The sequence below is a fragment of the Papaver somniferum genome, chromosome 9 (assembly GCF_003573695.1).
Source record: "Papaver somniferum cultivar HN1 chromosome 9, ASM357369v1, whole genome shotgun sequence".
Classification (NCBI taxonomy): domain Eukaryota; kingdom Viridiplantae; phylum Streptophyta; class Magnoliopsida; order Ranunculales; family Papaveraceae; genus Papaver; species Papaver somniferum.
In genome coordinates this window covers 144,818,498-144,890,586 of record NC_039366.1, presented here as the reverse complement: position 1 = coordinate 144,890,586, position 72,089 = coordinate 144,818,498, and the positions used below count along the sequence as shown (strand labels likewise).

At 37.1% G+C, this 72,089-nt stretch overlaps 1 long non-coding RNA gene and 1 pseudogene across 2 annotated transcripts; both read right to left on the bottom strand.

Moving 5' to 3' along the window:
* Positions 1-23,655: 23,655 nt before the first annotated feature.
* On the bottom strand, positions 23,656-26,486 carry LOC113314366. Of its 2 annotated transcripts, XR_003342382.1 has the most exons (6): positions 26,319-26,486; positions 26,017-26,102; positions 24,793-24,866; positions 24,612-24,669; positions 24,296-24,367; positions 23,656-24,195 (listed from the first exon to the last, which is right to left on the bottom strand). It is a non-coding gene; the product is annotated as an uncharacterized LOC113314366 (long non-coding RNA). The 2 variants fall into 2 exon arrangements; XR_003342381.1 differs by having other exon boundaries at positions 24,793-26,102; positions 26,319-26,483.
* Positions 26,487-45,849: 19,363 nt separating this feature from the next.
* LOC113312674 lies at positions 45,850-48,821 on the bottom strand (annotated as a pseudogene).
* Positions 48,822-72,089: the final 23,268 nt, after the last annotated feature.

Here is a 72,089-nt window from a genome sequence, read left to right as displayed (position 1 = left end):
CAAAAGTCTTTTCTTCTTTCTCTCTAACTCTTCATGCCCCCATAAGCATAAGAGGTTCTGCCATGTACTTAACCAATTCTCACACAAACCAGCAACATAATGAACACAAAGATATACTGCAACAAACCCATTTTATTGCACTAAAGGAAGATTACAAAACTCGTCCATCACATGGACCAAAAACAGACCATTCACCCTCTTGGTGAATGCCTAAAACTCTCTCTAACATGAGACTAACTCTGTTATGTAAGCCTACTGATTTTTCCCACTCCTTAGGACTATTTATACAACAAACTAACTATCCAAAACCGTGCACAACACTTGCACACACATGGAACAACCATGTGTCCCATCAGGTAGTTTCCTTAACCGCCAGCTTGCTTTTCTAACTGCCACCTTTTGTGTTGTCAAGCCAACAGATGCCACATCTGTTCTTGGTGGTTATGAACACTCCACATGGTTATAAAACTGACTTTATAACCGTTCTATCTTGTCTCACTTCATTGGCATGCTTGCAAAGCCCGTAACCAACTTGTAACTGTCACTTGAGCCGTATTGCACAACTGTTGTGCTTTACTGAATTCTGCCTCGCTCCAACGCCCAACCATCTTTGCCCTGCATGCTTATCACTCTAAGATAATGCATGTAAAATCCTTATGCTTCAAACATCGAGGCCAAATCGTTAAGCTCACTCTAGTTACTCATGCGTCATATATGCTTCACTTCGCCAATTAGCTTGACAACAGCAATGCAACTCTTGCATTACCAACTTGTTTGCATTGTTCAAGCTTTGGCCAGCCTTGAACTAATGCCATAGACCAAATCTTGATCTATACTTCACTCTTGCATCATTCTTGAGCTTGGGCCAACTCAATTCCATGGATATGCATCGATGCCAACATCGCATGTTGCATCTGTCAACTTTGGCCATGTCTTGCCAATCCTTCAATGAAGCTTCATTGTGTCGGCCAATAAGCTTCATCACTTAGCCAAATGTATTTACAATGTAATGTTGCACTTGCACTACATTGGCCCTGTGGGTGTATACCATTCTCGACACTTGACAGTCTATACAATAATACCGCTATTATGGCTGGCGTTGCGCTATTATAGCTTACGTTGCGCTATTATGGCTTCACATTGCACCATTACAGCGGAGTACTGACTTGGCCTGCAACTCTGCAACGCGTAATCATTGTGCGTCACTTGCAGTACCGTAACAGTAGGCCAAATATATAAATGTTAGTTCATATACCAGGATCTGTTAGTAATGGTGGTCATGTTTCTTTCTTTTTTTTCTTGAAGTATCAATCGACAATTGATGCCCACTCATGCATGACCATGAAAAGGATATCTAGCTTCTGCTCTAGTTTTTCGCCCTTCTTCTTTCTTCTTTCCTTGTTTTTTTTTTCAGGATTACCGGAGTAAGACAAATACAAGTATGGATAAGATCCGACTAAAGCGCAAGAATGATGTTTTTTCTCGGAATTAAATTCCAACCATTTAGTTTGTTTTCCTTCTTTAGAAAGAAATGCTCCCAAAGTAGGAGCGATTTGCTCAAATCTCTTGTAAATAGTGGTGAAGCTTTCGTCGTCAAAAAAACCATCGATGAAGATTTCGTCGCCGGATAAGTTGATGATGAGGAATTCGTCGCCGGAGACAACAAAGATGGAGATTTTGTCGTTGGAGAGAATCAATATTGATCTTAGAACCCAACCCAATAACCCAAAATCGTCATGAGAACGAATATAAACCTCAAAAGAGTAGATAAAACCACCAAAACGGTGTAGATAAGTAGAAAACATAATAAAAACTATACTAATCTACTAACTAACCTAGAAAGTAAGGAATAATGAAAAAATCTGTTCAGATCTTGTCCAAAAATGGACTAAATCTGAGCATAAAAAAGTTACTTTTGATGGTTCTGTTGGAGAAGAAGAAGGAGTGAGAAAGAGAAGAGAGAATGAGTGCAATATTTCTCTCTTCTTTCTGAGCATAAAAGAGTTGTTTTTGATGGTTTTGTTGGATAAGAAGAAGGATTGAGAATGAGAAAGAGAAAAGAGAATGAGTGCAATATTTCTCCCTTCTTTTTTCTTTCTCCTTCTTTTCATTTGTCTCCCTCAGTCGATCTGTATTGCATTGAATTAGTCTCATATTTCCTTTTCATAAAAAGAAGAAAAGGGAATTAGTCCCATGTCAACACTGGCAATTAAACATATCCATCCTTTAATAAATCCGCCCAAAAACTAAATGAAAAGAAAGAAAGAAAGTAAGAAAATGTTTTGGGAAAACTGAAGTATTGGCATATATAGATTTGGTTTTTGCAATATTTTTTCATTACAAATACACTTCATGTTTGAAAATCTTCTCCCTGAAACCTCGTTAGAAACAGCTTTACCTTCAATTTAAGTAGTTAACATACAGTTTTTTAATATTCTTTTACAGAATCTAAATGGTTTTTTCCTTTTCTTTTATCTTAATTGAAATGTTACACTTTTGTGGATTCAAGTTAGCATTTTGTTATATGTACAGTCCATTGGCATAAAGTTCAATTTCGTAAGCTTTGAGGTACTATGAAGGTTAATGTACTAAATCAAACACAAATTTGGTTAAAAAGACCAAAATCAACAATTCCTGGTTGAAATGGACAGTTAGATTTTGATACCGTTTAAATGGACAAAAATGTAAAAATAGGCAGGATGTAACCAGTTTCATCGTGCCCATTTTCAAATATTTTTTCTTATTTTTAATTTACACAGGATGTATCCAGTTTCATCCTTGCTATTTTTTAAATTTAAGTTAGGATAAATCCAGTTTCATCCTTGCTATTTTTCTTTTGGCCATTTCACCCAAATTATTTTTTACTCGTCCATTTGAACCGTGATTTAAAAATATTTGGACAAGTGACCCATTTTCCGTAAATCAAAAACAAGAAACGTAAAATTCAAATTTGTACCAAGGAGCATTTAGAAAGAATTTAACTAGCTTTTTTCTTCTTCTTTTTTTTTTTCTTCTTTTTGGAAACAAATTTAACTAAGGAGCGTTTAGAAAGATTCAGCCTCTATACGTTTCAGCTTTGTTGGCTGGTTCCTCATGAGACTCGCTGGTTGACTAACACGACAACTTGTTCAACTAATGTAATAGTAGTACGATGTTGGGGCTTCGCTTGTTAGACTTCCAACTAGTTTCTTATAATAATACTCTTTATCCAATTCCACATTATTTGGTTGTGTGAGTGAAAAATACAAATGCATCAAATTTAACTAACTTATTATAGAAAAGAAAAGGAGTCCGGCTCTCTGCCTCGCCAACTAGTTTATGTCTGAATGGTGGATATATTTCAGCACTAACATGAAAAATTAAATTATTTATCCTGCCAACCTGCTCAAGGATTGAAAACGATGCAGTCGATGCTAGCCATTCTCGTTTTTTTTTTTTCTTTTTTTTTTTTTGATAAACATGAAACATTTTCATTATTGAAAATCCGAGATTACAATGAGTTTAAGATCGAAAATAAGATACAAAATAACAAGAACATACCATAAAAGTACAATACCGAGAAATCCGAAAAGAGAAAGAGAAGGATTACCGGAGTAAGACAAATACAAGTATGAATAAGATCCGATTAAATCGGAGAAAGAATGGTTTTTCTCGGAAGTAAATCCCAAGCGTTTAGTTTGTTTTTCTTCTTTAGTAAGATATGCTCCCAAAATAGGAGTGATTTGCTCAAATCTTTTGTAACTAGTGATGAAGCTTCCCTCGTCAAACAAATCACTGATGGAGATGAAGATTTCGTCGTTGGAGAGCATCATTGTCGATCTTAGATCCCAACCCAATAACCAAAAACCTCCATTAAAGCGAAGATAAGCTTCAAAAGAGTAGATAAACCACCATAATGGTGTAGATAAGTAGAAAACATAATAAAAATTGAGCTAAAACTACTAATTATCCTAGAAAACAGGAAATAGAAAAGAAATCTGCTCAGGTCTGATCCTAAATGGACCAGATCTGAACAGAGAAGGGTTGTTGCTGATTGTTTTGTTGAAGAAGAAGAAAAAGAAAGAGTGACAGGGAAGAAAGAGGAAAAATATTTCTGCCTTTTAATATTCTCGTGTTGAAGTACTCGGCATCTACTGTGGTACGACATTCATAAGGATCAACTTCTCACTTGAAATTCATTGGCGCCACTGTTTCTGTAAAGCAAAGCCTTTAGGGACTTCGATTAACAATTGACATTGCTCATTTTGGAAAGGGAATCTCAACAAGTTCACCGTTGATCATTAGGTTTAGTTTTCCCCATGAAATTGATTGTCGGGTATTAGATTAGGATTCGGAAAATGGGTCATTTGTCCAAATATTTTTAAAACATGATTCAAATGTACGAGTAAAAAATAGTATGGGTAAAATGGACACTAAAAAAATAGCAAGGTTAAAACTGGATTCATCCTGACTTAAACTTAAAAAATAATAAGGATGAAACTGGATGCATCCTAATGTAAATTAAAAATAAGAAAAAGTATTTGAAAATGGGTAGGATGAAATTGTTTACATCCTGGCTATTTTTACATTTTTGTCTATTTAAACAGTATCAAAATCTAAATGTCATTTTCACTCAGAAATTGTTAATTTTGGTCTTTTTAACCAATTTTGTGATTAGGATTGGGATTCGAATAGGACGGTAAACTTTAGTTTTTTTTAACAAATTATATTCCTTTATGATTGAAACAAATCACAAGAAGAATAGTAGTATAAACTTAGAATCCTATTACCCGGGTTGCACACAGGTTGGTTTTTGGGGACTTCACTGGGTCATGAAACAGTGAATACAATAACCCCTTATCCTATTATTTTCTTTAACGCCTAATACAGCCTGAATTGAATTAGTGATAATTATTATATTTAACTAACCTAATTATAATTAGTGAAAGGATTAGGATTTAATCATATGATTAATCTTTGGAAAATCAAAACTTTGTTTTCCATTTTTTCTTGATTTAGAAAAGGAAAATGATGATTTTTTATTAACTTTTTTGAAAACATTCAAGGAAATGATGAAATCTATCTTTGAAAATAATCAGGAAATCAATTCCCATTAGCAATTTCAATTGATTCAAATCCGTTAGAAACAAGGGAAAATCTGGATTTTTTTTACCAGTTACGGCTGGGATAGTTTGTCGTCCCAGCCGTAGTACATACAAACGGTGGGGAAAAAGCTCGCTTCCAAGCCGTTATTCCAAGTTACAGTCAGAAATGTAGGAACTCATGGCCGTAAGTTTAGTCTATGGCTAGTTGATGATGAACTCATGGCCGAATCCACATCAAGGGTCACCTGTGTCTATATCACGGTGTTGATGGGAAAAAACGATTTGCTGGTTTTTTAGGAAGTGGAGAGACGATCGTGCCGACGGAGACTCCTCAACCGAGCAAACTGCCTAACCTCAAACAGATGCACTGCACGAGAGTGCTTTGAGTTCGAGAGATCAATCTGTAGGACTCCGGACTAAACCAAGACAATGGTCGTTCCAGAGTCAATTCGGTCACAAAGAGGTAAGAGAGTCGCTTTGTAGGAGGGAGGCTGAGAAATGTATGAGATCAATGGTGATCAAAGATTGTGAATGTGTTGTAGGTTTCTGCAAATGAACTGCTGGGTTCGAATAAGTTTGAATTCTGCTCAATTGAGAGAGACTGTTGCACATACGATGATTCTTGATTAGACGATGGATGTTGTCTGTCCAACCAATCTTGTTCTCAAATGTGGATTCAGAAACTTATTTATATTGCTAGAATATAAACACATTGATCTCCAGTAAGTGTGACAGTTGCTCGAGTGAAAGAGTGGGAAAGTGGGAAATCATGGTTTAACCAGTTCCAGGTCGTGCAGAGACTTGGTTGATTGTTCACCCACTACTTTTTTAACTCCCTCAACTGCTTGCACGACTTACTCACATTTCTCATCGTGGATGAACACACATGTCGTAGGCCGCCAGACCAAAACCCTAATTAATATCCCCCATGTGACGTGATTGATGTCTTACGAATGTGAAGTCTGCATGCAGACGTGTATTTGATTAGTCAGTCGTTGACTTGATTAGACGGTGGATCTAATTATTGTTCAGTCGAGCATGATTTTCGAGTGCTCTAGGATTCATGGATTCAACATGTCTGCTGGGACGTATAGTTCTCGAATGAATGTTGTTGATAATTGAATCAACATAATGAATATTGATATTCTGAGCAAATATTGCTCGTATGATGAATCGTTGGATATTGATAGTTGAATCAATATTAATACTCTGAGCAAATATTGCTCGTCTGAGTAAAATTACTGAATATTGATAGTTAAATCAATATTCCTCGTTTGAGCAAATATTGCTCGTCTGAGCAAATATTACTCATTTGATAAATTACTGAATATTGATGGTTGAATCAAATATTGCTCGTTTGATGAATTATTGAATATTGATAGTTGAATCAATATTCCTCGTCTGAGCAAATATTGCTTGTCTGAGGAAATATTTCTCATTTGATGAATTACCGAATATTGATAGTTGAATCAATATTCCTCGTCTGAGCAAAACATTGCTCATTTGATGAATTATTGGTAGCATGACCAAATAAAATATTAATTAAAATATTGGTAGCTGGACCGAATATTATATAATTAATCAAGATGTTGATTACTGGATCAACATAAAATTATTAGTATTTGAATTTTCTCGGAATTATGATTTGCAGATCATTCAGTTCGAAACCCTAATTTTGATCGATTGCTGATCAGTTGATGATTTACTGAAAATAAGTCACTGAGTGAAGGAGGGACCGGATACATGGGATGATGTCCGACAATGTAGCGCCCAGGTGATCGAGTGAGCATGCACCAAAGTCCTTTGTTGACCAGCTGGGGAAAGGATGATCAAATGCTGGTTTAATCATTTATTAAAATAATACTCGCCTGAGCGTTAGGTAATAAAACCTAATTATGGCGAGATGAGGACCGTCAAAGGGGTCATGGAACCGGCCCTTGGTGGTCGTGGGACCGGCTGGTGGTCGATTGAGAAAATTCCAAGTTAGTTGGAGAGAGTTTGGACCCAATATGAACTGTTGAGAGCTAATTAGGTCAAAATTATGAAAGAGTGTGAGACCGGCTCCTTGCAAGCCTAAGGGCCGACCTTGGTCGGTCAAGGTGGCATGCATGTGTGGATGTGTCACCATACTTCCCATGTCTCAGTCCTGAGAGTTTTGGTATTTTCTGGTGCGCGTTTGAGCAATGTTTTGGATTTTCAGAAGAGTTTGATGTTGACTGAAACTCTCAATTTTTCTCGAATGAGCAAGTAGAAATTTGCTCGTGCGACCAATATTTTGAGAATATTAAAATAATAATATTTTAATTTTTGACGTGAGAATCCTAGTCAGTCATATGACCATTTGGTTTTTTGACTTTTTCATGGTTTGGGCAATATTTGAGAAAATATTGAAAAACTAGGGTTTTTGCTCAAACGAAGGAATTTCATGAGATGAAGGAAATAATAATATGAGAAGATAAGAAATTGTAAGGTGTGGGACCGGTCAGTGCTAGGGCATGGCCGGCCGTCTAGGTGGCCAGGTCCCATGACACCTTTCCCTATTTTTTACTATTTTTTCATCGTTTGAAGGAAAATATGGAGAAATTAAAAGTTTTGCTCAAACGAGGGAGTTTGCTCAAATGAAGGAGTCCTCATGAGACGAGGAAAAGTAACAAAATAATATATATAATAATGGAAAGAGGTGCAGGACCGGCCGGTCGGTGGGCCCGGTCCCCTTAGGCGCCTCTTTATTGTTTTATTGATATTATTTTTCCTCCCTATTTTCCACAATTTTCCTCACTTGTCCATATTTTTGAATACTCGTTCGTGTATTCGGGTGCTCGTTTGTGCATTATTGCTAAATACGCTCGCACCTTTTTCTCAGGGCTTACTCGGTGGTGGCTCAGATACCCGATCAGTGAATATTTATTATTAATTCATGAAATTCAGCTGAGAATAATTCATGAAACAGAGTAATAAATAAGTTGAGTATCTATTACTAATCCATGGAATCCAGCTGAGGATCAACCATGAAACAGAGTAATGAGATATAATATATTATTTTCTAGGAATTCAGTTGATGAATGACACGCTAGAATTAACCTATTTGCAGAATTGAGATATGAGATAATTGAATCATCATACTCATTCCGAGAGGTGCATAGTCAGGGAACAACGAATAGCGTGAGTCTTGAAGGCGTTAGGTTCTATACTAGCATACAATAGGTCTAGGAGCCGTCCAATCATCAAGATATTATATACACGGTCTCTCTACGTAGTCAGGAAACGACGAGCAACGTGACGTCCTGAAGGAGTTAGGCTTTATACTAGCATGCAATATGTCTAGGAGCCGCCCAATCATTTTGATTCTCTGTAGAGGTGGTGATGAAATGTGTGAAGCATCAAAAGCTCAGCTGAGAGGCTTTTCGAGAAACATATTCATCATAGCTCTGAGAGGAAGTTCGCTCAGTCAGAGATCGTGAAATGGTTCACGGATCATAAAATATGAATTGTCACATACATTCCAGAAGCCGGGCCAGAAACATGCAGTATCATGATTTTATGATTTTAGCCTTTGTCAAAAATTCACCATAAACACACGGTTGTAAACCCAACCGTGAAGGTCATTAATGGCTGGAATACACATCCGTTTTTGGTGTCGAAACTCTCAACTAATTTATTTATTGTTTTTTTTACTTGGACCAATATTGTTGATGACCCAAACGGCTAGTTTTCAAAAAAAACTATCCGTTGGATCATTAAACTCTATAAAAGGAGATCATTCTATCACCTCTTACTCACCCAAATTCTAGTTATAAGATTTCATATTCATTCTCATCTATTTCCCATCCAAAAAAAGAAGAAAAAACACTATGGTGACTCTACCCTTATTACGAAGATTCTGCTGTTATGAGTGCATGGGTAATGGTCAGAAAACATGATGAAGATCTAGACATGGACATAAATGAAATATCCCTATCTTTTTGGAATCGTATTTTCATAGTTTTTGTGGCAATAAACTGAAATCGTAATGGAAGAACTTTGACAATCATTAAGGAAAGATTCGAGAAAGCCTTTGAAGAATGCCAAGCTTTCAAAAGGAAATAAAAGCCATGAAGGAATCCAATCCCACTATGATGGGTGCTATAAGAGTAAGCTTTTTAATAAGTTGTTTCATTATAAATATTTTTGAAAAACACTATCTAACATAACAGATTTGTTTCTTCAGTAGTCACGGGCCCAACGCCAATATGAGGCAGTTCATAGGAAAGAGTTTGAGCAAGATGATTTCTATCGGATCTTGGAAGACACTACCTATGATTTTAACCTATACGAATAAGTGTATATTTCAAATGTTATGATCTATCCTATTAATATTAGGAAAGATGTATGATTTTCCGATTCAATGAATAAAAAACCATTTTGGTCTATTGAGTTTTGTGTTTGTTCAATTTTTTTAAAGAAAAAACGAAGAGTTTGAAAATTTTTAAGTACTTCGGCTAGGTTTTATGCACAAACAACCTAGATGTTTTTCCAGAAAACTGAAAGTTTTAGATTTATGGTTTGGATAACGGACCTTGACTAAACCGTAACCTATATATCGGTTGGGTCCTTAAAGTTTCCGAGTCGTAATGTCTTCCAGAAGCATATATGGTTTGGGAAAAAAATTGCGGTTGGGATTTAACTTACGACAGGATATTTTGGCCGTTAGGTAAGATTCCCACGATAACAGCTGGTTTACCTAGCCGTAAATCTGGTTGGTTTTGTAAATTTTGTTGCATTAATTCATCAATTTTTTCACTTTCATTCATCAATTTATTGATAATGTAACCATTACATATGTAGGCCGTATTACATATACCAAAATGGAAAAAAAGAAAACTTAGACTAATACACTTAAATAATAAAGCTTTGTTGAAATTCTCAATAAACTCTTTCGTGATCCAATAGCATTGCTCATGCTCAAATTCTTTGCCATGAATAGCTTAGCATCGGGAAAGAGCCCAGGCTTCCTAAAATAACAAATCAAGGTTAAGTTAGTATTTTATTAAAAACTTACTTAACCAACAACTTTTGCACATACTCACTCCTTTGGAAAAGGACATTTCGGGACTCATCGCCTTCATCCGTTCCAATTTCCCCCTTAAAACTTGCATTTCTAGGTAGATCTCCTTAAACCTTTCCTTTATTTGGTTCATTGAACTTCCATTTTGATTACCATCTATGGCAACAAAGACCATAAATACATGGTTCCATTGAGAATCGTCACCTTCACCCACGTTAATTCCTTGATCTTCGTCATTCTTTCTCACCATGAGCAACGCTCTTAGGATTGCAATATCTTCTTTGGTAATGTATCGAGTAGCCATTTTTCTTCTTTTTTGTTGCAACGATTTGAGAGTTTGAGAGTCTATGCATAAATTCTTTATTTGGGAAGGGTCTTTTTCTAGCAAATAATTGCCCAACGACTAGTTTTTTCAGTCGTTCCTCAAAAACTCAATCCAGTTGAACATTTACATCCTGGAAACATGGAAAGGCCCAGCCTTAAATTTGAACTTTTGTTGATGGTGGATTTTCAATAAAGGTCAAAATCGTAAAATCATGATACTGCATGTTTCTAACCCGGCTTCAGGAACGCATGTGACGATTCATATTTTACGATCCGTGAATCGTTCACGATCTCTGGTCGAGTTCCTCTCAGAGCCATGATGAATATGATTCTCGAAAGGCCTCCCACTAGCTGAGCGTTCGATACTGCGCATTTCATCATGACGTCTATGTAGAATAACATGATTGGGCAATCCTACTAAATAATTTTTTGTTGAGAGGGCTTAACGCCTTCAGGACGTCGGCGATACTCGTTGTTCCCTGACTACATAGAGAGACCCACCTCTACATAGAAGAACGATTGGGCAGTCCTCCTACATAATTGTTTGTTGAGAGGGCTTAAAGCCTTCAGGACGTTGGAAACACTCGTTGTTCCCTGAATATGTAGAGAGACTGTGTATAGATTCAGGCGGATCTCCTACATAATTTTTTGTTGAGGGGGCTAAACGCCTTCAGGACGTTAACAACGCTGCACATTGTTCCCTGACTATGCACCTTTCAGAACGAGTATGATGCTTCAACCATCTCATATCTCGATTCTACAATAGATTAATTCTACCGTGATATTCGCCACTGAATTCCTAGAAAATAATATATTATATCTCATTACACCATTCCATGAATCCCCGGCTGACTCCATGGATTAGTAATAGATAACCAATTCATCTCATTACCCCGTTTCCTGAATTCCCCGGTTGAATTCATGAATTAGTAATAGATGCACAATTCATAATTATTGTTCCATTTCATGAATCATTCTCCGTTGAATTTCATGAATTAGTAATAATTACTCAACAATCGGGCATCTGGACTATCACCGAGTAAGCCCCAATAAAATGGTGCAAGTCTACTCAACAATGATGCACGAACGAGCACCCAAATGCACAAACGAGCATTCGAAAATATGGACAAATGAGGAATCCTACACAAAACAGGAGAGAGAAAATAATAATAAAAAAATAGAAAAGAGGCGCATAGGGACCGGGCCTACCTGCCGGCCGGCCATGCCGCCGTGGCTGGTCCCCTACGCCTCTTCCCTTATTTTTATTATTTTATTTATTTTCATGAACTCATGAAAACTCCTTCATCCAAGCAACTTTCCTTGTTTGAGCAAAAATCACGGTTTCTCCATATTTTCACGGTTTCATGAAAAATAATAAAATATGGAAAGGTGTTGCAGGATCGGGCTACCTAGCCGGCCGGTTGTGCCCTAGCCGTGGCCGGTCCCATACCTTGCAATCCCTTGTTTTCATAATTATTATTTCCCTAATTTTATGAAACTCCTCGGTTTGAACAAAAAATCATGGTTTCTTCATATTTTCTCAAATATTGCTCAAACCATGAAAAAGCCAAAAAGTCAAATGGTCACATGACGGACTAGGCTAATCACGAAAAATATTAAAATATTCTTATTATTTTAATATTCTCAAAATATTGATCGAACGAGCAAAGTTCTACTTGCTCATTCGAGTAAAATCAAGAATTTCAGTTAAATATCAAACTCTTCTGAAAATCCAAGATATTGCTCGAACGCACATCAGAAAATACCGAAACTCTTATGATTGACACACGGACATAATGGTGACACAGGCATGCTTCCTTGACCGACCAAGGCCGTCCCTAAGGCTTGCAAGGAGCCGGTCCCACACATTCTTATAATTTTGACATAATTTGTTCAATTGCTCATATTAGGTCCAAACTCTTTCCAACCAACTTGGAATTTGCTCAATCGACCATCAGCTGGTCTCACACCATCAAGGGTCGTTTCTATATGCCCCCTTGGTCGGTCCCTCACTTCTCCATAATTAGGTTTCATCACTTAATGCTCAAACGAGCACTATTCTAATAAATGGTCAACACCAGCATTTGATCATTCTTTCACCAATCGGTCAACTGAGGACCCTGGTGTATGCTCACTAGAGCACTTGGGAACCACATGGACGTCCATCATCCCATGTGGTCGGTCCCTCTCTCACTCGTGACCTATTTTCAGCAATTCATAAATTGACGAACAATTGATCAAAAATTTAGGGTTTCGAACAAACGCTCCACAAATCATCATTCTGAGCAAGTTCAAACACTAATAAATTTATGCTGATCCAACATCTGGATTAATCATACAATATTTGATAGTTTACCAATATTTTAATTAATATTTTATTGGGTCACGTTACCAATAACTAATTCGACGAATTGAGCAATACTTGCTCAGTTGCTCGAATATTGATCCAATTATCAATATCAGTAATTTATCGATATTCAGTAATTCGCCGAATTGAGCAATACTTGCTCAGTTGCTCGAATATTGATCCAACTATCAATATTCAGTAACGTCGAATCGAGCAATACTTGCTCAGTTACTCGAATTTATAATATTTGCTCAGACAAGCAATATCAACATAAGAACTATACGTGTGTTCAATTCATGAATCACTAAGCATTCGTCACTCATGGTCAATTCAATAAAACTTAGACTCATTGTCTAAAAGTCAACAACTGACCTAATACGCGTCTGCCTTGCAGACTCCACGTTCGTGAGACATCAATCACGTCACATGGGGGGATATCAATTAGGGTTTTGGTCTGGCGGCCTACGACACGTGTGTTCATCCACGACAAGAAATGTGAGTAAGTCGTGCAAACGGTTGAAGGAGTTAGCAAAGTAGTGGGTGTACGATCAGTCAAGTCTCCACACGACATGAAACTGACTTTACCACGATCTCCCACTTTCCCACTCTTTCATTCCAGAAACCGTCACACTTACTGGGATCAATGTGTTCACCATTCTGAAAATATAAATAAGTCTATGAATCCATGATTGAATAAGACACAGAAAATCCACGAGATATTGAACAGATAATCCATCGTCTAACCAAGAATCATCGTGTGAGAAACACTCTCTCAATCAGTCGAACTTATTAATCATTTGCAGAAACCCACAACACATCCACAATCCTTTGATCATCATTGATCCCACACAATTCTCATCTTCCCTCCTACAGATCAACCCATCTCCCTCTTTGTGACCTAATTGACTCTAGAATGGCCATTGACTTGGTTTAGGCCGGAGTCCTACAGATTTATCTCTCGAACTCAAAGAACTCTCGTGCAGTGCATCTGTTTGAGGTTAAGCAGTTTGCTCGGTTGAGGAGTCTCGTCCGCACGGTCGTCTCTTCACTTCCCTAAAACCGGTAAATCATTTTTTCCCCATCTACAGATTGGCGACCACAGTGGGAGATTAATCTCTCGGTTGCAATTTCACATTTTCACAAAATGGCTGGTCTTAGGTCTTGGTTAGTTATAAATGCAAACAACGCTAGCACTAGCAACACTGGTGGTACTCCAGAAACTGTTCCTACTCTCAACAACGGCACTGGTGATACCACTCCTCCTCCTCAAACCAATATTGGAGACAATCCTCTCTTCGGCCGACATCCCGAAAAACTCAGAGAAAATTCGCCCACCATAGCTAATCTCATGAAGATCCAGGAAGTTATCTCCCAAAATCAAACTGATATGGCCACTACTCAGAAGGAACTATGCAATTATCTTAAAACTCTCACCGACAAGATCTCAGAGAAAACTAAGGAAGGGTCGGAGAGAGAAAAAGCCAAAGAAACAAACCCTGAAATTTCACCAATCCATGTGGTGGATGATGATGAAGCCTGCAAAGCTGCAGAAAATCAACCTGAGAAGGAGTCTGCAGGTTTCATCACTCGTGAAGATCTGGAACACTTAATGGAGGCTCGAGGAAAAGACAAGACACCATCCATCCATCGTCATCAACCTCCATATCCTTCATACTTCTCCAACGTTCATACTGTACAACGGAACAAGAAATGCTCGAGAACACATTTCTCTATTCCTGGAGGCACTAGGAGAGCACAAACACAACCATGTCGTCCGTCTGAAGGAGTTCTCTAAATATTTGACCGACCGAGCATACACCTGGTACAACAACATTTCACTTGGGAGCATCGCTAGTTGGGGAGAAATGGTTAATGCCTTCTACAGGAAATATTTCTTTGTCTCTGAGCAGGTTACTCTCTCTGACTTAGGAAAAATGGCTCAGAAGAATGCTAAACATCCGAATGAATATGTGAAAAGGTTCAGAATCAAAGATTTGGATTGCCATGACCCTAATGTTACTGAATAACAATTGGTGGACTTATGCATCAACGGGATGATCCCAGTTTACAGAGCCTTGCTGGAAAATCTCCGGTTCCAGACTTTTCATAGCTCCATGAAGCAGCCAAGCGATCAGCAACTATTGCTCCATCCTTGCCGGAAAGAACAAAAACCGTCAAAGTCGAGGAGTCGCAAGACACTCGAAGCAGCACCAGGCGCCTGGTCAACAAACAGTACAATGTTCAACCTTCCATGAATGTTGCTGAAAGGAGCAAAAGGAAAGTTGATGCGCAATAACATAAGAATGCTCCTACAACGTCTACAAAGGTACCAAGGAAGGACAACCAAACTCGAAATGCACAAGCGCCGGCTCAACGTCAGCAAAATGATCAGGAAGTGCCAGACTTTCCTTTACTTATTGAAGAGGTGATCGATTTATTGGAAGTCTGGATCCAAGATGGTGCGATCAACTTACCTCCCATCAGGAGAGAGCCGACAGACGAGGAAGTGGAGAATCCGCTTTACTGTCGCTTTCATAGGTGTGTCATTCATCCGACCAGTGATTCCAGAACTATGTAATGCATATTCAAGGAAAAAGCCGATTCAGGAGAACTGGGGAATGAAGGAGTACATAAGAATCCTCTCCCAATCCAAACCTTTACGTTCTCTGAACCACCAGTCAAAGAAGCAGTTCAATCATTGATCGAGCATGCTTGCGAATTGCTTTATCTGTTAAAGGCTCAAAGGATGGACATGTTTTCGGCTCTGAACCATATAGTGTCCGGGAAACGACTGTCAATTCCATAAATGCACCCTGAGCCTCCAGTCACTAACAAAGAGATGTATGACTTGAGACTTCTCACCACAGTGCACCTGAAAGGAAATGAATTCAAGCGAGCATTGGTCGATGTTGGTACTGTTGTCAATATCATCCCTTTGAAAACTATCAGAGATGCAGGCATCACTCGACAAGAATCCACTCATGCCCCTGTCTCAGTCAGAGACCATGAAGGAGTCTCCAGAGATGCTTATGGTTACATCATTCTCAAGATGAAAACTGGCTCAACCTTGGCAGAAACCAAATTTCACATAATTAGGGAGGACCCAGGATATGATATGATCCTTGGACGAACATGGATGCATGTTGAAAAGTTAACTCCAACACCTTCAATTGCACATTTCTCTGTTGAAGAAAGCTCCGACTCATAAGAAATAGAGGATACTCCATCATTCGAGCATCTAGAGAAAGTCAAGCCTTGATAGGACTTACACAAAAGCCTGAAGAGAGCGCACATGAATTCTTCAAAATATTTCGTACTCAGGCAAGTCTTATTCCTCCTCTTACGTCCATATTATGAACTTTCAAACATGTTACCCTGATCCGGGGACTCAATCTTGCTAATAACCTAGCACTCACCAAATGCTACGAATGGTTAGTCTCGCCTCAACAATATTACACCAAATGGCTAGAAGCATAGCCTCTCTGAATTCAGCGTCTCACTGATATGTTCATTGTTGTAATAATGTCCGAACACGATAATCAATATCCTAGGTACTCTCCCTTGCGTGAGTGTCCACATGTGCCGCAGGATTGGAAAGCTCCACCAACATGGAATCCCACTATACGAGGAATTCTGAACCAGCAGAAGATATTCAGGGCACGAGCAACCAAGCCTAACAAATTTCATGAAGGGGATTTAGTTCTCAAGGCAACTAAGCGTAATCTCCATTCCACAAGGAGCTCTATCTGGGAAGGTCCTTTTATGATTGCTAAGTCAGTAGTTGGAGGATATTGCGAATTGGCTGATATGAAAGGAAAGACAAGTGTGCCAGTGATTCACGGGAATTGGCTAAAGGCTTTGGACGCATGAAACATCCAGCGTTCCAAGGTGTTTTATGTTCAAGGCATGAACTCTCGAGACACCTGACGTTTTCACTTTAGGATTTTCTTTCACATGTATTTTCAATTCCTCCAAGACTTTGCAATTCTTGCATTCATATTTGAATTCAACAATTTATCAAAGTTCTTTTATTTTAAGAAAATCTCTATCAATTCCAAAAAAAGAAAATCCTCAATCACTCACTTATTCAAAACCAATCAAAAAGTCAAAACCAAAATAAAACCTCACATCTCTCAGAAGTCCAAGGTTCAAGAGATTATGGAAAGGAAAACTAAAGGAAGCCGGCAAAGTAAGATTTTTGTTTCTCTGCATTTTCCAAGACTTGCAAAGCCGCTGTCTCCAACTCAATCTTTTCAGTCAATTCAACAATCTTAGCCATTTTCTCCACCACAACATCGCTGGTGAAGGGTATAGTATTGTCTACTGCGTCCTTGATGGTGTTAATCCTTTGACGAAGCCACTTCAAGTTGAAACCAAGTTCTTCAGATTTCTTCAAATTGTACTCCCAATCAAAGAGTACATCTTGAGTAACGGTACTTATTTCCCTGGTCCGTATATCATCTATGACACGTAAGATAGCTCCTACTTGCATTGTCAAGAAGTAGCTGCGTTTTGGATCCTTGGTGACAACAATATGGCCATACATTTTCCACAATTTCTCATACATATCAACATACCCTATAGGAATGCTAAATCCATCAACTGATGTGTGATATGGGAGTGACTCTCCGAATGGAGGATCAAAAATAATCCATGCATTAGGGTATTCATGCACTATTATGCGGTTCTCAATTATTGGAGCAGTTTCTCCCATTCTGGGACCGGTTGCTTTTATCTCTAAAGTAACGATGATTTGAGCTTCATTATCCTCGAAAAATTCAGTATCAATATCCTCATGGCATTGAGGTTCAGAGATGGTAACATCATCAACTTGATTCACCATATGGTTTGAATCATCATTCGCTCCATTATTCTCAACTTCGGCATTTGGTACCTAATACGAAGATTACATGAGATTAGAGCTATTCAAGCATGGAAACCAAAAGTCAATCATAAAATCCAGCATGTAAGTGAACTAACATTATCTAAGTTCTTTACTATACATCCAAGACATGGGAAAATAGTATGAAAGTCATAAAACACGTTTTTCGACAAGCTCGTCTGAAGAGATTTTATACTGCCCTGTATAAAACGACAAACTGGGAGCAATTGGTAAGGAATCTAAGGTTGAGTCATATACCATTCTCTTAGTATGGATGTTTTCTACAACATACCAAGATTTCATAGCAATTGGATAAACGAGTAAAGAGTTGTGGCCAAAACATTGGACTACATGCCAGCTGGAAAATTTCTGAAAGTCTCCTAGAGTTTACCGTTTCACTGATTTCGACCCATAAACCTGCTCAAAACTTAAAAATCTTCTTTGATAAAGCTTGGAAATATCCTGGGCATAAGGATACATGGGTATATCGCGGAAATCTGACATCTGATGATGATTTTATGGCGTTTTTGCTAAAAGGCTGAGTTCTTAATTTTCTGGTGACGTATGTCGGTAAAACTTTTCACCTATTCATGAGGATTCTCATATATTCATCAAAAAATCAGCAATATTATACTTCTATGAAGAGAATATACAATGGATACTTACTTGAGGAGTCTCCAAGTCGTTCAAAAGATTAACATAGACGGCATTAGCATTGGGAGCACCATTATCTCCACTCGGTCCCAATTCTTGAGGATTCTCTTTCTCACCATCATTCGAAGACGAATGAAAAAAATGGCCGTGTAAGTTTTCCATGACAATCTCCTCCTGGATATATCAGCAACAATCATTATTATTTTGTTTCAATAAGTATCATGATTAATCATGCAAAGGAATACTTACATCGACTTCATCTTCACCGCTGGACTCATGAGTTGTTGGCTGAAAAATACATATACCGTCAATGCTTGATGGAGCAAAATTCTGGAACAACAACAAACATTGGTTTCATGATCCTAATTATACGAGTAAAGAAAAAGTCACGGAAAAGGAATATTCACAACTCACCAGAGAAGCGACTGGGGATTGCACATTATTCGGTATCATCCTATAATTCCTCCTACTTCTGCCTTCTCCATCCTGGGGACTTTCTTGCACTTCTGAGAAATCTTCCTGAATTCGAGACCTTACAATATGGTTTCCCTACAAGTTAGTGGAATAGTGAAGATACTATTATCATGTATTTGCTAAAATCATAAGGAGAATATGTACCTGTGAGCATTCTGGAGGTGTCTTTCTTTTATCACCACTATAAAGATGCTTCAATCTTGGTCGATCAGGAATCATGCCAGCAGAAGGAAATTCTCGTACCAGAGGCTTAACATCCATCGCAAACTTATGTAAGCGCTCAAGTTGTTGGCGCCAGAAGTCTACATAACCTGGAGTTACATAGGTAGCTCGGTTGGAACAAGGAAACAAGTAATCATTTCCTTCCACATGTGTGCAATCTAAATGAACCTTCAGATGCTCAATTGATGGCTTATTCATTCGATGACCTGGAGAACACTGATCGTGACCCATTTGCCGAGATGCTCTGTCGATGTTGTATTCTTCCACCTGGAACTCTCCGTGCATTATTAACACTAAATAACCAGGGGTGCAACTCAGTATGAAAGATTTCTCTCCATCACTCAGACCGATGCCAGATTTCAATGTGACGTTTTCTTCAGCAGCATTGAAAGTGATTAATTGTGAGAAGAGAGAAGGAACTGATACCCAAGGGAGGAAGTTAAACTCAAACTCGATGTCCAAAACGCTGGTGAGACGTGCCTTGTGTCTTGGTTGCTTTGTGGACCAATGCATAATCCTGGCATTACCTTCTTCAAGGAAAGCATGACGAGTGTCAACAGTTGGTCCCTGCAAGATGCTACGAGGAATCAGATCATAATTCTCAAAGTGCTCCCACACAAAGCTTGGAGAAACATTGTATTAGCATATGTTTCAACTTTCATGAATCCACTAGAAACACTAGAGTCTATGACTAAGGAATCTAAATTGGTGAACAACGAATCCAAGAACAGACCACCAATAGGAAGTTTCTCACCTTTAGCCATTCTAATAGCAAAAGGAATCACAAATGGCTTCAACAAATGTCCACTATCCTCAAGAACGTCTCTGGAGAGCCACAAGCATAAGAAAGCAACAATGGTTAATGTACCATCAACAGGTTCTTTAGAAATTCTATCTCTCGGCCACCAGTGCTTCAACCATCGAGCATAGCAAAGCTTGGGCGACTTGTTAAAATCATGCATCTTAGATTTTAAAATGTTAGACATTGCAGTTTCCTCGACTGAGATCTCTCCAGGGAAATTACCAGTAATCGGGAGATGCAATAGAGCGACTACATCTTCTAAGGTGATAGCGAATTCTCCCCATATGCATATGAAAGTATAAGTAGAATGCACCAACGAGCAAGCAAATCCACCATACCTCGTATATCATGATGGATGAATAATTCTCCAGCTGCTTGAATGGCTCGTGTCACATGTGCACGATCCAGCATATTTCTTACACGGTCGTAACCCAACATATGTCTTGCCCATCTAGAAAAATCCGTCAAAGGTTTTCGGGAAAGCTTGAATTCCACATGAGAAGACAAATAGTGTTTCCCTTGCAAACAGAACCGAATTATCACCTGAGGAGATACCAATTTGTTCTGAGTAGTACTCCTGGGATTTATGAGGAGCCGAAACGAGTAACCTGAGGGATGTACTTCGGGTCTATACATAAACACGAAAAACTCATCTTCAGCGTTTGGAATGTTCTTAGTTTTAGGAGCATCCTCTTTTTAACTGGAAGTCCCAGAGTCATCATTTCTAGAAGATACATCTGTAGAAGCATCCTCCCCAGAAGACTCCTCTCTGGAAACATCATCTTCATCGGAAGTGCTACTATGAGAATCAGTCATCCTTGGAAAGTTTTTGTGACATCCATACAACAAATTTCATCAGCATAATGGAATTAAAGCACAACAGAACAATTAGAATGCTCATATCAATGTATACAAAATGGTAATCCTCAACTCTTACCTATTTACGGTTTCACAAACCTAGTGATAATAACGTAAAACTTCAAAAATCTTGCTCGCTCCTTCAAATCTGCAAAGATGAGCAACATCCATTATTTAGAGTCAACACTTGACTTTTCACGAAATTATGAATAATTCACATAACCCTTCATGTGAACATTCACTGATTTTCTACCGAGTGTACATACACTATAAAATTACGGATTCATGGAAATATTTTTTTCTTTCAACAATTACTCAAATATCAAAATTTAATTTTCAACAAATTTTTTTAACTCACATACAAAAAAAAATAAAAAATGATTTTATGTGAGTTATTATTTTTTAAAAAAAAAATCTTTGTTTTACTCAAGCGAGCATTCGTCTACCAGACGAGTGTCTTTTCTACTTGTGTGAAAATCTTTGTATTCAAAATAAAAATTTTGTTTTCATGAAACCTCATAAAAAAAATTCTCTATTGTAACTAAATCATGTCTATTCAAGAATTCATGTATCTCTTTCATATTAGGGATTTATTGCTCGTTTCTTAAACTAACGAACGAACAGGCATATGTTTTCTAAAACAAATTTTCATAAAACCTATGCATACATATACACACATGGAATTTTATTTTGAACAAATCATGAACAACTTAACTTCAAAAAAAAAAAAAAAAAAAATCACGTACCTGGTCGGTGGCACTGGCGACTGGTATTCCGGCGTGAAAATTCTTTTCTCCTCCTACTGCTTGTGTGAAAGTGCTGAAGAGGGAGGGTGGTCGGTCAATCAAAAATTAAAAAAAAAATTTAGGGCTTCTTCCCCTTTATATCAATTTATTTCCAAAACCTAATAAAATATGGATTTTCTTTTTTGGGCTCGGGCCCGTAAACACTAAACTGACCAAAATTGGACTTTTGACTTACCAAACCAGCAACGCCTCATCTCTCTGCGCCCAAGGGATGACGCTCTACCATACTATAAGGGTCCTTACTTGAACATTTGCTCGTACATGACACCATTGGAGAAAATCGAGGATTCTGAAAATACTTTTGTACGACCGAGTTCAACTGCTTATCTCGTCGACTGGAAAATTACCATCTAATGCTTACTGCGGAACATGATTGTCCCTCACTAAGCAGGGGACTTAATGTTGATGGTGGATTTTCAACAAAGGTCAAAATCGTAAAATCATGATACAACATGTTTCTGACCCGGCTTTAGGAACGCATATGACGATTCATGTTTTACGATCCGTGAACCATTTCACGATCTCTGATCGAGTTCCTCTCATATCCATGATGAATATGATTCTCGAAAGGCCTCACACTAGCTGAGCGTTCGATGTTACGCATTTCATCATGACCTCTATGTAGAATAACATGATTGGGTTGTCCTCCTACATAATTGTTTGTTGAGAGGGCTTAACGCCTTCAGGACGTCGGAGATACTCGATGTTCCCTAACTACATAGAGAGACCCACCTCTACATAAAAGAACGATTGGGCGGTCCTCCTACATAATTTTTTGTTGAGAGGGATTAACGCCTTCAGGACGTTGGCGACACTCGTTGTTCCCTGACTATGTAGAGAGACTGTGTATAGATTCAGGCGGCTCTCCTGCATAATTGTTTGTTGAGGGGGCTAAACGCCTTCAGGACATTAAAAACGTTGCACGTTGTTCCCTGACTATGCACCTTTCAGAACGAGTATGATGCTCCAACTATCTCATATCTCGATTCTATAATAGATTAATTCTACCGTGACATTCGCCACTGAATTCCTAGAAAATAATTTATTATATCTCATTACTCCGTTCCATGAATCCCCAGCTGACTCCATGGATTAGTAATAGATAACCAATTCATCTCATTACCTCGTTCCCTGAATTCCCCGGCCGAATTCATGAATTAGTAATAGATGCACAATTCATAATTATTGCTCTGTTTCATGAATCATTCTCCGCTGAATTTCATGAATTAGTAATAATTACTCAACAATCGGGCATCTGGACTATCACCGAGTGAGCCCCAATAAAATGGTGCAGGTCTACTCAACAATGATGCACGAACGAGCACTCAAATGCACGAACGAGCATTCGAAAATATGGACAAATGAGGAATCCTACAGAAAACATGAGAGAGAAAATAATAATAAAAAATAGAAAAGAGGAGCCTAGGGATCGGGCCCACCGGTCGCCCGGCCATGCCGCCGTGGCCGGTCCCCCATGCCTCTTTCCTTATTTTATTTATTTTCATAAACTCATGAAAACTCCTTCATTCAAGCAACTTTCCTTGTTTGAGCAAAACTCACGGTTTCTCCATATTTTCACGACTACAAGACAATTGGGATTTAGCGACTACTCTCATTCAGTGGGTACAAGGCCGTTTCGAGCGACTAGAGGTCTGTAGCAACAAGCGTGGCAACAGACGGGCTCTGTGACTAAAGCTTGCGTTGCTAAAGATCTGGACCAACCATGCTGCTGGAAGAGATATCTTTCAACTAAAATAGACGACGAAATTTACAATAACTACTGGCTATCGTTGGTAGAAGCATAAAGTATTTGTTGATGAAATACTTCATCCGCAAAATTAGTCGTTGTTGAAGACTAATACATCATTGGTAGAGACGGCCAGTTATATAACGTTGCCAGCTGCTAGAGGTATTAACTTACTGAATTTCAGTTGGTGAAGGTGTTTGATGACGTGGGCTAAGGATTTTAACCACCCGATATTTTGAAGGTCATGGGTTTTATCCACTGAAGTTGAGTTGGTAGAGGAGTTTAGCCGCAAAATAATTGGCTGGTTAAGGCATTAGGTGTGACGGCGGCAAAGATTTCGACCAACATTAGGTCCGGTCGTTGACGTTCACTTGGTTAAGGCCCTCAGCCAACGACTTTGAAAGTGATTCACAAGGGTACAATGCAAAAACAAATATGGATTTTATTCTAAAAATAATACAACGAAGTCAACTACAAAATCCATCCACCTCTTCTGGTTAACCAATATAAGACAGCAAAAAACTTGGAACATATTCGTGTGACCAATCACCAAAGTACTAAGAGACATCAAGGACACTCGGGACATAGGCTGTTATTGAGGGATTGGTAGCAGCTGAAAGTCAGCATCTGGGTTTGTACTCACTAAGCTCTGACCATTCATAGCCCATCTGTTACTTCATAGTCCATCTGTTACCTTACTTCGGTATGTATGTGTTTTGCAGGGTCTAGGAAGGGAGGCGAAGCATTCAAACCTAGTCCAACTCAGGAAACAGCTCACAAGCTGCATGAGTCCACACAAATGCTTAAGGACGGCAATGAGAGATCTCCAAATCGACAAATGAAGCTTTTTGCGCGCTTCCTGCAGCATAGGCGGCTTTGTCCTTCTCCAACCACTTTCACCATTAAATTCGTTCGTGTTGGAAAAGATTCTGATGATACACTTGCACCCACCTAGTTCGTAATAACAAAATTTGAGACCACAAGTACAAAATGCATATAAACTAAAACAAAAACTTGACTCCTGGTCAAGAGCAATACATTTCTCTGTTACCTGCTCATGAGTATTTTTCCATACTCACACTCAGTGTGGAAGGGGGCCTTCCAGCTGCTAATGCTGCTTCTCCTGTCAGTGGTTCGACAAGCTAACAGTAAGGCACTGGAAGAGAAATATATAATTTTGTCATAATATACTTTTGTCCATTGGAATATTAAATGATATGCATCCCCTATGGACATAATCCTATGTTGACCAATTTCCGTGATGAGATATGCTGCAATTATACACATATTTGAAACTGAGGGTTCATGGAATAGTCTGTAAAAGACAACTGATGGAAGTTTCTCCTATGAAAGGGAAAAAACCTAACCTCCTCCTTTTCCAGAATTCTCTGTTATTGAACAGTACTTTGTAGGAACACAGAGATTCTGCAACCAAGGAATTAACGGTGTATCAGCATTTCTTTATATATGTAATGTAGAAATAATTAACAAAAATAACAACGCGAACTTCCATAAAATAGCAGCTAAGACAACTTTGAGATCACTTACTGAACACCCATCAGTCATACTGGCGACTACATCCAAATCCAAATGTGAAGGCAAGTCTTCTTTTTCCAGTATCACTTTGATGCAAGACACAAAGAAAAACAAGTAGAAAAACACATTCACTAAAGCTATGTTACAGTTGTGACTTTTGTATAACCGTACTTGTACAAATATCTGGGCATAATTTAAGCGACAAACAGTAGGAAAAACAATTAATTGAGGTTAGGCTATAGTTGTGATTTTTTTACAAGCATATTTTCTATAATATTATGCGGTTTATTTAAAGATAGTCTATCACATCTCAACTTTGCAACAACAACTAGTAAAGAGGTTCAGGTTGCATCCAAGAGGAGACAATCAACCTAACAATATCTACCATGTATTTAAATCCAAGGACACAGGTTGCACAACATAATCAACTAGCATCATATTAAGCCATGTGAGGACAAATAATAGGCATCTTACATAATTTTATCTATACAACAAATGAACCAATTTTACGAACACAGATAATCTACAAACAACTCCATGAATGTGCAAGATGTCATCCAAATCATAAACAGTTCTCCAAAGAAAATCACTATACAAAAGATATAAACTTCAATAAGGTAACTCCAACTGATTACTTCCAACTCATTTGGTAACACTACAACCAATTCATTCTAACCGAACCTCTCCTGATCAAGATGTCTGCCTGAGTCATTCCCTGAACTTTGTCTTTACAGAATAATGGAAAACCATCCAAAAGAGCATTATAAATAAAAGAGAGTTACGGTTGTACAAAATCGTATGAGATTTACACTAGAAACTCTTATTCACAAACATGTAAGGCAGATAATAACTAGCAAGCAGTTATCCTAGATAAACACCAACTGCAGATACCCATTATATAAATATAAACCCTAACAGGTGATTAAAATTAAGAAAAACTAAACAATTTAATATAATTTAACAAAAATAGAAACGAATTAAGAAAAGTTAGAACAGAAGAAAACTAGGCACAATGCTTCAGACCCTAAATTTCAACTCAGAAAGATCATCAATAGAAAATGAAAAAACATAAAATTCAAATTGTTCTTCAATAACCCATTATTCCAATAATAAAATGCTTTAGCGTTCAATAACACAGAAAAAATTGAAATAAAAACCAATTTCAACCCTTCAATGATCATTAGAGATGAAATCTTGCTTGCAATTAAAAAAAAAAACTGAGAAAGAAAATAAAACCTCAAATTCAGTTAATAACAGAAGAAAAAATAAATAAATCTCGAGTAATCCATAGATGTTCACAACTTTATTCGCTCTTCAATGTCCTGTTGCAATCATCCAAGCCCAATAATCAGATTTCTTATATTAAAACATAAATATCCAAATAAACGCAGATGAGATCTAAAGAGAAGGGGGAAAGAAACCCATCTTGGATGGAGAATCAAGAGAAAAACAAGAGAGAAGATTAAGATTTCCAGCAGATTTGCATGTCCGAAATCTGAAAAAATAAAGGTAAGGAGCAAACTCGAAAATATAACCACCTTGTTGAATAGAAAGAGTGATTCGGTGATCGATCCGTTTCATAGAGCGAGATAGAGAAGGATTCAGTGGAGGGGAGTGATGGCCGCCGCTGTGACTTAGGTTAGAGATAAAACGAAGAAGAGAGAAAAGGGAAAAATTAAGGGGAAAAGAAACCTAGGGGTTTTGTATAAGATTTTGAACGGTGAGTGATGGTCACAAAAATTAGGACAATTAAGATTTCGTTTGGGAAAATCTCCGAGATAGAGGAAAGTGTGTGGGAAACATGTGCGGTTTTTTTTTGTGCTAAAGTGAACTAGTGCATCCGGTTTATTCATCAACCGTTAGTATATAAATTAGAATAACTACATAAATTCGAATAGAAATATAAATGAATTAGAAAAATGAAAAATGAACTCCATAACTGTCATTGAATTCTAAATTACAATTGAAGCAGAATATGACAAGAGGTGGTATGATAATTGATTTTTCTTAGAATCTACATAAATATCTAAATATGGCTAATGTTTTCTTTGGCCTTATCTAAATATAGCTTATGTTTCATATGTCATCAATCAATTTCACTAAATTTTCCTTAATTAGGATCAAATTCGATTTTCATTAAATAACATCATCCGGCGATGTACATAAATTATCTTGATTCATATGAATCTAGATTATAGGCTATGTTTAATATCACTTGAAATTGTTGGTTTTATCAACCTCATTCAATTTCACCCGTACGTTATCCATCAATGTCTAATAGCCATGTACTTACTTTTACAGTTGGTAAAGGTGTCCACAAACAGATAATTTTGGTGGCTAACTGCAATTGCTTGAAATATATTGCTTCTATTATACATTTTAGTTGCCAGATAATAGTTGTCGAAATATACTAGCAACACCAGCAATCTGATGGTTGGATCAAGTGTCTACCAACAGGGTTTTCCAGTGGGTAAGACGAGTGACAAAAGATGTATACCTTCTATGGTACATTTTGGTCTCCCAGCCATGGTGGATGGAGGATAATAACAACAAATATGATGTTTCGGTTGTGAAGTCATCGTTGCTAAAGAATTCAACCAACTGTCGTTGCTGAGAAACTGGTTGTTAGAGATATCTGCCAGTCGGAGCTGTTTTTGGTTATCAAGAGTTGTCACTGAATAGTTCCACCGACTGCGGTTGGTAAGAAAGTAGTCGCTAATGCCAAGTTTTCTTGTAGTGCGGTTCCATGAAAAATAATAAAATAGGGAAAGGTGTTGCGGGACCGGGCTACCTAGCCGGTCGGCTGTGCCCTAGCCGTGGCCGGTCCCATACCTTTCACTCCCTTATTTTCATAATTATTATTTCCCTAATTTTATGAAACTCCTCGGTTTGAACAAAAAATCATGGTTTCTTCATATTTTCTCAAATATTGCTCAAACCATGAAAAAGCCAAAAAGTCAAATGGTCACATGACCGACTAGGCTACTCAAGAAAAATATTAAAATATTAATACTATTTTAATATTCTCAAAATATTGATCGAACCAGCAAAGTTCTACTTGCTCATTCGAGTAAAATCAAGAATTTCAGTCAAAGATCAAACTCTTCTGAAGATCCAAGATATTGCTCGAACGCACATCCGAAAATACCGAAACTCTCGGGATTGAGACACGGACATAATGGTGACACGTGCATGCTTACTTGACCAACCAAGGACGGTCCTAAGGCTTACAAGGAGCCAGTCCCACACATTCTTATAATTTTGACCTAATTTGCTCAATTGCTCATATTGGGTCCAAACTCTTTCCAACCAACTTGGAATTTGCTCAATCGACCATCAGCTGGTCCTACACCATCAAGGGCCGGTTCTATATGCCCCCTTGGTTGGTCCCTCACTTCTCCATAATTAGGTTTCATCACCTAATGCTCAAACGAGTGATCGCTGTCGTAGGCGTCAAAAATAAATTACACTTTCTCACTTCTAGGCTTTGGTAGTAAGAGAGATTTAACCAGGTACCCAGATACTGATAAGGGCCACCAAATTCAAATATGGCTTGTCGGTTCCGAATAACCGACAGTCTAATTCTCTGCTCCATTCAACTGTCAATTATGGGAACCTGGCAATTGATTCTTCACTTCCATCCGCATCAAGTGCCTCCAAGTAAAACCTTCATCACCTATTTCTCCTCTTTTTCGCCGATATGACTCCAAAACACCTATATACTCAAAAGCAAACATAAGATACATAATTTACAAAAAAACTCGCAAAGAAAGCATAAAAATTAAATATAAAATTAGGCGTTTTAAACACCTATCAAATTCCCACACACTTAGACTTTGCTAGTCCTCGAGCAAATCAAACAAAACAATTCTAAAGGATACATACAACTCCGTGTCGTCGAGGATACGGTCACACTTAGCACGTATAACAATCCTTTAAACCCCTAGGTGCCCCTAGTGGACGAGTTATAGTCTCGTGAGGGTTTACTAGAGATATACCCACAAAACCTACTTTTCCAACTTACTAGTTCTCCGAAATGATAGCATCCAACGCGTTAAGAAGACATAGAAATTTTGCACACTAGTCATAAGAAGTTAGACACATATATGAACACAATCTCATCCTTAAAAGTTGAGAGAGAAATAACCATCCCTTATCGAAAGAAATTCGGGTTCGGAGTGATCAAAAGTCTCGACTCTGCCTCGCAAGAAAGGGTTTTATGAAGTTGATCTCAATAATAAATAGTTTTTTATGGGTCACACATGTGTCCAGGTAGGAATGAAGAGAGAATCCTGCGACACGTTGAATGGTAGGAAGGCAAACCCTCTGAATTGTTTTGAAAATCCACATCTTTTATTGTTTTAAAAAACCCATTTTTCTGACGATCTCTACGAAAGGAAATCAACCACTTAACGAAGGTGGGAATATGCTTACTTACCTCGTTATCCATTCGACGTGCAGTTAGCACCACTCTCACAGCATCCATAGAAACGTCTTCGGTCTTCAATCTTTGTCTTCATCTTCGTCTTCGGTCTTCAACTAGTGATGATAACTCTTGAACTTCGTAAAATCCTGACAATGTGATTATTTCCTCTAATTCCTTGTTGTTTGAAACTTCGTTGTGGATATTCCTTCTTTCTATTGGCTATATTGAAAGAATACAAAACTAAAAACGAACTATACAAACCCAAAATATGATACCAAGGATTTTTCTTGTCTCTTTTTTTTTTCTTTTGTTTCTTTTTTTTTATTAAGACAAGAAAAATAAAATAAATACAAAACAAAAAAAAATAATAAAACTAATAATAAACCTAACAAAATTTTCTCTTGTCTCTTTTTTTTTCTTTTTTTCCTTCTTTTTTGTTTTTGTTTTTGTTTTTTGAGATAAATAAAGTAAATACAAAATGAAAACAAATAAAATATGAAAACTAATGATGAACCTAAATAAATTTTTCTCTTGTCTTTTTTTTTTCTTTTTTTGTAACTAGGGACCTAGCATAATGATGACTCTGTCCCAAGTTTTTTTGTTTTTTTTTTTGACAAGAGAAAATAATACAAAATAAAATAAAAATGCAAGTACAAAGGCCATGGTGTAAGTACTTTACCGCTTGATTCTTCACAACTTGTATGTCTTGATATCATAAACTTCTTGAATTCTCATCTTGATAATCTTCACTCTTGTACAATAGTCTTCAACTTGTAAAAATTCTGCTCCTTGTCTTGTTGCTTTACTTGAATCTGAAATCTGCTCATTTCTGTACCGTTGCTTGCAAACCTTGAACGTCTTCAACTTTCCTTCAAATTTGTGATGCTCCTCTTGTTGATGATGATGGTGTTTCTATGGACCTGTTGGTGTAGAGAGAGATAAAGTGGATGGTGCTAACTGCGAACAAGATTACAAGTGGTATGTAAGTTAGCAATTCGATGTCACCATCATGATTGATAAAATAGCACTCAAGAAATCAAAATAATGCTTCTATTGGTGGGAGGTTGGGTGGCTCACCATTCTACCCGGAGTTTACGTACGGTGACACACACTCTAAAAGCACATATTTAGACACGTAAAAAGAAGTGAAGGTCGGTGCCTCTCATGATGTAACATGGGTAGTCTCCACTATAGGGAACCACAACTCTAATACCGAATTCAGTCTGCACTTCATTTTCCACTGGCATGGTTAAATCCAACTTTAACTCTCATACAAGTAAGAAAACTTATCATGTTCTTTGTCATCTCTAAGTTCAGTCACTCTTATGAGAATCTCGATGTAATCTTAGCGACATGTACACTATGTGACTCTAAACTAACTACAAGTTGGAGTTTTTTATTCACTAATTTACACAAAAGTTGAAAATTTTGAAATTTTAAAAATGCAAATGCTTAATGATGAGTCCTAAAAAGTGCTTATTTCTATATCTTTTTGTTGGCATTTAACTCATCTTTTGTGCATTAATTCTACATTTTATCCCATATTCTGTATTTTCTTTGTTTTCAAGAATAAATATTTTTATACATGTATGGCCTCATGTATGGCCTCATTTTATACATGTATGGCCTCATGTATGGCCTCATTTTATACATGTATGGCCTCGATCTTCAAGGTGTTTGATAGGAAATTACGATTGCCAATCACTTTAGAATACTGAACGAAACTTGACTAGCTTGTTCTTTGGTTGGTTGGGATAGAAGGTGGAGGTTACATTAAGAAAGACAACCATCGAATTTAACTGGGTGCATCAAAAAGGGCTACCTCTTGCAAAGTGTCATGTAATCTTTTGTTTCCTTTTGTATATGTATCAAAAGTGTTTCCTTGTTACATTTTTCCAAAAAAAAAAAAAAAAAAAAAAAAATGATCATTAACAGCACTTGGTTCTGGACACACTGGCTATATTCAAAAAAAAAAATTAGTGAAAATTTTGAAAATTTTCACTAATTTTGATCATTGCATGGGTAAATTAGTGAAAATGTGAATTAGTGAAAATTCACTAAATTGTAACTTGTAACTAATTTTGAAAATGCATTTGCAAATGCTTTTTGATGCACCCAGTTAAATTCGATGGTTGTCTTTCTTAATGTAACCTCCACCTTCTATCCCAACCAACCAAAGAACAAGCTAGTCAAGCATCGTTCAGTATTCTAAAGTGATTGGCAATCGTAACTTCCTATCAAACACCTTGAAGATCGAGGCCATACATGTATAAAATGAGGCCATACATGAGGCCATACATGTATAATCCAGGCATGCCCCAATTTCACACCCAACACCTTCTATTTATAGTTTCACACGTCTAACCCTAGAATCCCCAAAATATCAGAATTAGGGTTTCAAAGAAATCAAAATTAAATCATACCTACTTTCTGAAAACACTCAATAACGTCGACCCATTCTTCTATTGTGTCTTCTGTGTCTTCCCATGCCTTCAATTTGTCCATTGATGCCTACCAACTATTCTCTCCAATTTCACACACAAACGGCTAGGGTTTGGGGCGATGTGAAATTGAAAAGGCTAGTTGAGAGACATAGAGGTGATGATGGACTTAGGGTTGGTGGTAAGTGGAGTTAGTGGTAGTGGCAGAGAGTTGGTGGCGGAGCAGGTGGTAGAAAAGGTGGTGGTATGGCGTCTGCACAGGGTATGGAGGAGGAGAGGTCGATGGAAGAAGGGGAAGGGGATGTTTGGTAGGGGTATATGGCTCGGATGTTATGGTGTTGAGCGGTTTCAGCGAGGGAAGATGTTATGCGATCTGCGCTGTAGGATGAGAAGATGGTAGGTAGATCTGACGGCGATGCGGAGGCAAACGATGAGCGACCGTCGGATGAAGGGATACAACGAAACGAACGGCACTTGGTGGAGTTAGGTACTGTAGTGTAAAGCGGAGATATCAAACTTTGATGCACAGCAAGGGAGCGACCGTAGGATGCTTCTGAGAACTGTTCTGACGGCTGAAAACGCGAGCGGATATGGATTTGGGTTTTAGGTTTTTGGGTATAGAATATGGGTTTGAGAAATGAGTTTGGGCTTGGGAAATCTTGAGCCCACTTCTTCTTTAAGAACAAATCTTCCTTCTTGAGCCCATTTCTAGTCTTTTGGGTTTATGCGCACCATTCTTCGCGGCTTCCTTGCGTAATTTCTTCCGGCTTTTCACTACTTTTCTGCTCTTTTCGCTCCGCAATTCATCCAAACTTTATTTATTACCTAAAAATGCAAAAATTAGTTAATAAAAATATTTATTCTTGAAAACAAAGAAAATACAGAATATGGGATAAAATGTAGAATTAATGCACAAAAGATGAGTTAAATGCCAACAAAAAGATATAGAAATAAGCACTTTTTAGGACTCATCATTAAGCATTTGCATTTTTAAAATTTCAAAATTTTCACTAATTTACCCATCCTAATTTAGTGAAAATTTTCAAAATTCAAAATTGTAACTTGTAACAAATTAGTGAAAAAAGCATTTGCATTTTTTTTTTTGCATTTTAACTTGTAACTAATTTTCACTAAAATGTGAATTAGTGAAAATTCACATTTTAAAAGCATTTGCATTTTTTTTTTTGCATTTTAAAAATGTAAATTAGTAACAAGGAAACACTTTTGATACATATACAAAAGGAAACAAAAGATTACATGACACTTTGCAAGAGGTAGCCCTTTTTGATGCACCCAGTTAAATTCGATGGTTGTCTTTCTTAATGTAACCTCCACCTTCTATCCCAACCAACCAAAGAACAAGCTAGTCAAGTTTCGTTCAGTATTCTAAAGTGATTGGCAATCGTAACTTCCTATCAAACACCTTGAAGATCGAGGCCATACATGTATTGGTAGATCGTGCGCGTGCAAATTTCTTATCACAATGTGAATTGTGCTAGAATCAGGGTGCCTAAATATCTAGACTAAGACTCCTAATAAAAATACATATTTGCACAAGAGTCAACATTTCAAGGTAAATGAGCTCCATTTTTATGATTTTTCATTTTTTTAATTTTTTTGAATTTTTTCGATTTTTTTCAAAAGAAGGAGTTCGTTTTCAATTATAGCATATTATAGAAGTATCTACTTTTCACCCCCAAACCTAAACTAAACATTGTCCTCAATGTTTCAAAATATGAACAAAATTATAATACAACATATGAAGAGGATCATGTTGAGTAGAGAAAAAGGAAAGAGAATACCCGATTTCGGCGAAAGAAATAAACGAACTTCATTATTCACCGGCTAGAATCCAACATTTTCAACTTAGATAATATTGGATTAGCAAAAATATATACAAAAGAAACCAAAAAGTTTTAAAATTTATCTACTGGATTATATACAAAAAATTCACCATACACCAAAAGTCTAAAGAGTTGAGGATCAACCCAAAAGACAAAGTGTAGCGGTTTCAACAACTTCAAATAATAATAGGAAAGAAACGCAAGTGAAACTGTGAAACAAAATGAGCTACCCCCAAACCTGGATTTTACAGAAGATATAATTTTGAAAACAAAATCGCGCAGTTTCGGGGGTTCATCATGCAAAAGGTCTAGCTCGAAGTGAACTGTGCTAGGGACGGGCAAACATGCTAATTCCAACTGTGGTTCCTCAAATGTATTATACTTAGAAGCAAAATAGTCCAAGAGGACTTGGGAAGCACACAGTTCCAAACCTAGATTAGGCATTCTCAGAAAAATTGGTTTTACAATATTGGTACAAACCAAATCTAGGTTGGGTGGAAGGCCATCAGATTGTGACTCATGTAGGAGAATAGGCACGTCATTATCAATCAAATCAAAATCTCCTAAATCATCTACACATGTCACATCATGCTCACAATCATCAATCAAATTAGCAAGTCCACAATCAGAATCATCAACATCATCAACATATTTGTCCTCATGCATCGGCAATTCAATGGAAACATCATATGGAATACTAGAAGAGATATCATTCATTAAGGTCTGGGCAGAGAAGCCTAATGTATTTGAACCCAAAGGTTCCATAACATCATCAGTATAGACATGTTCTTCTAATATAATATCATAATTATTATCATCCTCAACAAAACAAGAGTGTCCTTCCCTAAAAACTATAGTGTTTCTATTCCACTCATTTACCTCTAGATTAGGTTCATGTTCAATATGACTATCATGAGTAGGGTTAAAAACACTATTTTGATAATTAATTTCATTAAGGATAAAAATGCTGCTATGATCATTCAATGTATGCATTTCTAAACTAGCAGTGTTTTGTTTGAGGAGATTGATGTTTTCCATTATAGATTGCATACAAGGGCTCATGTGAAATTGTTCGTCCTCCCCTTGTGGTGATTGATACATGGGTGCATGGTCGTTAGGGTCTATAAATGGTTGATCGCAACCTTGAAAAGGTTGATTATGGTCCCAATAACCACCATCATAATAATCTGTAGGTTCTACAAACCTTGGAATTTCTCCAGTCCGCCTAAATTCATGGAAAATATAGCAATTCGCAATAGTGTGGTCTAAGCCATCACATGCGGGACATGCATAGATTTCAGGTTGCCTAAGAAAATTAGATGTGACAGATTCCTCATGTGATTGCATTTCTAAAGCTGCGATTCGAGCTTCTAATTGATCGATCAGAGATGATTGTGTGGGTGAGGCACTAGCAAAATGTTCATTTTCACGTTGTGGCGAATGATGCATGTGTGAATAGTCATTAGGGTTCAAGTATTGAGGCTCGGGACTTTGAAAATGTCCATAATAATTCCTATGACTATTGACATCATGGTCTATGGGAGGTTCATAACGTGAAGTATGTCCACACGCAAGTTCTCTAAGGGATTTGTTGTATTCCCCAACTGTAGACCAAGATCTAGACATGATTGGGCTCAAAAGCTAAGTAACTATATTACAAAGCCCAAAATTTGGTTTTTAATGGGTTTGGATTTTTGGGAAAAATTTGGTTTTTATGGGAATGAAAAACATTTGGTTTTTGATGGGAAACATTTGGTTTTTATGGGGATAAGCCCACTGTTTTGGTTGTGCTTTGGTGAGGCAATGGGTTTGGAGAACTGTTGTGAAACAGAGCCCAACTTTCGGCCTAGAGTTTGGGTACACGGCCCACTAACGACTTTAGTAAGCCCAGAAACTAATGAAGCCCAGCTGAGTTGGTAGGTTCAGTTAACCTTGTTTAGGTTGTTTGTTGGGTTTTTGAAACCCAAAATTTTGATAGGGACAATCCCACAGTTAAGCTCAAATACAAACCCAAAAGTTAACTTAAATTACAAGCCCAACAAAAAAAATGGAAAAAATTATTACAAGCCCACAAATTAAAAATGGAAGCCCACAGGTTGGGTTCTCTTAATGGGTTTAGGCTTACCTTTGAAGCACAGCCCAGCTGTCAGTTTGGTTGCAAAAGCCCAGTTGGGCTTTGGATCATCCTAAGCTTTGGCTTCAACACTCAAGGCCCAGTTGGGCTTGGTTCAATTTCTTCTCCTTCTGCAGCTTACAGCCCAGTTGGGCTTGGTTCAATTTCCTCTCCTTCTGCAGCTTACAGCCCAGTTGGGCTTTTCTTACATCAGCTTCAGCAGGCAGCAGCAGCAGGGAATAGCAACAGGAGCACACAGCAATAGCAGCAGCAGGATCAGGAGCAGCAGCAGGATCAGGAGAAGCAGCTCAGCTCTATTTGGGCTTCACAGCAGCACAGCAGCACCAGAGGTTTGTTCTCAGCCTCACAACTACCTGGTAATTTCAGATGAGAGAATTAGTTCTCACAACAACAAATTTCAGGCATTCAAGATGACACTGCTAATTCAGTACACAACTCAGGCATTCACAGCAGCAAATTTCAGAGTTCAGTTGGTACAAAACCAAGATGACAATGACCCAATGACCAATATGCAGTAGCAGTTAAGATGATGTAGTAGCAGATAAACAAAAGAAATATGCAGCTAACTACAGACAGACAACTGCAGCTAGCACAGGGTGCTAAGTTGCAATTACAGAGGTGCAGAAAATTGAAAATATGCAGTGATGCAGGACAAGATGCAGAGATGCTAATGCAAGTTACACTAAAATGCAAGAATGCAATGCATGATGAATATGCTAGAATGAAACAATATGCAAAAGAGTATGCAGTGATGCAAATGAACTAACATGCAAAAACAGCCCAAAAAAATCAACACAACACAACCAAGTCCCCGGCAGCGGCGCCAAAAACTTGGTGTGGTTAGAAAACACACAAAAACTCTTGCAAGTATACAAGGCCAAGTTTTAGTATAGAAAGTAAGCAAGGGATCATTCCACAGAGACTTGGGGTGTATTGAAGTTTCCTAGACTAAAGTTATCTAAACAAGTAACTAAGTGGCAGTGAGATAGTGACAGTTACAATGGCAATGAGCCAAAGGCAGTGAAGTAAAGAATGAAAGAAACTAAGAACAACTTAACCAAAACAGAACATGGAAAAGAAATTGTGGATGGGAAGTGTAAGGAGATGGATGAGAATTCCCTTCACCTAGCTAGTTCATCTAGGTTAAGTTTTGTCATATGTCTAGTTAACTAACCTTACAGCCTTAGCTAACCCCTAGTATTGGCTGTCTGTTTAAGGCACAACCAATCACAGACTAACTAGGCAGTGGCTTACTAACTAATGTAGCTGATTAACTCCTTAGAGCCACCACTGACCCCTAGCATTAGTGGTCTTCTTACAGCACCACTAATCACAAATCAGTTGGGCTTTTAGGAATCTAACTAGCCTAAGCTATTTTGAGTTCAACAAAAACCATCCTAATAGCTAACCATCATGGTTCAAAGGTCTTCTCTGAGGTTTAAACAGGGAAAATACATGATCATGTGAAGAGACATTACAAACATGCTAATTAACACAAACATAACATGACAGATGGATACAAAACATCACAGGAACAAACATCACACACAGAACACAACAGGATATTACACTAAACATGAACACAACATTAACAGCACAAAAATGATCATTAACAGAACTTGGTTCTGGACACACTGGCTAATCCAGGCATGCCCCAATTTCACACCCAACACCTTCTATTTATAGTTTCACACGTCTAACCCTAGAATCCCCAAAATATCAGAATTAGGGTTTCAAAGAAATCAAAATTAAATCATACCTACTTTCTGAAAACACTCAATAACGTCGACCCATTCTTCTATTGTGTCTTCTGTGTCTTCTGTGTCTTCCCATGCCTTCAATTTGTCCATTGATGCCTACTAACTATTCTCTCCAATTTCACACACAAACGGCTAGGGTTTGGGGCGATGTGAAATTGAAAAGGCTAGTTGAGAGACATAGAGGTGATGATGGACTTAGGGTTGGTGGTAAGTGGAGTTAGTGGTAGTGGCAGAGAGTTGGTGGCGGAGCAGGTGGTAGAAAAGGTGGTGGTATGGCGTCTGCACAGGGTATGGAGGAGGAGAGGTCGATGGAAGAAGGGGAAGGGGATGTTTGGTAGGGGTATATGGCTCGGATGTTATGGTGTTGAGCGGTTTCAGCGAGGGAAGATGTTATGCGATCTGCGCTGTAGGATGAGAAGATGGTAGGTAGATCTGACGGCGATGCGGAGGCAAACGATGAGCGACCGTCGGATGAAGGGATACAACGAAACGAACGGCACTTGGTGGAGTTAGGTACTGTAGTGTAAAGCGGAGATATCAAACTTTGATGCACAGCAAGGGAGCGACCGTAGGATGCTTCTGAGAACTGTTCTGACGGCTGAAAACGCGAGCGGATATGGATTTGGGTTTTAGGTTTTTGGGTATAGAATATGGGTTTGAGAAATGAGTTTGGGCTTGGGAAATCTTGAGCCCACTTCTTCTTTAAGAACAAATCTTCCTTCTTGAGCCCATTTCTAGTCTTTTGGGTTTATGCGCACCATTCTTCGCGGCTTCCTTGCGTAATTTCTTCCGGCTTTTCACTACTTTTCTGCTCTTTTCGCTCCGCAATTCATCCAAACTTTATTTATTACCTAAAAATACAAAATTAGTTAATAAAAATATTTATTCTTGAAAACAAAGAAAATACAGAATATGGGATAAAATGTAGAATTAATGCACAAAAGATGAGTTAAATGCCAACAAAAAGATATAGAAATAAGCACTTTTTAGGACTCATCACTTAACCACTCCCCCACACTTAAACTTTACATTGTCCTCAATGTAAAATGAATAGTCCAAAGAAAGTCAAGGTGGGAAATCCTACATGATAATGTGACAAGAAATCAGAAAAAGTAAATGCAAGACAAGAAAAAGCTAAAAACAAAACAAGAATATAAAAATAAGACAAGAAATACTCATCCTATGGGTTGCCTCCCATTTAGCGCTTGGTTTAAAGTCGTCAGCCCGACTTGCGCGACGAATTCCCCATATACCAATAATCTGAAAAGTTGGGGATCCTTCCATGTAACCTGTTTTAACTCCACGCAAACATTAGTATAATAAAGCAAAAGTGAAGTTATAGCCCAATAGAAGTTTTACCCACACTTATTCTTGTCCACACTTGGAAGTGTATAAAGAACATAAAATTCAGGAACTTCTATGGTTTCTTCTTTGCAAACTTGCATAGTATGAGAATCAAATGTTTCTAATGGCGGAAATCGAGAAACAAAGTCATTCAACAATATTCTCGAAGCACAAACACTCAAACCAATAAGAGGTAAAGGAGAAGAAACAATATGCAAAGGGTTAGACAAACCTTGTACAATATCTTGTATCACATAATCCTCTTCATCCTTGAAAAACTCAAGTGAATTACTCACCTCTTTTATATCATGGTCCTCTATCAAACCTTGCAACCATTCTTCATTTGTTTCTGCCTTAACCAAAGTCTCGACATAAACATCATCATTACAATTATTTGCAAGCTCAATTGGGTCTTCCACAATATTGGTCATATCGGTTTCATTCTCAACACACTCCTATTCGTTGTAAGGCACATACTCTTTTGCGGCTCCAAATTTCGCTATAAGTTACTTTTTTAGAAGACTCAGAAATGCATCATCCTCAAGCTCCACCTTTTGAATAGGCTCTTGATCATTATTAAGATCAATGCTCGAGTTATCTACAGAAGTGTCATCATAGTCTTCTTCGTCTTCATCTTGATCCCAAAAAGATTCTGCGGTACACCTTTGGGAAATGTCACCATGAGTTGGTTCAAGCGATGTATCTTCATAATCATCATCACTTTCATAGTTAACATAAGATTGGTTCTAACTGAATTTAGTGTTGTTAATCTCAAACTCATCCTTTTGAATAGGTGAATGATCATTATTAAGATCAAGAGTTGAGTTAACTACACAATTATCAACGAAAGACCCCAAAGGTTGGCCTTTTTCAAAATTAGCATCAATCAAATATTCATCACAAACCACAGGCACATTAGAATAGTTATTGTTTTGAAAATAAAGTTCTTCTTCATACTTTTCTTCTTTGTATTGATCAATATCTCTTTGTAAGTTAGCAATACCTTCACGAAGTTCTTGGAGTTGCTCGTCTGTAGTCTCTTTAGCTTTTTGAAACTCTTGTTGTACAAAGTTGGAAAATTTGTCCAATTAGTTAGAGACTTGTTGTTCACGAGCATAAGAATCTTCCAATCCTTGTGGTTGATCACACACATACCTGCCATAAGGTTGTTGATACGTATGAGGACCACAATATTCCATAGGATATTGATCATAGCCAATAAATTGGTTTTGATTATACCCATGGAATGGTTGGAAGTTGTCATGTTGTTGAAATTGTTGGAAGCCGTATCCATTGTTCGAATATGCTCCATCCATGAGAAATAAGTACCTGAAACACAATTCTCAAAACAAGGTTAAAAACCAGAAAATAAAACAAAACTAAAAAAATAAATAAAATAAGTGACAACCGCTGCCTCCCTGGCAGCCGCGCCAAAATTTGATCGTTGTCGTAGGCGTCAAAAATAAATTACACTTTCTCACTTATAGGCTTTGGTAGTAAGAGAGATTTAACCAGGTACCCAAATACTGATAAGGGCCACCCAATTCAAATATGGCTTGTCGGTTCCGAATAACCGACAGTCTAATTCTCTGCTCCATTCAACTGTCAGTTGTAGGAACCTGACAATTGATTCTTCACTTCCATCCACATCAAGTGCCTCCAAGTAAAACCTTCATCACCTATTTCTCCTCTTTTTCGCCGATATGACTCCAAAACACCTATATACTCAAAAGCAAACATAAGTTACATAATTTACAAGAAAACTCACAAAGAAAGCATAAAAACTAAATATAAAATTAGGTGTTTTAAACACCTATCAACGAGCACTATTCTAATAAATGGTCAACACCAGCATTTGATCATTCTTTCACCAACCGGACAACTGAGGACCCTGGTGCACGCTCACTTGAGCACTTGGACACCACATGGACGTCCATCATCCCATGTGGTCGGTACCTCTCTCACTCGTGACTTATTTTCAGCAATTCATCAATTGACGAACAATTAATCAAAAATTAGGGTTTCGAACAAACACTCCAAAAATCATCATATTGAGCACGTTCAAACACTAATAAATTTATGTTGATCCAACATCTGGATTAATCATATAATATTTGATAGTTTACCAATATTTTAATTAATATTTTACTGGGTCACGTTACCAATAAATAATTCGACGAATTGAGCAATACTTGCTCAGTTGCTCGAATATTGATCCAATTATCAATATTCAGTAATTCGCCGAATTGAGCAGTACTTGCTCATTTGCTCGAATATTGATCCAACTATCAATATTTAGTAACGTCGAATCGAGCAATACTTGCTTAGTTGCTCGAATTTACAATATTTGCTCAGACGAGCAATATCAACATAAGAACTATACGTGTGTTCAATTCATGAATCACTGAGCATTTGTCACTCATGCTCAATTCAACAAAACTTAGACTCACTGTCTAAAAGTCAACAACTGACCTAATACACGTCTGCCTTATATACTCCACGTTCGTGAGACATCAATCACGTCACATGGGGGGATATGAATTAGGGTTTTGGTCTGGTGGCCTACGGCACGTGTGTTCATCCACGACGAGAAATGTGAGTAAGTCGTGCAAGCGGTTGAAGGAGTTAGCAAAGTAGTGGGTGTACGATCAGTCAAGTCTCTACACGACATGGAACTGACTTTACCACGATCTCCCACTTTCCCACTCTTTCATTCCAAAAACCGACACACTTACTGGGATCAATGTGTTCACCATTCTGACAATATAAATAAGTTTCTGAATCCATGATTGAACAAGACACAGAAAATCCACGAGATATTGAACAGACAATCCATCGTCTAACCAAGAATCATCGTGTGAACAACACTCTCTCAATCATTCGAACTTATTCATCATTTGCAGAAACCCACAACACATCCACAATCCTTGATCATCATTGATCCCACACAATTCTCATCTTCCCTCCTACAGATCAACCAATCTCCCTCTTTGTGACCGAACTGACTCTAGAACATCCATTGACTTGGTTTAGGCCGGAGTCTTACAGATTGATCTCTCGAACTCAAAGCACTCCCATGCAGTGCATCTGTTTGAGGTTAAGCAGTTTGCTCGGTTGAGGAGTCTCGTCAGCACGGTCGTCTCTTCACTTCCTTAAAAACCAGCAAATCGTTTTTTCCCCATCTACAACTTTCTATGTCAATCTTATGAAATCCCAGATTTACGGTCAGGATTCATGGAATGACCATGCCCTATTAGGTCTGTCGGTTGGGTTTCAACCCTTACCCAGCCGTAAGTCTGAACTTTCCCAACCGATTTAAATACGTCCTACCCACAAGTTTACCTGTGATACATGTGTTCAGATTTACGGCTTGGTCAGGGTTAAAACCCAGCCGACATTCAATTTATTTCTTGGTCTTTCCATGTTTTCTGGCTGTAAATCTTCAACTGCGTTGACTTATTGCATTGAGTTTTTTGAGAAACGGCTAGTTTCTGAAAAAACTAGTTGTTGGGTCATTCTCTGCTATAAAATAATCCTTCTCTAACAAAGAATTTGTGCAAAAACTCTCCCTCTCACAAACTTCCAACCTCTAATTGTTGCAAAAAAAGGAAGAAACGTGGTCACTACACTACCAAGGAGGATGTTGCAATCGTCAGGGTGTGGCTTACGGTAGCAAAGTATTATGAAGATGTTAACATTTACATAGATGAAACCTCTAATTCTTTTTGGAACCGTGTGCGTCTTGTTTTTGTAGCGTTAGACGGAAATCGTAATGGAAGATCGATGAAACTCATTAAGAAAAGATTCAAACAGCTCTTTCCACAATTACAAGCTTTCAAAGAGGAAATGGAAACCATAAAGGAAAATAATCTCAATATGCCACGTGCACAAAGAGTAAGTTTGTAAATAATAAATTTGTTTTGAATAATACTAACTTAGAATTGTTTTTTTTTCTTCAGCCCGAGATAGCCGAAGCCGATTATAAGGATGGCTATGGAAAGAAGTTTGACCTTCATGGTTGTTATCATATCTTGGAAGAAAATACTTATGCTGATTTCAATCACTATTATTGAGACCCATGTTCGCAATGTAATGATCTTTTCTTTAAAGTTTATGCTATGAAATACACATGCCTTTTCGTTTCAATTAAATTCTATGAAATATGTATGGTCTTTCCCTTTCATTCGCTGCTAAAAATGGCGCAATTATATAAGAATAGAGAAACAATTAACTTTCATTCAGACCGTTACAGTTAGGAAATAATACCAAACCCATCTGTATTTCGGCTTAATGGCTGGAAAATGCTTTCCAACACAACCGCCAAAATTTCTCACGGTTAGAAAAACTGCAAAACCTCGATCTGAGGTTGTAATACAGCTGCAAACTGGTGGTACAGCTGGGATTCTAAATTTACGGTGAGGAATTCCTAGCCGAGGTCAAGAAAATTTTCTAGTTATCTGCAGATACAGAAAAACTAACGGCTACAAAAGTCCCAACCGCGTAAGGTACTTCACGGCTAGGAGTTCTTTGACTCCTAACCGTAGCCACCCATTTTCGGCTTGGTCGACTAGAACTCCTAGCCGTAATCAGCTCATAAGAAGATTTTCTAAACCCTAAATTCATCAATCTTACCTATTAGGACAATCTAACGGTTAAATAAATGGTGGGTTTTTCGATTGTTACCAAATTCTAGTGTTTGGATACATTCATTTGGAAAGATTCATTCACCGAATCTTAAATTTGTGGATCAACATCTTTATAAACATTATAATCATAACAAATCGATGATGGATTCAGTACAAATCGTCCTGTTCTTGTTATATTGTGAATCAATCTTAATAAACATTCTTGTAAATCGATGAAGATTTTATCAAAAAAAATTGAACTTTTTTATCATAGGTTTTGTTGTTTGATTTTGAGAAGAAGAAGAGGAAAATAGGTTGGTGAATTAATTTGGTTTTGAAATTTGATTTAGTTTTGATTTTAGGCTTAATAATGATTAAAAGGTAAATTTGACTTTTCATATGAATTAAGTCCCCCTTATCCACACTTAGGATGTTAGATCCTAATTAGGAATTCGCCGAATCATTCGCGAGCTGGCCGTTCCTGGTCTATACGCCCGTCCTATTTTTGATTTTTTTCAAATTTCACGATTTATCTAGATTTTTGTTAAAGGAAAAGCCAAAACATTTAGGAAAAAGCTGACTTTCGGTCAAATGCATTTGACCTTGACTTAGTAGTGTGGAAATATAAATTTCTACGAAAACTCATCCCTAACCTTGAAACTTTTACCGCTATCATCACAAGACAATAGTACTAGTGGATCAATGACCAAAGGTAGTTGCAAGATACGCTTTGGCCTCTTTATCCGCATATATATTTGTCCCGCCGATTGCTTAAGAGGGAAACTTCTGAATCATTTTGTTTCTTCTTTGTAAAAGACCGAATTGCCTATCAATCCAACCTGATTGTTAATTCAATTGAACCTGATTGAACCCATGACATTGTGAAGTAGCTTGTAGTCTAGTACAAAACATCAAAGCAAGTTACGAGGGACATTTTATCGGCAACACTACCACTCGCCCACTATGTAGGCTAACCGTTGTTTTCAAAAACACACGAGCAGTATAGTTTGTAAGTGATGAAACTAGTATGTTTCAGTAGCTAGGTGTCGATATAATATTGATTAACATTTGTAAACTTATCACTAGTTTTCATCTTATTTTATTTGAGTACTACATGAGTTGTCTTACGTATTAATCATCATGATTATCATAAATGATCAACCTTAGCTTGATGAATTGATAATGCATGCAAAGTAGAAAGTAACTCACATTGCGAGCAACAACAGTGCTAATATTCAGAAGATGACATAGGTAATCACCATGATCTTATTTCATCCGTTCGACTACATATACACCTTATTTCGACCAAATGATCGGATTCGAGATAGTGTATAGTATTTTGTGTCTCCGAGATGCATCACTCAAATTATATCAATTCTGCCATAAAATAAAGCTGTTGGTTCATTGATCATAATACCTTATCCCTATGATTTCCGCTGCAATAACAAGTTAAAATTTTAATTTGCCAAAAAAGAAATTAAAATGAATCAGGTTTCAGAGGTAATGATGAATCAATAGCAGCGGTAAAAAACTAAGAGAAAGAATTAAGTTAAGGGATGAGTTTCAATAGTAATTTATATTTGCACCCTAATTGAGTCAAGGTCAAATATATTTGACCAAAAGTCAGCTTTCCCCCAAATGTTTTGGCTTTCCCTTTAACAAAAATCTTTTATCTACCGGGCTTACTCTTATAAGGCACAAAGTCTATTTTCCATCTTTTTCCAAAAACTTCTCAGTAGAGGGAGTCGAACCCAAGCAGCAGTACTCCTTGAAATTGCTTCTTCTCCACCGAACCAACAGCATGTTGGTGTTAATGGTACATATATTAATATATACATAGTACAACAAATCATATTCTCCCCCAAATTTCTTGGTATACATATATTTTTTTTACAGTTACTACATTGCGGAATTTTGCGTCCCGAATTCATATCTTCAAAACGAATTATACATACGTATGACGTTCCGTATTACTACCGAATCATGAACCGTTGACCGGATTCTTGACCGAATTTCACTTTCACAAATACACGTACGTGTCCCGTATAATACACATACGTATACCGTACCACGAATTGCTAACTAGGTGTTAAATATCCTATGAAGTCCCCAAATTCCAGAGGATTGAAGCCCCAATAATAGGATTCCAAACTTATGGAGAACCTTCCAGAACACAACCCCAAAAATTGCAGCCATTTTATTTCCCATGTTTCATGAGCTTTCTCACATCCATTACAGGGAGGAAGCAAAATGGACAACATGCTCAGAGATTGGTGCCCTATGGGGGGACCTAAATACAACCAAAAAAAACTTTCCGCAAAAACACGTTACAGATACCCTTAAACTTAGACGAACAATGCCTCTCAGCTATGCACAAGTTCCCCGCAAGTAGAGAAGTTGGATTGTATGCTGATGAAGTACAGAAAAGTTTGGTTATCCATATCAAACAAGAAAAGGAATGAATGGAAACAGATGTAAAACTCTATTACTCCACATTAGAAGTAACTTTTCGTGTGACTGAGAATGAAGAAGTGCACTTGAGATTCTGTCTCATGGACCTCGAATTTGATAATTTGTTTAGGATGGCTTCCTAGTTTACCTTGTGCTTTATCCAATGTCCTGGGGAATCTGTCGAATGGAACTAGCTCCGTTCCGCAAAAAGACAATAACAAAGAATCAAAATAGTAAATGATATGTTAAAATTAGAATGAAATCCCTGAAAATGGTAAGAAAATAAAAAATATATATCATAATACCAAGAAAATATACTCATATTTTAAGAACTTGCGATTGGGAATATTAAAATTAATTGGGGATAGAGGAAGAGGACAACAACGGATCCAAATATCAAATCAGGGTCACCCCTCGTCTAAGTATTTTACCTAATACCTAATCCATCCCTCACTAATCAGGTTTATTAATTATAGTTAGAAAAAATCTTAAGTTTTGTTAAATGGAAAAAGTGTTTGAAATGGAACTTTTTTTGGTGAAAATGGAGGATGATTGTGAAGAGAGAATTGCTGCTAAGAGGTTGAAAAATTGATTTTTTTCTTTGAATCCACCATTTTTACAGCTGAAAAAGCTCGGTGCCGGCGTGGACTTGGTATGAATACAATGCCGGAAGCAGCCATACCGGCATGGTATTCATACCACGTCCATGTCGGCGCCGAGCTTATCCCCATTTTGAAATTCAAGACGACATAGTATTCAACCAAAAAACTATGCCGATACGCTATGCAGGGGGTCCGAGGGCGTAGCCCAATTAGTTTCGATATCCCCAATTGCATGTTCTATTTTAAATTCCCTCTTGCATTAAACTCAAAAGGTAATCTATCAAAACTCTGCACTCTTGGATTCCTTCCGGGATCATCATTTTTTGCAGCCAGAAACCCCGTAAAGTAAGATCCTGCATAGTGCAAACATAGTCCAATTGTGTGAAAGACTATTTAAAGAGCAATACAGTGGTTACTAACAGTTATTTGCACACTAGACTAGACACAACCAGAGCGTTTCCAAAAAAGTGTATCTTGAAGTAGTATTAGTCAAAGACTTGATTAACTTGGCATCCAGCCTCTGGAAACAGGAAATAGAAAAGAAGTTTTACAACAAGAGACTTGATTTTAGCAACCTGGAATTAGAGTGAACTAAAAAATGTGGACCAAACTGATACAGAAAAAGATACTAAATATGGATCTCACGTCCAACTGTAACAAAAAAACACTGGGGTTTCTAGTCAGTGCAACACTACCTTAAAAATGAAAGCAGAAGTTGAGACAGTTACAGGATTTTTACACATACCACCATAAGTTACCATAGTCCCTCCCTACCTGCAAATATTAGACTCTTATCAGCTCATTACGCAACCTGGAATTGTTTTTAGTATCTTGCCGTTGATGCTTACATAAAATTAAGTTAAACAGAGACTCAATATCTCGAACAACGACAATCAATATTATCAGCTAATTATTGAAAACATAGATTTCATTCTTTTAAAATTACTGGAAACATGCTTCACCTTAACAATTTGAGGACTAACGTAGCAGAATTTCCACTAACGTGGTTAAATCCCAACGCAGGCTCAGGTAAGGCACCCTAACATATAGCCACAAAGTTAGAATGATGTACAATCATAATATTCATTAATACTTGGGAAGCCAAATTCCAAAAATCAATAAGAAATTGGTTTACCATGAGACCCTTGACGTTTTTCATTTGTAATTGATTCTCCGTGTACACTTCATCTGCGCCAAGTTTCTTAAGTATTCCTTTCAAATCATCTGACACAGCTTTGGAAATGAAAGGGATATGGATAGGGAATATATATGGCAAGTTAGTTTTCGAGTATCGGATACTTCAGGTATACCTATCTGCTACGCCATTTCCCAAGGCAGTAACTATATTTATGATGAATCAACAATTAAACATTTGACGAACAAATGATAGAAAAAAGAATCAATATAACAATTTGCACCCATCTCTGATAATATTAGTGCTATGGACTCCTCGAAGCTTGCCAAGCTGAATAACGCACTGACCCACAATACTTGTTGAACCATTTTGCACAATAGTATCCCCTGATTATATATGACCTCATCATATGTAACATGTCAACTTAAATGTATGGAATTCAAACAGAATTGTCTTATAAAGAAAATAAGACATTTGGCCAATACCTGGACTAACTTTAGCAAAACCGTCTAGCAAAAGTAGTGTAGTCAATGGATTCACAGTGACTGTAGAAGCAAGATCCAGAGGTACGTTTTTATTGATTTTGTGCCAGGCACTCCCTTCTTTCACAATGTAAGTCTGCCATGTCCCTAATCACCCACATATTTCTAAAACGCCAATAGTTAAATACGAAAAAAGTTCAAAAGTTGTGAGATCTTAAATTCGCTGAACACAATAGAAACCACATTGAAAAACATACCAAATGGAGGAGGGGATGGCATGACCCAATCACCAAGAGAAAGACCCTTTACAACAGACCCGAAGGCATGTACTTCCCCAACATCCTCGTGCCCTCCAATTGCAGGAAGTGGAACCTTAATTGGGTATGCACCTACATATAAATTAAAACATGATACTTCAAATGCTTGGAGTACAAAAACAAAAACATTTTAGCAAGTAACATTAGAGAAGTAACAAAATTTGAAGAAACATAAATATTCGAAATCTGAGCACATTGATTTACATACCTTGAACCATATTGATATCTGAAGGATTAACTGGAGAAGCAAGCATTTTAACACACACTTCATTTTCTTTATTCTCAATGGGAGGTAACTCAATTACTCTGCAATTGAACACAACGAACTGTATTTAAACACAAAAATTAAATAAAACTGGTTTCAATATTCATAACAGAAGAGTTATTTTTCAAACAGTAACGTAAAGAACAAGTTCAAAACCTGGCAACTTCATCAGGTGATCCATGTTGTTCAAACACCACAGCTAATGATGGTGGAGAAAAGTTTTAGGGATAAGCTCAAATGTCATCCATTCAGTTATGCCGTACACTGCTGAAGCAGTTGTTCTGAAGCTATTTTATCTCATTAAAAGTACAAATTACATTAAAAACATAATAGCATGAGTCGTACAAACAACCGAAACGAATTTGTGACTTAAATACATGTCCTAGAATATTTACATCAATGGTACCATCACGAATGGTACAATAGCTTGCAATCAAACATGTTTAGCGTGTTCGTTTGGGACTCTACTTGGGGTTTTAACACAAATAAGATCGTTTTCAGCAATGACAGTGAATAGTTTGGCCAAGTGATTGAATAAAGTTGGCCCAAATTTCATGTAGAGAGTACATGTAAAAATATTACTGTAGCTGAAGATGTTCATCAAAATGATGCTCTACAAACTAAGAAAATTACAAAACCAGTATCATGCACAACAGTAGTCTGCTTTGATATGTGGATTCTGTTAGGATACTGATAGGTGTCTAAAACACCTTAATATTTATCTATTGTTTATGTTTTCTTTGCGAGTTTTCTTGTAAATTATGTATCTAATGTTTGCTTTTGAATTTTATAGGTGTTTTGGAGTCATTAGAACAAAAAAAGTGGAACTCGCTCAAATCCAGAATTTCTTCCCAACATCTCGAAGAGGACGAAAAGACGAAGCCACCCGTGAAAGAGAGAGGTCACTTCGACGTCATACGATAAAGTTATGAGCAAAAGATCAAATGGCAGTCAGTTTTATGGAACTGACAGGCCAAACGAACTGGTTGGCTCTTATCCAAAGCTGGGGCGTGTAAATCCAGTTTCTTATAAAACACAAGGGTTTCAGTGAAGAAATCATTTTTCTTCTTCTGCCTAAACTGATGGCGGCTCCATTGTTAACAGAGAAATAAAGAGAGAAGGAATCAAAGCTAGGGTTTTAAGTTGAACTCCAGGAATCAGAAGAACATGCTGCCGCAAGGAAGTAGGATTCTGAGCTTTGATAAGACATGGAATAATTGGTTGAATTTGTGACTGGTTTTGGCGGGTTTTGCTGTGGCAATCGAATTGAGAAATTGGAGTTAGGGATTGAGATTAAAAGCTGAGTTTGGGTTGAGCTAGATTTTGAATTAGGCAGAAATTGTGCAGCCACCACTACAACAACTTTGATACCGAGATTTACAGGGTCTGATTCGGATTTGAGTTTGCAGGGAACAACACAGAGAAGAAGAAATTGGAGTTGGGATTGCTGCAGTTATAAGCCAATGGCTTAGATGGGTTTGCTGCGAAGAAATTAAGGATGGGTTTTCGAATTAAGACGCTGAGTCTGTCTAGAATTCAACCATGGAAGAAATTGCAGGTGGTATGAGGATAAAGAAGACATGGTGTTGTTGCTGACATGATTGGACTGTGGACAAGAAGGTTGCAGGATTGAACTGTAATGGAGATGTTGCAGGTGAACAAGAAATGTTCTGCAGCTGGTGAAGCTTAAGTACTGGGTTGAGCTTGAACTGTAGGGAAGTAAGAAATGTTGGTGGTACTGATGTGGATTGTTGAAGCTTATGGTGCTGGATTCGAAAGAAGATGGAGTTGGTCTTGCAGGAGGTAATGTTAGTGCAGCTGAACAACAAGATGCAATGGGACTAAAGCTGTGATGATGAACTATGTAGATGGGGATTGCAGATTCAGGTTGATGGTAGATGTTAGAACTGGAATGACTGAAGCAGTTGAAGCTGCAGGACAGATTAGTCTGCAAGAATTGGTTGGTGCAGGAATGGAGTGTGTGCTGCAGGAACTGGGAATTGCAGAATAAGCTTGTGCAGCTGGATATTACAAGAGAAGGCCAAGAAGATGCGGTGGCAGTTGCAGCTGGTGTTATGATGGGTTTGAAGTTTTAGATCAGGACAAGGAGTTATGGGTTGGTTCAGTAGCAGTGGAAGAGAAGATGTTGGCTGTTGCAAATGACTTGAGATGGATCATTGAAGTTCTGGTTCTGGTACATGGAGCTGAAGTTGAATTGAGCCAAGAAAGTGCCAGGGAATGTGTAGACGGGTTATGCTATGATGAATGAGCTGATGCAAGTGGTATGAGGTGCTGAAGTTGCAGACGTTGCTGCTGCTACAAGAACTGATGTTTACAGGCCATGGGTTTGCTGGCAGTGGTTCTGGTCATGTGTTGCTGCTGCAAATGGGGAGACTGTTAGTTAGAGGCTGAGCTGAACAATGGGTATTTGCAGAGGACGGTGATTCAGGTGGTATGGCCGAGAGTAGTAAGAAACTGGCAGTCTAAAGAACAACAGATTCAAGGGTTTGGCAGAAGCTAGGACTTGAGCATTGAGCAGTTGAGAAGACAGAACCAGTGCAAGACTCAAGAATTGGTTATGGTGTTGAATGGATCTAAATTGCAGGTACATTGGTTGTGAGATAGAGAAGGCAGTGGTGGCTCTGGTGTTGCTAGCAATAAGAAGCAGCTGAGAGTGGAGATGGAGTAATTGGTTTGAGATGTTGTTGTGCAGTGCTAGAGTTGCAGATGAGTAAATGGACACGTTGTGTTGTGGTGGCAGAGATCACTCGAGTTGGCTGTCAGTGAGTTCAAGAATGGGTGTTGCAAGTGAGTTAGAGAGGGTGTTTGTTGCTGCAAGAATTGAGCTGCAGAGAAGAACAATGAAATGAAACAGGGTTAGATGTATGTTAGGGTTATACAGGCAAGGATTTGGAAGGCCTGGAATCGGCCGGAACTGATCAGAAAACAGTCAAATCTCGGCAGAAATCGGTTATGACCGAGTCGGGTCAGTGAGTTATCCCGAATTCCTTGATTTAACTTGGACCTGCTCTGACTGGGCTTCAAAAATGGGCTGTTTGAGCGACTGAGTTTGAACCATTTTTTGGGACCATGGTTTTTTTGTGGGAACCATGATTCTATTTTAGGCAATACATTATAAGTAATACTAAGTCACCCCTTATTAAATATTTTTCTTAATACCAAATTTACCCTTCTTAATTAAATGTGTTAGTTTAATGATTAATTAGTTATTAGTTAATGATTAGTATGATTAGTAATGATTAGTTACCATTAAAAAGTTCTGTTACAAAAAATTGAAAATTTTCTTTGCGAGAAATTTTAAATTTTTTTGCAATTAAGTTCGGTTACCCAAATTTATGATCAAAATCGAACTTAATGATTAGTGATTAGTATGATTAGTTACCAGTAAGAAGTTCGGTTATAAAAAATTGAAATTTTTCCTTGCGATCAAACCGAACTCTATATTTGGTGTGACCATTAAATAGTTCGGTTATAAAAAAAAATAAATTTTTTTACGATCAAACAGAACTTAAAGTTCGGTTAAGAAACATTTTTTGCGACGTAACCGAACTAAAGTTCGGTTGGGAAATGTTTTTTGCAACTAACCGAACTACTAGGGTTCGGTTGGGAAATGTTTTTAGCTACTAACCGAACTAAGGTTCGGTTGGGAAATGTTTTTGCAACTAACCGAACTATTAGGGTTCGGTTGGGAAATGTTTTTTGCTACTAACCGAACTATTAGGGTTTGGTTGGGAAATGTTTTTTGCGACATAACCGAACCTTAGTTCGGTTAGGAAATTTTTTTTGCGAAATAGCCAAACTGTTCTTCATGTTCGTCATTTCCATTAGGTTCGGTTAGTTCGACAAATTTTTTCACATAATTCCTAACCGAACTTCTCTCTGCAACTTCCATTTTCAACTCATTTTGATGGTTAATACTCATTTTTCAATCGAACGAGGAACGTCAAGCAAAGAGAGAAGAAGAAGAGGATAATTTTTTTTTTCAAAACTAAAAAATTTTGATTCCCCCTATTTTTGTTTTTGATTTTGATTTTGGTTAATAGATTCATTTAGATTAGATATATATGATTAGATTTATATAGTTATTAGGTTAGTTTAATTTAAATTAAAGTAAAGGGTAAATGTGTACTTACCTAACTTTAGGACACCCCTTATAAGTATAGGGAGGTTGGCCTAATAAGACCATGGTCCCCCCAAAAAAACCATGGTCCCTAAAAAATGGTTCCTGAGTTTTGGCAGATGAGCGTATGACCTAAGAATGAAGGTGAACAGAAGATATAAAGGAACCTCTCTCCACACACTATTCCTACTTATTATGGACTCCTTTGATACGAGTAGTTAATCTTATTATTGGTACATAGCATGTCTCTTTGATTTAATAAATTAGTTTTGTCTTCATATTATCGATTATGATTCATTACAAATATCGCATGTTTGATTGATTGTTTGTATTGTCAAGTTGCAAATTGGTCGAATTCGTAATCACATCTATTGCTAGTTTAGGGTTTATTATACGTAAAAGTGATAATCCTTGAATACAAGTAGCATAATTGTGAATATTGCTTGTAGTGATGAATCCTAGTAGTCACAAGTGAGTCATAACCTTTGTTAAATCGGATTAGTGCTTTTACACGTTCGATTGCTTTGATTGGCCTGATTTCATAGAACTTAGTGCATCTAGGAAATTAAACTTGATTAGTGCTTTTACACGTTAGGTTGTTCTCTTAGGTAGAATTCATATTCGCATCTTATAATGTGTTTGTTGACGACAAGAGGAAATTAGCGGGATATTCTTGCGATCAAGGTATCCTAGGGCCTTTGATAAAGTAGAGATTAAATATCAATTCTAATTTGTATGACAAGAATATGTTTGTGAATGAAAACGAAATCCTTAACCAATGCTTTCACATCTTTGAATTTATTTGTTTACTTTAATTTATTTGCTTTTATATTTGTTTTAGTTACATAAATCAGAAAAATCCCCCTTGCTTTACATAAGAAACCGAAACATATTGGCAACCTAGTCCTCTTTGTGGGAACGATCCTTTCTTGCTCTTGCTATATTATATATTTTGAGAAGTGAGAAAGTAATTTATTTTTGACGCATACGACAGCGATCAGATACCGACCCTAACTCGTCATAAGCCCATGAGTAGAACTCAACTCTAAAACCGGTCTACAAGTTGAAGGATCCCATTGACTTATAAACTACCCAATTGAGCTATGTGGGACTAAGGGAAATTCATATGGCAATGGCCAAATGCATTTTTTTTTGTTGAGCTAGGTGGATGGCCAAATATGCTTTTCCACTATGGTAAAGCATTGAGCGGTTGATCATCAAGCGTCCGTCCTTAAGACAAACGCTGGCGTTGGCAGGAAAAGCGCAGGCGTTGGAAATACACACGTTGGCGCTCCTAACATAAACTCGGCGCTCGAACAAACACCAACGGGTAGTTTTTTAAATTTTAAATTTCACTTTTCACCTCTATAAATTACCATCATCTTCAAACAATTCACTCACACCAAAATTCACTTATCTTGAATTTTCTCTTCTAAAATCCATTTCAGTTTTTTAGTTTATTGTTGGTGAAATGGCTGAAAAGGCGATCACATTTTTTTGCGATGCAAAACTAGAAGCTGTTGTTTCTAAGATATGTGGGAGTTTTAAAAAGATTGAAAATTGTAAGAGGGAAGTGCAAGTTTTTGAAGTTGCTCCATGAAAATGTTTCGCTAAAAGGCATATAAGAGCTCCAATTTTGAAAGTTAACAACAAAAAATTCAAAAACAAAGGCGAAACTGTCAAAGAGTGCGTTGAATGAAAGATACGTCGAATGAAGATAAACAGGAGGCCAAAACTTGTACTTGATTTTTTATTGAAGTTGTTAAGTACGTTTTATTATTTCATAAGTTTATATCTTGTAAAAGGATTGGCATCAATGAATGAAAATATTTAGATTTTAAAATAGGGATTTCCACTTCAGATTAAGCGAAATTTATTACAATATGAACTTGCAAACACAACAAAAACATCAAACTACATCAAATCCAACGATATTCTTTCTGTAGAGTTTATAACATTCAAAATGCTTAAACTTTCTTCCGCTTTCTTCAGTAAACTTGGTCTGAGCGATGGTTTTCTGTATAACAGATAAACAACAAGTTCAGATATTTATGATCCAGTTGAGTCCATGAGGACAGAGGTTAAGATACTCACCAGTTCTTCATTGGATAACCAGAATTGCTACGGTGAACCATCCACAAAAATTTCATATAATGTTTGACTTCCTTAGTGATGAGTGTAATTCTTAGTTCTAGGCTCTTACCGTTTATTATGGTTTCGTTCCGCGATACTACAAAATGTCCCAATACTCTTTCCCATAAATAGTCACTGTTCATTGGTCTCATACGATGTAATCAAGATCGAACAAGAGTAACATCTTCTTCCATTGCAAAGATTGGGAGAGTCATTCGAGTGCAGTACAAATGTGCTTGAGATGGACCATCTTTTAGAATTCTAAAACGCGATTCGTAACGAAAAGGTTTACCATGAGCTTCCTCCCAATTATCAAGAGCTGTTTGGATCACTTCTTCTTCAGTTACACCAATGGACTTTTCTCGATCAATTTCCATTGCCAGAACAAGAAATGTCTGGAGTGCAAACCTAATAGATTGAAAACGAACACGCAATCAACGAGCATCTCGGTTTCCTGGGTTTCCCGTCAGTGAGACGAACATTGAAAAAACGTTCTCCCAAAAAGAACCGTCTTGAGAGCCCATATCAGTGATTACCCTATGAAAAAATATGCTTTGCATATAGTTATATCCTCTTCTTCAGTAAACTTGGGACCACGATTTCTAACAGACATTTATGCAGAGTGAGAAAGGTTAAAAAAAAAAAAAGATGTGATTTTGGAGATGGGAAGAATGGAATTTATAGGTCGAGAAAGAAAATCGAGCTGTTGTAAATTTAGCCGTTGGCGTTTGTAGTAAAACCTCACGACTTTCCTTTAAGCGCCCGTTTGAATTACCATAGGAGTTGGCGTTTGTAGTAAAATCGCGTGACTTTACTAAAATCACGCGACTTTACTGAAACCGCCCGTTTGAATTACCAACGCCTATTTTTTGTTATAACTACAACACTCAGTTTTATTCTCAACCAAACCAACAGATTTCTTTCTCAACATCCACCATGTTTTCTAAAGGAAAACCGAAGCAAATATTATGTGTCGAAGCAGAAAAGGTTTGTCCATTCTGTTTCATGGATACTCACAGTCTTATGCAATGCCCTTGGATGTCTTCAAAGTGTCCGCGGGAAGGTTTTTCAGGCATCAGAATGGTGATTGAATCACAACCGGAAAAGCTCAGTTATTTGCAATGTCAAGATCCCAACTGTCCAGAGGAACCACATATGTTAGATGATGCTATGAAGATAAAAAAAGAATAAGAAGAAAAGATTGCAACACTCTGCAAAAACTTCAAACTTAAAAAATTAAAGAAGGAGTTATTACACTGCAAGCATTGTGGATATGGAGATCACGAATACAAACATTGTCCACAGAGAATCAGTGGATGCTCAAAGCCTGGTTGCAAGAATTTTATGCATTTGAGGACTTCTTATGAAGAAGACACATATGGAAGGCATTTCTGGAAATGTCCTAAGTGATTTTTGGTGGAGTGGGTTGATCGAAGTTGAAGGACAAATCGATTCACTATGGTATTATGTTATTTAGTTTGCTATTTATTTTGTGTTATTACGATTATCTAAAACCAAACATGTGGATGTCTTCACATTTGCACCATCAATATCATAAGTAATTTAAATTTTTCCTGGATTAAACATTGCACCATCAATCTCATAAATAAAAACATACTGCATTAAATAGCCACATCATACATGAGAATAAAAGAAATACATTAGATTAAAAAAACTACTACATAGGCGTCAATTCTCGGCGGGTGTTGGAATTCCTAGGGCGATGTAGGGATTGTATTTGTTGAGCACCCTAAGAATGTTGAAACAAGCATGGAAGTCGAAAGGACGACCGCGGTGAGATACTGCCCGCATTGCTAGAGTTCTGGGTTCCACTTCATGTTCCGCTTCACCATTGAGCTTATTTTTGTGATTCTCCATTAGTTGAGGGACGAATTCCGATACATTACAACTAATTACATTAAAACGATGCATCAATCTGTGATAATTATGCCTATTAATGTTAATCGTTTCAGCGACGAACATTTCATAAACTTTCTCCAAGAACGTCGATCAGGATACATTCCTACCGATATCAACAACATCTTGTATGTGAAAAACGTAGGCTCTGCAAATAGCTAAATCCTCTTGTTGAGTGAATCAACACCACGAACTCTGGGAGGCATTTTTGTGGATGATTTGAGAGTGAAGAATGTGTAGAATGTGAGAATTTAGAGTTGAAATGAGGAGTATTTATAGAACTCAAAAATTAAAGCCGTTAGATAACAAGAGTTTTCAGCCATCCAGATTCAGCCATTGGCGCTTTTACTAAAACCGCGGCGTGTTCAGAAAAAACGCTGGCGTGTGAAATAAAAACGAGCATTTGATTGAAAAGCGCTAGCATTTTTGGGACAAGCGCCAGCCTTGATACCAAGCTCGCCCGCTCTTTCATCACGTACGCGCTATATGTTCTATCTCACTCAACAAACCAACAAATTTGTTGGTTTGTACATCCATTTTTCATGTTTGTTGAGTCCATAATGGGAGAAAAATCAACAAACTTCAAGTTTGTGGAGTCCATAGGAACTGCTCTAAGGTCCCAACATCCCTCCACGCTTCCAGACCCAACGTCCTCATTGGCCCATTCTATCGACACTGGCCCGGCAGTAGCCCTTTCCTTATGACGGCTCCACTTAACTACCATTATTCAATGTGGTGGCACATACGCCCATACATAGGTGCACCCACACCTTAATCCAGCCTATAGGTCACCCCTTCCATGGAGAGGGCATGGGTCGCGGTGGTTGTCTCTGATATCAAATGTTAGGATACCGACCCTCACTCGTCATAATCCCATGGGTAGAACTCAACTCTAAAACCGGTCTACAAGTTGAGGGATCCCATTTACTTATAAACTACCCAATTAAGCCCCATCTAACCAATATGGGACTAAGGTCCCAACAGATTCTGATGAGTTATTGTGCAACTGCTCACTAATGTAAGGTATGTTTATACATGCATTATATGGCTGGCTTGTTTCTACTTTCCATTGTTTAAAGATGACTTGCATCAACAATCCAATTGAAACAAATACAATATACTCGGAATCGACATTGGCAAACAATATTAAATTCTAGTGTAACATGAGTTTATACCACTTTTCTGCATAAAATAGACTTACACGGCATCTAACTTGACTACCACATAATAGAATCATGCTTCTAGGAAGCCTAGTGGTTATTGTTAATTACTGTTTTCACGTTAAAAACAACATCTTGTCCTTTATGTTATTAAGTTTTTTAAATGACAAAATGAAAATTAAAAATATTTGAGTGGATGATTTCTGTACACTGGAAAGTCTAGAATGCAAGTTAAGTTGTTGTGTTGATCGATAAGTTAAAGTTGTTTTTCATAACAAAAGAACGAAAGAATCCCATTTGGCTAGAGTTAGTGTTACCCCGAATAGAAGACTGGTAAGGTATCCCCAATGGGAAGGGTTTGGGGATGACCGTGGTTATGATCGAGAGCGTCAGAGCGCACATACTTTCACGCTTCCGCTTCCCCCTTTTCCCACTGCTAAAACATCATCGATTCTTCATTAGACCACTGGAACTCCAAAACAACCACAACCATCGATTTAGCCTTTAGGAGAATAAATACGAAGCATTCTTTATCTTGCCTAACTTGTCTAAACTCTGTTCTATAATCTAGATTTTATTATTATTTCATCCCTCTTCCTTTTCCTGTTTTGATACAACTTCCATATCCTTGTTCTTCTATATTTTTGGATGCCTCTTTGAGCATTATTACTAAATACACTTGTGCCGTTTACTCGGGGCTTACTCGGGGTTTCCCCTTATGCCCGAAAGGTGAATGTCCATTATTATTCCATGGAATTCAGCTGAGTAAAGCCATGAATCTGAGTAAGTGAATATTATGGTTTAATTAGTGTATTTTTCTAGGAATTTAACCGATGAATATAACATTAGATTTAATTAATTAATTGCTTTATACTAGAAGGAAATCTGTCTAGGGGCATTTAATTGATTCAAAAATGAGTCGACGGTCGTCATATCATTTTTGAATATTATTCTGGGGAAGTTCAGACAGCGGAGATGAATTCTGAATTCAAATAAGAAATGCTGAGTCTTTCGGCTTAACTGTAAAATATATGGAATATTGAAGGTTCTACTTCAGAAGCTCTAATATTGCTGTCATATATTATTACATTTGATAAGGTTACAGAGTTGCAATTCACTTCTTTCGCGGAAGGTGAAGGCATGAATTTCTTATGACTCCGATGCTGGTCAGAAATACATAATTTCCGATATGATTTTACGAATCTAACTTTCCTCAAAAATCCACCACCAACAATAGCGGCATAGGCTATGTTGGTGGAGTCCTAAACGTGCTATCTTTTAAAGGAGTTCATCTGGTAGAGGTATTCTAGTGATCGACCAATGTGTCAAATTTTTAATACTGCAGGTCATCTAGCCACTATTTATAAACAAAGATTGAATTTCTCTTATCAAGTTAGATATCCTCCAGCAAACATAAGTCATATGTTGGACGATGCTGACATATTTGATAATGAATAGTATATTGTTGATAGTGGTTTTAATCATCATATTACTTTTACTGCAAAATCTCCCCAATAAGCTACTCCTTATGATGGTGTCGAGGTGATTCATACTGCTAGTGGAGAAGGTATGTCTATAACCCCAAAGGGGAACTCTAGTAAAATTGTTAAGAATCATTCTTTTTCCCTAGATGGCATTTTTATTGTGCCTCAATCTTCTCACAACTTACTGTTTATTTATAAATTTACATACGACAATAATTGCTCTTTAACTCTTGATTCTCATGGATTCTCTGTGAATGATCGAACCTCTAGGAAGACAGTCTTCCAAGGTCCACATAGAAATGGTCTTTATCCTATCTCATTCATTTCAGCACATCATGCTCTTACCTCCACAATAAGTGGCAGTGCTCTTCTTCATAGAAGATTTGGTCATCCATTGTTTCAAACTCTTCATAGAATTTTTAGTTTGTTGCAATTGTCTAATGTTTCTAATAAGCCTTTATTTTGTAATGATTGCAAACTTTGTGGAAGTCAGAAGTTTCCTTTTCAAATGTCTTGTAGTGTTGCTAAACAACCTCCGGAGTTGTTGCACATGGATATTTGGGGTCCATGTCATGTTGCTCCTGTATCTGGTAGTTTGTATAATGCAAATATTGTTGGATTCTTCATTTGGCCTCGAAATCTGATTTTAAACATGCATTTGTATTATTTGTAATTAAAAGTGAATTTTTTTTTATCTCATTGTCATTACCATCAGAACTGTAAATGGTAAGGAATTTTTAAATGCTTTTCTCAAGCAATTTTGTGACTCAAAAGGTATCACTCATGAAATTTCATGTCCTCATAAACCTGAGCTGACGTCAAACACAAACATCTTTTAAGGGTTAATATAACCTTGTTATCTCAATCATACTTGCCTCGTACTTATTGGGTTGAGGCTCTTCAAAATGCAAACTATCTCATTAATAGATTTACTACTAGATCAATCAATTGCTCTACACTTTTCAAATTTCTTGTGCTTGCTTTCTATAGCTGAAGCCATATGCTTCAAACAAGCTCGAACCAAGAAGCACACAATACATTTTTCTTGGTTATAGTTTTCGATATAAAGGCTCGGGTGTATAGATCCCTATACTGGAACAATCTATATCTCTAGTCATGTCTCCTTAAGTGAAGATTTTTTTTCCTTATATGTTGTTGATTTCTCATTCTCCTTATGAGCTTCAGCTGACATATGCAGTTTCTACTCCATCTTTACTTTAGTAATTCTTTTTACTTCTTCTTTTCCCACTTCTCCAATCACCAAAAGTGATCATTGCACGACTACTAGAGATTCTTGAGACTATAGAGAAATTGAGATTCTGGAGAGACAATTAACCTTTGAGAAATCATGATGGACCTAACCATCCATGGTGGGGAGACAATTAGGCCAGAAGGAAATGTCAGAAAAACAGAGCAACCTCATCATGTAGTCTTAGTTACTGGATTACGACTCTCTCTCATCAGAAATTTTTCATCATCAAAAAGCGGAGCGACATCAAAATCTATGAAGAAAGTTGAAGACGTTCAAGGTTTATAAGCAACAATACAAGCAAGAGCAAACCTGATAATCAAAGCGGAAGACTTAGTAGAAGAGTGAAGAAAATCAAACGATGTGATTTGTTGAAGTTTATGATACCAAGACATCACAAGTTGTGAAGATCCAATTAGTCAAAGTCATTCTTTCATGTCCATGTTAATATTTTCGTTGCATTTTTCTTCCAAAATAAAATAAAATACTAACAAAAAAAAACAAAAAAATAAATAAATATTTTTTAGTATGTATTTCGTTCAAAAAGGTCATAGGGAATAAAAATCTATAAGAAGTTTCAAGCAAGAAGAAATGAGGATAGGAGATTATATAATGTCAAAGTTATATGAAGTTCAAAAGTTTATCATCAACAGTTGAAACCGAAGACGACGATTGAGCACTATGAGAAAGTCGAGGAGAAATGCATATTAGTTGCTCTGTTAGTCCGCTTTCCATCTGGCACAAAATATATCTGGCACTGGTTCAACTCATCACACATACTCTCTGTCTATATCCATTGTTGAGCGGATAAGATCAGTTGTTTAGCAAGTCTCTCTCTCCCGATGTTAATATCATTGTGGAGTGGACATATCTCCGCTGTCGAGCGGAAATCTCTCTCTCGATGTTGTTCTAGTTGCTTATCTCTGTCTTCCAGTTGTTTAACGGATCTCTCCCGTTGTTTAGTGGATACACTGACATTTTTTTTTGCTCTTGCACTCTAATTACTTGGTTATAGGTTGAGAAACTTTGTGTCCTCATAACTCTTTGGATACTTGTGACTATTAGAAGTTGGAGTAAAGGTTTTGTGGGTATACCTCTTGTAAACCCTCCGAGACTATAATTCGACCACTAGGGCCACCGAGGGGTTTAAAGACTTGTTAAATATACTAAATGTAATCGCGATGCCTGCGACAATGAGTTAGGATTTTTAATATTCTTTCGTTTTGCTCGAGGACTAGCAAAATGTAGGTTTGGGGGTGTGATAAGTGCTTGATTCTTACATATTTATTGCTTAAATACATTTATTTAGTTCTTTATTTTGTACATATTTAATGATTTTTGTTTAGTTTTGCAATATTTAGAAAATAAAGCTCGATGGACTAAAATGCAGAATTCTGCTGGTAAAATGGAGGAAATGAAGTATGTATGATTAAATGGGCTAAACCCGAAAGGAAGAACATGGAGAATAATTTCATTAGTCCAATTACTTGAATACGGAAGTGTGGTAAACATGTCAAGGCGTGTGGTAAACATACCAAGGAGTGTGTATAAAGTGTGGCGCCAATTTATTCACAGATACGGGTAATTATGTCGACATCATTTGGAGGATTAATATAATATCTTCTACTCGTGGAAAAAAAGAAGAGACAATTTCATAAATAAGGAAGAAAATGAAGGAATTAGTTGGAAGCCCACATATGTTCCATCTTAAGTACAAAACACAGTTCGGCTAAGTTGGCCTGTGTTAGTGGTGGTCCATATTTGTCCTTAAAAAGATAAATCTACGGCCGTAGTTCTCCTGACCACACCCTCATCTCGCACCTGTAAGTGGTGGCCAAGATTTCATCTCCCAAATGATAAACTACGGTTGTGATTTCTCCCATAAAACTAACATTTAATGACCCATTAATGGAAATCTAATATAATAAATATAGTAAATGATATTTAATCACCCTTTACCACCGCCAACACTACAACATTCACACCAGGCCGGGCTATCTCTATGGCAGTCACTCGGAAACGTAACAAATATATGGAGACGTGTTATGCGCATGGATATGGGTTTCAAGTCCTAACTTTTTCCACATTGGGTGAATTGGGTGATGAAACAGTTGCATTTTTAAAGAGGTTACGCAACTGTCTCCTTAGCCGTGATGCTAATTACAAGTTTTGTAACTCTCTTTTTTATAGACTTGGTATCGTGATTCAAAAAGGTGTACGTGCCCAGCTTGTTGCTAGGCTACCTACTACCGAAATGTATTAGGCTTCAAAAAAAAAAAGTAAATGATTAATATAAGAAATACCTAACTAATTAGTGTTCCACACTAATTGATGATATTAAATGATTTATTAATTTCTCATAATAATGTTTGTTCATTAATTGCTCATAATAAATAATCTATTAATTTTTTTTCCTTATAGAATTTCTCTTTATTAAATTAATAAATTTATGTTTCTATTAATAAATAATTTTGATTAAAACGGAAACAATATCAATAGATATTAGTTGCGACTGTAGGTTGTGGAAGCGGTGGCGGAGGTCGAATGAATCAATAATCTAATAATATCATTAGATATTAGTTACACACGGGTTAATTAAGCCCTATAAACACATAAATAACCACTAATCTAAGGAACAAGTACAAGAGACCTGGATCTTCCGGTAACTCATATAATGGAACAGTTTATGTTTTGTTTATGCAATCCCATGAAGCAAAATCAACACTAGTACTTTGTTACTTCACTTTCTTATTATTATCATCAAGAATATAAGGTACAGTTTGGATAACTTTGCCTGTGCAAGTGGCAGTTCAGATTTGTCCTCACAAGAGATAAATCTAGGGATGTAATCGTTTGTCATAAGTGCTGGTTATGATTGAGATTAGAAATGCATCTAATGGACAACAGTTATCATGTCATTAAGGTTCCATAATTCTTCATAATAAATAGTCTACTAATTAGCCATGATAATATTTTGTTAAATGTCAAATTAAAAATGATAATATATAAATTATTCTACTAGTGATGATAATAAATATATTTTTATTAGCTAATACCTAGAATTAGTTTGATATTGCTGCGAGCTTTACAAAAGTGCTTTTCCGATGTACGTTATTGTGCGGAGGTATGTAAAAAAATCAATTGGTTGCCGATGTACGTTACTGTTCCGAGCTTTGTAAAATAAAAAACAATTGAATGGTTGCAAATTATAAATTAAAGCTAAAACTATTTTAAAAAGAAGAGATATCTCTGAAAATATCAGGTTCAACTGTAGTTAGTGAGAAAATGACAAAAGAAGACATATCTTTAAAAATTGTTTATTATATTTTATTGTGCATAAAATAAGTAAATTTCTACTATTAGAGTACAAACACATGTAATATTAAATTTACTAATTAGTATTATTACTAAAAAGTATTATTTTTCTTAACCACTTTTTAAAGTCAATAATTTCTTAATATTTATTGTTGAAAATAAAAGTATATTTCAATGATACGATATAACATAAAATGTAGTTTGAAAATAAAAACTAATTATCTTTAAAGAATAAAATATAACGAATAAAAACTGGTGATCATGTATAGATTCAAGGATAATTCAATTATTAAAAAGATGGTATGGAATTGGAAAATAAAATATGAAACTAGGGTGAACTATAGCATTTGCTTTTGAAGCTTTTAAAAGCCCCTTCTCCCCCACTTTTAAAATTGATAGATTTCGGAAGTGTAAACTTTAAGAAATCTTTATCAAACACTATGATGAAAAAATATTGCTATAAATATGTTTTCAAAGTTTTTTTTTTTTTTTTTTGAATGAAAAAAGCAGCACCAAACTTAGTTAAATTGGCTAACAATTATATAAGTGGACCATAGTGACGGTGGCAAGTATTGGTGCCCAGTGAGTAATTTCGCATCGCCTCATGTATTTCTTGATAAATGGTTTAACATTATTTTTATTCAATGACGATGGATAGCAGAGTTTATTGTTAGTAGAGCCTATTGTTATTTGGTTAATTACTTAATGATTTGACTTACTAATTAATCATGATTTTATTATTTTATGCAACGAATAACCTCACATTTGGAAGCATAATGTCGCAGAATGTAATGGCCTGACCCTGTAATAATAATGTCCTCACTAAGGCACTGCGGTCATCTGACAGTATTGGGTTTTCAATGGTCACCGTTGCGGTCATCTAGCAGCAGCTTCTTAGGAGGTCACCCATCCCAAGATTACTCAATACCGAGCATGCTTAACTATAGAGATTTTTCGCGACCTATGAAGCCAATTATGCTGAAAAGGTCTCGATGTTAGGAAAGGACAAACCATTACCTGTATACCAACTTAATTTGGAGCTGTCCTCGCGTACGGAATATGTTCAATCCTAGACTCTGGCATTTTTTCTCACTCATGAGATCTTTTCCCGACACAATCCGTCAAGCATACTCTTTCGCCCTCGACATGTAACCTGTGGTCGACTCTAATATATACCATTGGTAAGGACCTGATCCTCAGCCAATATTGTCCCCACTTAGTCGTTGTGGTTATCCGACAGTGTGGATTTTCAACTAAAACTGATACTGTCATCCATCAGCAGTTTTCTGGGAGATATTCCATCCCTAGATTACTGTCGCCCGAGAACGCATAAATTCATTGATTTTTACCAAATCTGGATCCAACTATGTTGAAAAGGCCAAAATGTTACGAAAGGACAAGCCATTACCTATATTCCATTTGGTGAACTCTTCCTGCCGAATTGTACATAATATATATGGGAATTTTGAAAAACTAGAACTACATCGTATGTGAGTAAAATGGTTGCCATCGGAAATGACTTAACATTTTAAAAGATAATATCTTAAGTGAATGAATTAGCTTTTAATTATGTCATTGAAATAGTAAGAACATATAATAAGGTTGGGCATCTCCATACATAACATCGAGGCTTTTTAGTTAAAAACCCCACACCTCTTATCCCAAGGTGGTCAAGTGGGGTTTGGTGTTATGTGGTCGGTCCCTGAGTAGTGTCTGATGGTCCATGAAGATCCTAACAATTGGTATCAGAGCCAGTGATTGAGGCTACTGTCCGAACGTAGAAGTGGTTGTGGATGTCACCCGGTTTAGAGCGCAAGTGGAATCAGACTCAAGGTGAAGAAGGAAAGGCCCAAAGTTGAACTGGCGCTCAAGGTGGAGTTAGTCTCTCACCCATTAACTCAGGTGCAGCAGGGTTCTAGATCGGCAAGGCAATGCTCAAGGATGAACTGACGCTCAAGGTGGAGTTAGTGTCTCACACATTAACTCTCAAGAAGCAGGGTTCTATGTGTGCAAGTAAATGCTCAAGCTGAAGTTGGTGCTTGCCTTCTCATTAACTCAAGGTGGAGTATGATTGTAGGGTGCATAATGACAATAATCATGATCGATGGGTAGCATATACAGATGGTAATCATATGGTGAAGTCTGATTGGACTGGTGAAGTGGTTTAATATATCCAAGGTGGAGATTGTTGTAGTATGTGGCGCGATAAACCATTTAAGTATAGCTAGGTATAGTCCGACATGGAAGAAAGAGGAGTACATGTGGAGCTTAATAAGCTTGGGCATCTCCTTTCGTAGCACTGAGGCCTTTTAGATTAAAACCGCACACCTCTTATCCCAAGGTGGCCAAGTAGAGACATCATCGGTGCTATGTTTCGGGCCCATAGTACGTTCCTATTGTCCATGAAAATCCTAACATCGTTCACTAAAATAAGGAAGATGCAGAAAGTTAATACCATTTCAAAAGATCGATAAGATATCTTTTTAAACTAAAAAACATATCAAATATTTTTTTTTTGGGACAAAATATGTAAAAATTAATTTCGATATAATTTCATTGCTGGCTTGAGGATACAACTCAAAAAAGAAGAGACATAGTATGGGAGGATGTCAAGGCAGAAAATGCTAGAAAGGATTTGCGAGGTGAGAATAAAATATCTATCAGGTTTTCCTTAACTTTTGCAACGATAAGAAGGGTAAACTTGATATTATTACATATATTAATATTCATATGTCGGAAAATGCATAACTAAATAAAAATTATTCCCGTGCCGTTGCGACACGGGTTAAGCCCTAGTTTATCACATAAAATTTATACTATAGTAATTAAATGAGAATATTGTGGAAATTTGGTAGGCCTGTGCATATAAATAGTGGTGGAAACAGATGGAAGAAAAGTAGTTTTGGAGACGGCCAGAGAGCCAGAACTCGAGCAACATATTACTTTTTAGTTTTTTTTTTTTTTGTAGTGGAAATATAAGGAAGATAAAGAGGCAGAGGAAAGTTTCAATTGATTCGAATCAACTGTGTTGCATCCATATATTCCTTTATATACAAGTAGGAAGAAGACCCTAGACACTATATTGGGCCGCACATCCATGGGCAACAAGCCCTACAACACTCCCCCTTGTACGGTCCAGTAGAACTTCATATGCGGTGCTTCACATTTAGTGCTTCGAATATAGTTCTTCAAATGTCGTCCTCTCCTTGATGACTTGTGCCGAAATCAATTGCCTCATTAAAACTTAGACAAGGAAAAACCCAGTGGGACAAAACCTTGGTACAACTCTTCACATGTGGTACTTCACATGTTATCTCGTACTTTACATGTAGTTCATCACATGCAATACGATCTTTAAGGACCGACTAGTCTAAGTTAATTGTCTCGTTAAAACTTCGTCAGGAAAAACCCAGAGGAACAAAACCTGAACTAAAGAAAAAGAGTACAATATTAAGCAAACTTAGAACATAGTTGGAACATAGTTGGACTCGAATATGTTGCCTCATTAAAACCTTGCCAACGAAAAAGAGCAAACTTAGAACATAGTTGGACTCGAATATGTTGCCTCATTAAAACCTTGCCAACGAAAAAGAGTACAACGCGGGTAAAGGTGATCTGTTGCAGATGATCACTTTGCTTCGTTAAAGTTGACTAGTTGCTTCACAACTCCTAAGGAAGAAAATCCTCGTGAGAAAGACAAATAGCCTTAGTTGGAAAATTACATTCCTAGTGTTTGTTGTCGTCTCATTAAAAATCTTGCCAAGTAACAAAACCCTTTGGAAAAAGATATTCTCGATCGAAGGGAAAAACAATACAACACAACTTCAATTTCGAAGTAAAATATGTCGATATCATGTCCTTGGATCCTCCCCCTTATGTCGGCATCTCCCCCTGATTACTTTCAGAGTTATTCCAGATAGTTCCTTTAGTCATGTACTTTTCGAAACTGAATATCGGTAATGACTTAGAAAATAGTCTACCATATCTCCCCCTGATTACTTTCGTTGGAGAAGAGATTATTGTTCCTTCATAATCAACAAGTTTTGGATTGCACTTTCATTAGCGTTCCTTTTTATGTCCTTGTAGGGATAAAACAAATTTATACAATGGTTACTTTTAAGTACATGATTACATTCATTATAACATTCCAATGACGTTGCGTTGGCGCTGGGCTATATCTAGCTAACAAGTTCCTGAGGATGTAGAATTTAATCGAGTATATTATTATACTAAGTACAAAAATGCGTCTATTGTACTTAGATATGGCAATTTAATCTCCCAACACATCTTCATCATCTTCCTTTATACGAAATGGTCTCTTACTTACATTTGAACCTCGACTAATCATGGGAGTGCTATCAGGATGCATGTCTTTGTTAAATTTCCTGAAAACTTTAGACATATGCAAACTGGTGGAATAATGTACCACAAGCTCAGTATTCGGTCGAGCTTTCCCCAGATTTTTCATCTTAAATTCAGATTTCAAATAGCTTTTAAGGTCTCTTATTACATCAAGAGTACCCATCATGTATGTACCATCGACATAGATAGCTACAATTCGAAATCAGGAACTTTCTTATGAATACGCAAGGAAAAATAACTTACTTTTCTATCCCCTCCAAATCAAATAGCCACTTATACGGGTATCCCATATCCGTTTGATTACTTCAATCTATAAGTGAGCGTTCTATCTAACTGTAAACGCACTCTGTGGTTTAAAGTCAATTGATTTGGGAAACAAAAGGCTATCAAGTACAATATCTAGTATCTCTTGATTCTTTCAGAGATACGAAATAACCACATACATATGCTGCATTTCAAGTCCTTTTTAAATTACCAAGCTAACTAAGTAGAGGAACGCTATAATGTTTATTACAAGAGAATAATTCCAGGGCTTTGTGAGAAACCTCGCGCCACAAGGCGAGTCTGTATACTTTAAGACTACTTTCTTCTCATTATGCTTTGTGACAAATTAATCATGTATGTCCAATAGGCTTTACACTTGGTTGGTTAGCACTACCACACCAAATACTTGTATATTTGTCAAAGAATCAACCTGGATTGTATAGGCCAAATATGCTCTTCGCTGAAATTAAGCAACAAGGAGCTTGGTTCGATCTCATCTTGCTCTATTTCCTTAAGAAAGTGTATATGAAATTAATCATCAATATGCTCGCATGATCTTTCCGTTGACTCGTGTGCATTCTCATAATCCACTTGGGATGTCATTGTTCTCTGGAATCTTAAACTTCGGAGCATCCTCCAATTTGATTCATGTAAATATTAAGAGACAATCTTATGAGATGATTTTTGATGATATAAATAAGTTGTTCCTCGCTCACCTAATTCCTTTCTAGGTGAGGATTGATTGAACCAAGTGGTCTCTCCAACTTCCTTTATGGAGCCACAACCTCAACCACACTTCCACTAAGTGTAGTTGCAACACCTTAGTCTACGATGTATATCCCTTATTGAGGATTTGTAACCTTGCAGGTAGGTTTTCAGCTGGTATGTGTGATCTCATCACTTTAGCGACATCAACGTACATTTTGAAAATCGATTATTCTTTCACTTCACATTTACATTTGTGGAGTACAGGAATCAATATGAGACACAGTGGGAACACACCACGACAATTCCTGTCGTTCCATTAGAAAATACTTTTTCTTATCTCCCCCTAACAACGGGAAGATTGTCTCATTAAAGTGATAACCTGTAAATCTAGCGGTAAGATATCTCCTGCCAAAGGTTTTAAAATTCGGATAATTGTTGAGAGTAAATATCCAACAAAATTGCTTAATCGTTTTCGTGACCCATCATAGTATGATGTGGACTCGTAATGACACATTTACAGTTCAACCAAAAAATGCGCAAGAACACGAATGTCAGGCTTATATCCAGTTACCAACTGGTACACATAAAAGGTTGACTAATATTGGGTTCTAAAATGAATTAAGTAAAGATGCGTTAATATTGCATATCCCCAAAGCAATAAAAGGTAGGTTGGTACGCGTAACCTATTCCTTAGACATCATTTGTAACCTTTGATGATAGCCTTTGCGAGACCATGAGGTATAGGATGCTCTGCATTGATCCTATTAAACATTCAATAACCATCAAGTCCTTTTGATGTACACTCGCTAGCATTTACAATGAGTGGTCAGCCCTTACATGTAAAATATGTGCTAGTAGTTTTAAACGCAAATTTCATGAGAACTATAACTAGTCCAAAATGTCAAAACATTCACCAGAGCCATAAGTCACTTTAATGTTCCACATTCTACATGAATATTTTTCTAAACTTCACCTTGTTATCTTTGTAATATGGATTGTTTATCATTTGCATCTTAGAATGGTCTCGATCTTGTTTTACTGAAGACTTTGTAAAATAAGTAATATGCTCTCTTATTTAAAAGCATAATGGTAGGGGGAGGGGGTTATGCCGTTACTTCGCATTCTGTCAATCTTTTTCCCGTTGTTTCGTCCATTCAAACACAATGATGTACGTATGAGTCCTTTCAAAACGAAACATCATGTCACAACCAAAGTGCCTTTATGGTTATGTCAAAGTCTGTATGAGTCAATTCCCAACTTTTCATCATCGGAGTCAAGATGGATTTAATAATCCAAACACTATAGTGATTTACATTTCACTAGATTGACTCATTAGTTTCTCTAAGATGTGTTTCCTTACACATGCATTAGAGATATAAAGGATGCAATCAATTAGATTCTCATCACTGTGAGTTTCCATGTGATATCCACTTGCATGGGTCTCTTTGGAATTTAACAAGGTGATTAGCTCTCCGTACATATAGAGCTTTTGTGACTTTCTTCTTGGAAACAAAATTTGAGCAGTGCTTCGCTCGATGATCCAATCAAGTAAGTGGTGTGGTGTGGCCTTATTAGTAACAAAAGTGAGATTCAACTCAAGTACTTTAGAGTGAATATATATTATGTTTAAAGGGGGGATGATATATATTTTTCATCCAGATTTACTCAAGTGCTTTAGACAATTTATGTCTTGTGGGAATGATGTACTTTTCATTCCATAAGCGCAAACACTGGATATAGTTCAATTACATAATCAATTAGTTAGGCAAAGTTCTTTTCTTTCCATTAAAGTTGATGACTAAAGTATTAACTTCCTATGGAAATTGGTTGCTACTGTGGTACCCGCATTACATTGCTTGTACCAATACCGGCAAGAAGATTCATTCCCAACTTTTTAGTGAGAGCTAAAATTACATCTTAGCTTCATTCTTTGTTCAATTGATATATGTACTTTAGTGTCATCACTGCTGGGGTGGGGGGGGGGGGGGGGGTAGACATCTTTGTCTCATGATATATGTGTCCCTTTTCACATGCTTTTTATGAGTCAGTACGTCTAAACCTCTTTACTTCGGGATTCTTTCCATTTTCAATTTTGTTATATTTAGCTTAATTTGAGAAACTTCTTTATCTCAACAGGCCAAGAGAATCTCACTGCACATGCCAACCACTTACTTTAGGTTGAATAGATTACTAAAGGTAATTCTCTTGTTATCACACTTCAATATATACTGGTTCGTTATTATCATGCGTGAAGTAGAGAAATGGAAATTTTATGACTCATATCACTTTTTGTGAGTTCTTCCACAAAAATTGGATAACATGTGATTTTCTTTGCAACATATCTTTTGAAACTACCGACTCTTTAATAGTCGAGCAAGTGGATTACATCCCACGGAACATTCAAATTTGGGAGAAAATATCATGTACACAATAATGGTGGTCAAGCACTTCTAAGTTTCAAATGTTATAATCGAGTCGGTACAACCAATTAAACAAAAGAGACATCATTTAACTATATCCAATATCATATTTAAGAGAACAAAATAGCATTAAGACCAAAATTCTTAATGATCGAGATAAGCAATCATAATTTAAATTGACCGTTTATATGATGTGGACTTACCTCAGGACAAAAATAAGCAAAACTAGGCATGTTCTAAAAACAAATAGATAAGCCTAGCAAGTACTCAAAATAAAAACCACATTATAGTTACATAACTCAAACTTTGATTCCTGCCGTACATAGACAG